The following is a 64,546-nucleotide window of genomic DNA, read 5'->3' as shown; positions in this document are numbered from 1 at the left end:
TAACTAAAATTATTTAGTTTTTGAACTTGTTAATTTTAAAGTAAAACTTGCTATAATTGTAAATAAATTAAACTGTTCGTGAACTATTCGAGATTATTAGCTTGTTTGCTAACCGAATCAAATTTGAGTTCAAAATGAGTAAAACTCGAGACCAATTTGAACTCAAAAAAATTTTGACAAATCAAACTTGAACTCTTCAAAACTCGACTCGGTTCGTTACTCAACTGGTTTTGGTTTCATTTTATTCATTTTCTCCCTTAATTCCCTGTGCCCTCACTTGGCAATCCGTGTGTATAGCTTTCTCAAAGATCAAGCTGTATTCTTAAACTATGCATATAGAGTGGTAATGTTATTAGCACACAAGAGTCTTAGTGTCAGCCATTTTAGCTCCATCTTGTGAGATCACATGATATAGGAGAATGTAGTTTTTTAATTAAATTTATTTGGAAGCTGCTAAAATCATTATGTTCTCTTGATTAATTGGGTTGCTCTGCAGATCTACAAAGCTCAAAGGAACGTGATTTTATGTGCTTCAGCTTGCTTGCTCTACTGGTATGTGGCCATCAGATTTACATATTAACTTGCTTTAAGGGTCTTTTTGACGTTGTTATTTAAGCTGCTCTTGAGAAAAACACTTTCTCAAACATATCAGTTAAAAAAATATTTAAAAATTAATTTAAAATTATATTTAATATATTTAATCACAAGAGCACTAAAATAAGAAAACAATTTTCTTAGCATTTGTTTTTTCAACAGTATCTAAAATGATACCTTTTTTCTAAATAGCATTTTTTAGGCTTGCAACCACAATGGCAAAAGGGCTCTAAATTTTTAATTGCATGTATAATGTACGATTGTACATGGGTGCAGGTGTATCTATCGCATATGCAAATATTATAAGGAGATCCAAAATTTGGAGGAGGTGGAGAAGAGGTACAAGAAAGAGTAGTTGACAGGACCCTTCAAGTGGGACAAAAATTCACTGAACTTCAAATAGATTTCATACCTGGCTTGAGGCACATTTATTGTGCATGAATCATGGGCAGATAAGTGATGTAATCACAATAAGATAATAGTATGTGTGAAAATGATTACATTGAATTAGGGGAATCCATATCTTGTTTCTAGCAGAATTTGTTGTATGTGAACACCTAGAGTTGCCTAAAAGCATCCTCGTGTTGATAGGCGTTGGAGATAAACTAGTCGTTGTTGTGGTTCCTTTGAAATTATAGAAACATGTGTATCCAAACCAGAATCGATGGGCGTAGAATTTTGAGTCTTTTGAAAAAATGTGGAATTTGCATATGCCATCAACCCCAATATGCATTTGTTTTATTTTATGGATCTTCCAAAGGATATGATGCAACTAAGAGAGGCAGTGTGGCAAGGATGGTCGCTTTCTTAAAATTTTAATTTTTAAATATTATGCTATATTAGCACTTTTATTTTTTAGAAAGAAAGGTTAGAAAGTTGATTTTTTTTATTAATTTTATTAAATAAAAATTTAATGTTTCCAAATTTAATAATTTGTAATGCTTTTTACTATATCTATTTTTGTTTATATTGAGTTTAAACTTATTAAAGGTATATTTTAATATTGTATTAATAAATATTTTGATCTAAATATACAAATTGTGTAGATTTTTTTTTTTTAAATATTTTTTTTTTTAAAATAGAGATTGAGAATTGAGGGAGTAAAATTTGAAATTTTTCAGATATGATCAAAAGCACTTACTATTTGAGTGCAAATATTGCATCGATTGTAAGGTACAAAATGTAAGAGCCATTAGACTAAGCCTGTATATGTAAATGTTGCATCGATTGTAGGGTACAAAATGTAGGAGAAGGGCATGGTGCACTATCTATAAACTCATGAAACTGTTATGAGTTTATATTTTAACAATATTTAAATTATATAATTAATTTGTATTATTTGTCTTGGTTAAATAAGAACAGCTTTTGGAAACCTTGCTTAATTTGCAGCATATGGATCAATTTATCAATAAATATTAGTGCACATTAATCACTTAATCAATAAATATTAGAATTTTTGTACACTGTATAAATAAATTAAATTATTCGTAAATTATTTAAGATTTGACTCGCTCAAATTCGACTCGATTTTTAAACGAGTCAAATTTGAATTTAATTTTTAAACTAGCAAATGAGTTAAATTTAAATTTTATAATATTCAGCTCATTAAAACTTGTGTACTTGACTCGCGAATAAATTCGTGAACATTTTCGTTAAGCAAGCGAAATTTAATATCATAAGAAACAATACATATACTTTTATGAGCTAATTATAAATTTTTTAAAATTTAATTTTATATAATTTAATTACATTTTTAAAATTTGTATATATTTAAATTTTTAAAATTTAAGAGTTTATCTTTATAAGTTTAAAAAATAATTTTATATATACATATTTAGTTAAAATTTCTAAAATTTATTATATACAAAAATAAATTAAATTATTTGAAATTAATTTCGATAAAAACTCAATTTGTTTGAATTCCTCCTTTTGCTAAAGAATTAAATTTAAATGAATAAAATTTAAGTTTGAATTGATTAAAAAAATTTTAATAAATTAAAATATTTAAGTTTTTCAAAATTCAGATTGATTGGATTTGTTGCTGAATTTGTGTATGTGAAACAAGTGTTAATGTGAATGAAGAATTCACACAGAAAGAAAGAAGAAGAAAAAAAGTCATTGAATATGATAATGGGAAAGAGAAAAATTTTAACAGCATTGACCTCTAATTTCTCCTGCCCAAATCATCTCTTGTGGAACCCATAAATACTAGAGAACATGGGTCAATTTGTCTCCAGATTTATAGCATGATTTCACGATACACAACAATTTTTTCTTATTCAATATATTCAAAGTTAATTTTGAAAAGGTTTCATCAACAATTCTGATAATAATATTAAATACATCTTTATCCTTAAATCCAGTTGTTATATTGTCTGTTTAAACTGGGAAAAAAAAATTCAAAACAAAGAATTCAATTTTGACCCTTTTGAACTGATCAAAACCAAGCACTCTTTGAATCAACAACTTTGAATTTACCTTACAGCTTGCATCCCATCCGAGACTCAGACCAGTTCTTCATTTAGAACAGCCGGGATTGGACTTAGTAAAACTAAGTTTAAACCATTTAAATTTATTTATATTATTTTATATTACATAATGTGGCTTTTAAACATAATTTAGATTTTTATTTATAATTATTGAATTTATTATTTATGATATTTATAATTTTATAATATTTATAATTTTCCGAACGTATATGCGAACAGATTATAAAATGACTGGGTCAATTTTTCTCCTTCACGTCACATTATCGGGTTGAACTGCCTCCTCCTATTGGACCCGGATTTACAATAAGTCCGATCTGTCTCATTCGTCCGAATCAGGTTTAAGATGCTGGGTTGGCCTATTTAAGGATGACTCCATAGGTTTTGCACTACTATTATTCTCTTGGGCCTAATTTCGTTCTAAACAAGAAAGTCCAGCGGTCTTTTTTAAATTTACTTAATTGCTCTTTTACGACGGAATTTAAATTTATAATTTATAACTAGCTTATGCACAATTAAATGAAAGCTTACTGTTTCATCTTTTATATTATATATTCTTTAATTTTATAAAATGCAATACATAAGAATTGTATGAATAAAAAATTTATAAATTTAAAAAGATTTTTCTAAGTTGACGTTGAAATGTGTATCAATGCTAAGATTTATAAAGAAACGGTGAGAAAAACTATTAACGTAGCGGCTGGTAATGACACAAGATGTGAACCATGAAATTCTTTTGTCTTCCTAACTGACCTCTAAATATAGAAGAAGAAGAAAAATAATAATTAAATACGCATAAGAAATAAGAATTACAAAAGCTTGGAAGCTCTTCAAAATGATCGTTTTAGGTTCTTGAAATCAACAGACTCAATGCATTCGAAGCCATTATTCCTATAAGGATTCATTTGTTTCAAAAGCTCTGTTGCTTTCTCCTTCGTCTCATCACTACAGCCAAGCTGCAACACTAACACTAGCTTTTGAAAGGCACCCACTTGAAGAACATCAACCATAACTCTCTCTTTTCTTCCATATTTGTTAAGCTTCCAAATGGCTGAAACCGAGTAATCTGTTGCTGCTGCTGATACCCTTAAGATTTTCTTCACTAAAACTGGCCATGTTAGGGCATTAATGTATGCTTCTTCTCTCCCTTCTTCACAATCACAAAGCTTATCAAAAACAACTAAAGCTTTCTCACATGTGCTCTTCTCTGCGTCTATAATGATTTCTATCAGTGAAGAAATCAAACCCATCTTCACTAATGATGATCTGATGTTCTCACTGGAAGAAGGATGTGAAACTAGATGGAATATAACCATTAGAGAATCTTTTGAGATTTTAGGGCAAATTGGGTCTTTAATGAAGCTGTATAAAATTTCGTTAACTCCTTCAATGCTTGCTAGTGTTTCTGCATGCTGTTGATCTGAAGAAAGAAGCTCTTTCAACACAGAAATGGAGTTCTGCTTGGATGAAAGATCTCTGCATCTCAAGAACCATAACATGCAACGTAGAGAATTGTTTGAGCTTAAATATATTTGAGATTCAACGTCGAGTGGAAACATCCAATTCAGAATAGATAATATTTCCTCCAAAACCTTAGCGTTTCTTTGGAAAGAATCCGTAGCAAATGCATCAAATGTTGAAGCTAACACTGAGCTTGCTCCATTAACCACCATGCAAGATCTATTACGTTCACTTTCATTGCCCCATTTCTTGATTTTCTGCAACAAATCCCAGCATTCATATTGATCCAAACTCCTTGTTGAATCAGCAAGACATGAAAGAAGTTGAGACACCTCAGTAGGAGAAACAGGAACTTTAGGTGTCGGGATACGTTGGATACCAAAGTTACGATTCTCGACACACCAATCTTGAATCATTTTCCTGAGATTATGATTAGGGATGAGATCAAAACTGTTGAGTAACTGATTTGTAACAGGACAAGTGAAATTCCCAGCTTGAAGCCAAGCCTCAATGTTTGATCGATCATAAGTGAAACCAGTAGACAAAGTGACAGGATCTTTCATAAGATCAAGAGAAATAGGGCAAAGAAAATTGTTGGGAATGAGGAGTTCCACATTAGAAGAGAGTAGCTGCTGCTGCTTCTTCTTCTTGTGGGTATCCTTTAAAGAGTTTGGTTTTCTTCTCCAATAACCAAAAACCATCATGAACAAAGGAAGACACTCAGCGATTTGATTTCAGAAAAAAATAATAATAATAAAGAGAAGAGAAGGGTAGATTGGTAGAGATTGGAGAGTGAATGATGTGTTTATATATTTTAGATTTGAGGGGTTTCTCACAGGAGACGCGGTGTTCAAAGGTATAACGAGAAACATAGCAGAAAAGAAAATTGAAAAAGTAAAGTTGAAAAAGAATATTGAAAGTTTGAAAGATAAAAGCAGCGTCAAATAAGTGTTTAAGAAGCGTTCACATTGAATATTATTTTCATTTGCTGTATATAAATATTTATTTTATATTAATACTGGATAATTACATCTGAATAAATTTAAAACATCTGAATAAATTTAAAACATCTCAAATTCAACTTTTTTTAATCTCCGATTTTTATTTTTAAAAATAATAATAATAATATTAAAAAATTAAATAATAAATTTCTCTAAAATAAACATAATTATTTCCATATCACTAATACTAAATAAGTAGAGGTTTTTATTAGTGTGAAATTCATTTTTTTAGTATTATTATTATTACATTTGAAACTCATTTTTAATAATATTATTATTATATATAATAAAAAATTTTGATGAAGTATTTTATAGAAATAAAATATTCAAAGTTATAATATAAAATAGAAGTTGAGAAAGGCATATCTCACCACACATATTGACAAAATTAGAATATGGTTATTGTTTAATTAGCATCATACAACTTTGGAACATATGAATTTAAATATTAAATGTCAAACTAAAGCCTATGGAATAATTAACTTCAACCACAACGTTTTTTAAAATAAATAATTATTAATATTTTTTCTATTTAAAATTTAAAATTTTATAAGAATTTTATTTAAATGATTTTTTCTAATAATTTTTTTATTTAAAATAAAAAAATTCATTTTATTTTAACTTAAAAAAGAATTCATTTCAAAAGAAAATTGAAATTATATATAATTTTCTAAGAATTTATTAAAAAAAATTTTAATTATAAAAGAATTCATTTAGAAAAATCAAGTTATGTATAACTTATTTTTTTTAATTATAAAGTTTAATAAACATTTTAATTAATTTTCTTATTTAAAATGACAAAATTTGATTATTTTAACTTTAAAAAAATATTTTAAAAGAAATTAAATTTAAAAATAATTTTATAAATTTTTTTAAAATTTTCTTATAAAATATATAATTAAAAATAAAATTTTTTATTTTTACTATAAATATGGTTGCGAATTCTTTTAAAAGTTGGCTAAAACTATTATGGTTTTGACTTAGCTGCCCTTAGCCAAAACTAATATAAATTCAAATCAAAATAAAAGTCTTTCAAACTATTCTAATAAAAAAATATTTTTAAACATTCTAAATAAAAAATAATATAAATTAACTTAATGCAAACCCTTTCAATAGCATAAATAATGTTTTTATGTTTTTGAAAATATAGTTTTTTTTTTCTATTAAGATCCCAAAAGGCAAAAGTTGCTAATATTCTATTAAGATCCCAAAAAGCAACAGTTGCTAATATTAATGGTTTCTTTTTCTATTTTTGACTAATTTCTAAGATCAGGACCAGTTGATTATTATTATTATACGAATTTAAATTATTAATATTTTATAATATGAAAAAAATAATAATTATCATAAAAATATAACAATAAAATAGAATTCATTATTATCATATAATAATGATTTAGTGAACTATATACAGTTAGTCATGAGCTTAGTATAAGAACACTTGGGCCCAGGTTCGAGCCCTCACATTGTTACTTGTATTCTGGTTTATATTTATGAAATTAATCTGAAATCGAACCTAATTGATCAGACTGACCAGTTTGAGGGATCTATCTTGATTTTCCTATTTCAAGACTTTTTAACATAAATCAAACTCACTCTTAATCCGATTACTGATTAAACTGATTCAACCAGCTGGTCTGATTCTAACAACTATGGTCCAGCGCACTAAACTCGTCGCATTAAAGACCTGGTTAGAACCACCATCCCATGCAAAACTGTCAAGGAGCATATACACCGGAGAAACATAGAACTGTACAATCTTAAAATTCCCAGAGATTGATTTCTGCAATTCATCTCACCCAACACAATAAAAAGGATGAAACAAATTATTTTAGCACAACATTGTACAACTGTTTACATTAAAAGGAAAATTTTTTTTTTTGAAAAAAACTAATGTACAAGGTGACATGTTAATCATATGCAGTGCAGGTCTATCTTCAATAAAATGAGATGCTATACAAAAGCTTCCGCCTATGCTTTGTCTCAAATGCAGCTATTATGCCGTCAACAGAATCCTCCCATGAGTCGGCTGCTTCGATCTGTAAATACAAATTACAAATCTAAATCCATGAACTAATAAAAATTTGTGCTAAAAAAATTACCAGTATGAAATAAGTAACCTCACCATTTGGCACAGATCTAAAGCGAGTTGAGCACCGATGGCTGCCTCCTCATGGTTATCTTTTACTTCCAAGTTGATCACCAGCACGCTCTTCATAAGAACTTGATCCCGATTATGGAGATCTGCAGCCAAATTTACAGTAAAATGATCACGTGAACTGTTAACAGGGTCCAAAAGCTTTCTAGAATGTCACAAAACTCCCCTTTAGGATTTCTTTTAAAAATACTTTTTATATGCAAATGACACAAGATCCAGGTCCACTTGGTTTGATTTATTTCGGTTATTAATTTGGTTAATCCAGTCATGATAATTTGGTTAATATGTCCGAAAATTCTAAAGCCAAAATGACTTTATAACTAAACTGAACCAATTTATCCAAATTCCGAAAGAGAATACTGTTAGCTTTAGCTAGAGAAGGAATGGAGATGAGAAACCATTCTGAAAGAAAGAGATGAGAAACAGAATGAGAGGGAGAGGAGAGAGATTCTTTATTGAATAATCCTTATGATGCCTTACAAGTGTCTTCTCTCACTTTTATACTGAATATCTTGGCTAACAGCCTCCTAACCACTTTATCCTTCAATTTACATTCAGATACAATCTAGAAGAATATCTATTATTCTTCTACAATCTAATTCTTCTAGAACAATATGTTATTTCCTCTAGTTACGTGACTTATTATTTCTTCTGCGACTTATTTCCTCTCTTCCTATAATATGTAAGAATACCCTCCAAGAGAGTCTTCTTGTCCTCAAGAAGATTGAAATTCTGGAGACTGTTGCAGAATGAATGCTTGATCCTCCCATGTGGCCTCTTCCGTGGTCATGTTAAACCATTTGATGAGTTCTTGCATCACTCTTTGGCTGTCTCTTAAAATAACTCTGGTCTTGAGCAATTTCTCAGGGCCAATGACAACTTCATCTTGAACGAAGGCAGGCAACTGCTGGCTCACCACCTTTTCTTCTCCTATCCTTTTCTTAAGGATACACGAAACACTGGGTGGACTACTGCATCAGGAGGCAACAATAACTTGTATGCTACCTGACCTATTTTTTCAATAACCTTGTATGGTCCATGATATCTAGCAAATAGCTTCAGTTGTTTTCTAACTACTAAGGATGTCTGTTTATAGGGTTGAAGTTTCAAGTACACCCAATCGCCCACTTCCAAGACTTCGCCAGATCTCTTTTCATCAACTATTTGCTTCATTCTGTCCCATGCACTTTGCAGATTCTCTCTTATTAATTGAGAATTGAGCTGCCTACTCTGTAGAAACTGACTTACTGTCTCCATAGAGCATTCCTCAGAGTGATCGAATGTGAGTGGGGGTGGGGGGTAGCCATATAGTGCTTGAAATGGTGCAATTTAAATTGCACTGTGGTGGCTAGTATTGTACCATCATTCTGCCAGAGATAGCCATTTACTCCAAAAGTGTGGTTGCTGGAAATAGAAGCATCTCAGATAACCTTCTAAGCTTTGATTCAGTCTTTGTGTCTGTCCATCTGATTGGGGGTGGTATGCAGTGCTAAAAGCCAGCTTAGTTCCCAACATCTTGAAAAGATTTTTCCAAAAGAGACTTGTGAAGATCTTGTCCTTATCTGATACAATGGACTGTGGCACTCCATGAAGTTTAGTTATTGACTCCAAGAACAACTTTGCAACAGTTTTGGCTGAAAATAGATGCTGCAGGGATAGGAAGTATGCATACTTAGTGAATCTGCAAATCACCACTAGAATAGCATCTTCACCATTTGACTTAGGCAGCTGTTCAACAAAGTCCATTGTAATGGGTTGTCATGCCTTAGTAGGGATGGATAGAGGTTGAAGGGGTAGGATGTGTGCATACTAAATCTACAAATCACCACCAGAATAGCATCTTCACCTTTTGACTTAGGCAGCTGTTCAACAAAGTCCATTGTGATGTGTTGCCATGCTTGAGTAGGGATGGGTAGAGGTTGAAGGGGTAGGAAGTGTGCATACTTAGTGAATCTGCAAATCGCCACTAGAATAGCATCTTCACCCTTTAACTTAGGCAGCTGATGCCCTGAGATTCAATAGAAAGTAGGATCAGAGTATATGTGTGTGAACTTAGCCAAATGGCTCATGTTCTCCTTCCTTTATTCTTTTTTCTCTTTTGTCCTCTAGTCACGTATAACCGCCACCCTGCTACAATACAACATGTCGTTGTCACGCAGGGCCGTATGTATGGACGTACTGCACCTTTTCCCCATCGTCAGACGGCCATTTAATTCCCTCCAGTGCCTGTATTGACATGATCCCGGATGTTTAGGGTCTCTTGCCCTACTGACCCATCAAGTCAGTTGAGCAGGATCCCTCTCAGTTGGACCCAGTCCCTGCTCTGTCCGTCCTGCTGGCGTAGGGATTGGACTGCTCTTACATGGGTGGACCAGCGGGTTGGGCTTTCACAGGGCTTTAGCCTGGTCTTCCCTCATGGGCTCAACTGTGGCCTGAGAATCCGAGACCCAATAGTTATCAAGTGTCCCTTTACCTGCTCATTAATTATTCCATGATTATTGAAAGGGTAAATCCCGAAACTCCAATTATTACTGCGTGACTCTAAGAGTGCTTTTGTCAAAACGTCTTCTCTCCGCCTTTACCCATTTCAAATTCATACTTTTAATTTTGCTCTCAATTCTTCTTCTTGCACTGCTTCTGCTAACTTGCACTGCTTCTCCTCTGTAATCTCTGCTTTCTCGCTTCAAGGTATGTCTCACTCTTCTCATTGCTTCCATTAAGATCCCTAATATCATGGGTTTGGTATTCTCTGTTACTCCTTCTTCTCTCTTTAATTTCTTCTCCAGCGAGTACGTTGACACCACTATCTATAGGATTAGGCTCTCCTTCCTAACGAGAGGATTATTCTTCCCAATCCATCTCCGATGAGCTTAATAGACACCCAACAAGGACATAGTTTAGTTTTCTTTGTTAAGCAGCGTGATTTCAAGTTGACATTCCCTTTCACCCCTTTCTTCATTGAGGTCTTCTGTCACTTCGGAGTGACCCCCCGTATGTTATCCCCCAACTCCATCCTCTTCGTGTGCTATTTCGAGTCTATCTGTTTTTGTTGGTGTTTTGCCCTCTCTGTCGCATTGTTTTCCACCTTCTTTCGTCTCGTAGATCCAACCATGGGTTTTATTATTTTGGTCCCCCGGGAGGGTTGTCTATTTTCGCCGAGTACAGAGACTCAATAAAGGGCTGGTCTGAGGCCTTTGTGGTAGTCGAGCTGAAAGAGAACTCAAGAATCAACTAGGATGTTGATCTCTCTTGGAGGAAGTCCCTCAAGGCTGCACTGACTTATGTTGAACCAAGTCTGCCTTCTTCGACTGACCTCTGTATGGAAGATGTATGACATCGAGAAGTGCATGTTCATGTCCAACCTCCGGGACTGCCGGGAAGCTGGTACTGCTAACTATTATTTTTCTGCTTTTCTTCCTTGTGCTTTCTTTTGAGTTCTAATTCGAATTGACATCTCTTTTTCAGCTTCTGTCGTTCCCATGGACAACATTAAGCTCCTGAAAAACTTCTCCCTGTCCTGGGAGAGCATGAAGGCCACGTTCAACACCTTTAAGGCTGGCAAAACGGTGGCGGACATAACCCGAGAAATCTTTCAGGCCATGGCCCCTGCTGCAGCAAACCGGACTATTGCCCCTGCCCCAACTTCGGCGTTGGAACCTACCGCAAGGGGTTCTCGATCTGCAGCTTCGAAGGCCTCCATCCCTGCTAAGGCGCCGGCTTCAGCCAGATATCCGGCAGCTCCTAAATCGGCCTCCAAGGAGCCTATTGCCATCAGCGAGTTTGCCGAGAGCGGTTCGAAAGAGGTACTGGGATTGCCCTTTTGGATGTCACACCTCTCCAAGCCATGAGGGCCATTGTGATTGGAGGGGCACTAATAAGCGAGCCCGGACCTTAGAGCCTGCTATTGAAGGTAAGGCTATCAAGCGAGCTCGTGCTATGGAGCCTATGAAGGCAGTGGAGCAGTTGTCCTCAGCTCCTGACAATGAGCTCTTGAACGCTGCCGAAGTGACTCCTAAATCTACACCGGTCTCAGCAACCAAGATGCTCTGTAATAAAATGTTTAGGGGGACTCCGGATGCTTTGGATCTCCATTTCCTGGCTCTCATCAACCACTTTGCCTGCTCCACCAAGCAACAGACGACGTTCAACAATCGTTCTTTGGATGACCTCGGGGACAGCTTGAGGGAGATGTTCCTCATGGTAACCCGTCTGTTTTTCTCAAGGGTATTTCTAGCTTTTTTGGTTTCTTTAACTTTGTTTTTCTTTTTTTCGTGGCAAACCTTCGGGGTATTTCTTGAGATTGATACCTGGAACCGGTCTTTTCAGGGCTCAATGGAGCAGCGCATCGCTGAGGAGCTCCAAGATGAAAACATTGTTGCCACTGGTGAGGCCCGCGGACAAATCATTGAGTTCAAAGGGATTATTGAAGACCTCACCAAGCAACTGGGGCAGATGAGGGAGGAGGTTGCCCAGTCCTCCCAACGAGTTTCTGCAGTTGAGTCTCAGGGAGACAAGACCTTAGCACAGCTGTCCTCTTTAGAGTCTTGCTGTCAACGTGATGAGACCAGGGCCCAGCAGAATGAGGCCTTAGCTTGCACTGTTGTCCTCTAATAGGAGCTCAGCAAGCACATCGAAAATCTGAAAGGTATGGCCTCGACAATAGAGGAGTCTCATCTCCAGCAACAACAACTCTGTCAAGAGGTCACTGCTCTGGAGGAGAGGTGTTCTGCGTTATTAAGGAATGCCCGGGCTACAGAGTTGAAAAGCAAGTTCTAGCAGACTTGTGAAGCGCGACTGGAAGAGTATAAGACCTCTACGAAGATGAAAGAGACAATGTACAAAGAGGCCTTCCACATGTTTGCTTCAGGCTATAATCAGGGCCTTAAGTCGGCTAGGAATGCCCCTCCACTCTGTTGGCAGACCTACGAACCCTTGAAGTGGACTCTGACGACGAGGAGAAAACGCTCCTCGCTTGCCTTCTGGACCTCAGGGGAAGATGTTGTAAACAAGCCTTTGAATGATTTAGTTAGCTCTGGTCCCCCCTCCCCTGCTGCCTCTATAACTTACTCGAATAATCAATAAAGATTTATCTTTTATTATTTTCCCTCTTTCTATTTTTGTTTTTTATATTTATTCAATTTATTTATATGTTTGTACTTGAACTGTTAACTTGTGAATGTTACCGAGCTTACAGCTCGTTAATTTTGATTTGTTTGTGTTTGTATACTTAGACAGTTTTTGTATATACAGCCTGTGGACTAATTTTCCAGAGCTGTCAGCTCACAACTCACAAGAAGCTCCTTGAGACTCCGTCAATTCCCCTATGGCTTACTATGACAAGCTTGCAAATCAATCCCATCTTCGTCTTTTTTTATAATTATTAATATCATGATTCTCTTCTCTTTTTCCATATAGGCTCCATCTCCAAGTGAAGACCATTGAAAACCATTACAATGCTGTACTTAATTATGCAAAGGACTTCAATGACTCGTCCAACAGCATTTGCATACAAAGCTAAAATAAGTCATTCTTATATATGCACGGACTACTAGAAACAAAAATAGAATAAAGATGACACAAGTGATGAAATGGAAAAGGATTGATGTCATTCCCTACCCTCAACAACCATATCAAAAACCTTTTCTTCAAAAGTGAACACCACATCAAATGAACCATCAGCAGCATTTTCTTGCCAACGTTGAGGCGCCAATTTTACAGATGAGTTTCTTTTCAGCATCGGCAATATGCCATTACGCTTGTAACTGCATATTTTGTAATAATAAAGAATGATTAACATCATACATGAGTTCTTCAATTTTGGTAACTGCAGAGTTTGGCTAATTTCACTAAACTTCTTCAGCTTTAAGAAATCAAAGCAGCAATAAAACTGAGAATTTCAACTCTAGTTTCATCTTCTTTTTTCTTTTTTTTTCCATTGTCCCAACTAAACAGAAAATAAAAATTCAAACGACTAAGGTTTTTATCACAAACTTATTTTAAGCATTACGTTTTTATTTCAAATGCTATGGAGGGTAGAACTGTTTATTTGAAAGCTTCTATCAATCAAATTTCCTAAGGATCCTAGTAACTTATTTATGAAAAATAACTTACAAACAAATTCTAGCTTGGGTTACCAACAAAGTATAGTCAAGTAAAAAAAAAAAAAGAAAACGTATTTTTCATATACTTTTTCTTTCTCACGTTATCAGGAAAAAAAAAAAAAAGCAAATAAGAAGAGAAAATACAGGTCAGGGTCCTTCCGTCTGAGATCATCGAACATTTGCCTGTAAGGGGTTCCAAAATCATAAACGTTTGGCTCTCTGAGGGATGGTCCCGGTAGCTTCACATGAGCTCCAGTTCCATATGAAGATACATCAAAGCCTTGCCTCTTGAGCAGTGAGTGAGCCTCCATGCTTCGATTCTGATTTGATGAACACACCATAGCATAACGGAATTTCATGCTTCACCACAAATTAGAAATTTAGAAGGAATGTGTGAAAGCTCAAATATGTTAATGAACATTGCAATTCAGAATAAATTGAGAATTTACACTTCAAGCACTACACAGTCCAAAAAAATTCATAAAACCAAATAAAAGAAAATCAATAGATAACTACTTACACAACACAAGGTCTCAGTAATTGCTTCAAAGTCCAGAAATCTAATGAAGAAATCTTTTGGGAGACTAAAAGCAGTAAACCTAACAGGATAAAAGAAAGCCAGACCCAGAGTTTACCTGGCTGAAGAGAAAGTTGTCACTTTCTTGGGAAAAAGGAACGAGAAATTCAGCAGAAAGAGTGAACATCGTAAATGATAATGAATTGCAATTCTCCAGAAGTAGATGTTTCTGGTAATCGGGTAGGGCGGGCCACGAAACCGGGTGCTAGGTTCCAAGCATAGTGAAATCGGATTCGATTTTAAGGCTCTGTTTCACACAAAATATTTAATAAAAAAATATTTTTTATAATTTTTCAATTGATTAAAAAAATAAACTATTTTAACAAAAATAAGTTTTTTTAAAAAAGAAAGTATGATATTTTTATTAAAATTTTTATATATAAATTTTTCAATATTTTTATTTTTTCAAATTAAAATTAAATAATAAAAATAAATTACCTTATTAAAAAAATTTATAAAAAATATTTTTTAAATATAAATTATTTTTATGAAATAAATAAAGTTTAAAATTTAATAAAATTACAAATTAACCTCTACTTTTTAATAAAAAATAATTTAATTCTGAATGTTTCATTTTGATAACAAATGGATTATTGAAAAAAAAATCAAAACAATTGCACTAATTTACATTTATGTCATATTCATTTCTTAAATAATAAAGTGATATATTTAAAATTTGTCGCCGTTTTAATTAATGAATAATGACAAATTTTAATAAAAATCAATAAAAGAAAATGATATTCAGTAGTTTATGTAGCCAATAATTTTCTCTGACGGCGTTAGAATTTGATTACTATTATTTGTTCCTTTCGAGCTATAACATTCAACAAAGCTATGTCAAAAAATTGATTGGAAAATGTTTTCAGGATTTTTTATGAAAATAATTTATTTTTTTAATGTTTTAATTATAATTTAAAAATAAATAATATTAATAGTAATATTAATAAATTTTTTAAAATTTAGAAAATGTCAAAAACTTAATTTTTTATTCAGAAAAATATTTTTTATTAAAAGTAACCCATAACTTTTTTATTTTGTTGGGAATTCTAGATTCATGGTCTTCTTTCTTGATATTTGATTGGGATTTTCTTCTCATTTGAATTATGAATTTTTCAAAATTCAAATATAAATCTCCAGAAAGTCAATTACTTTTATTATTGAACCAAATATTAATTAATATAAATAAAATTAATTTCTAACACGTCCTATAATACTATTCTCTTTTATTATTTTATTATTTTATATATATTAAAAAAGATATATTTTTTTAATTTTTTAATTATTTAAATTTTTTATTAAATATTAAAAAATATTTTTAAAAAAATTTAAAAATAAAATAAAATTAAATAAGACTATAACATAAAAAAAGCGATAATAAAAATAGAAGCGTAGACAAAAATATCCAAACAAAGGAGTATTAATTTAAAAAAGGAAGAGTTACAATTTAATTTTTAGATATTGTCATTATTAATAAGTTAATTTTTGTATTTTTAAAAATTTATTAAAGCGTTCTTATCTTTCTTTTCATCAACAAAATAGTCTTTCGTTTATTTATACCATTAAAAATATAGCAAAAGATCAAATTATCTCATTTTTTTCTACATCATTCTCTTTCTTCTTCTTCGTTGATTTTTCCTCCTCTTCTTCTTTGATTCTTCTTTTTCTTATTTAATTCTTCTTTAATTTTCTTTTTATTCTTCTTTTTTTATGAGGAGGAGATGATTTTTTTTTTCTTCATCATCGTCATCTTCTTTTTTTGTTTTGTTTAAGAGGAGGATGAGAGATTATTTCGTTGACGTAAATAAACAATAAGGATATTTTAATAGATATGAAAAAAGATAAGAACGTTTTAATAGATTTTTAAAAATATAGGGACTGACTTATTAATAATAACAATATTTAAGGACTAAATAACGGATTTTATTTAAAGGCAAAATTAAAATTTAAAATTTTTTTCTTATCATTTATTTATTTTTAACGGAAAAGAGAAGAGAAATATTATTTTATTGATGGAAAAAAAATATATAGAGACGTTTTAATAAGTTTTAAAAAATATATAGACTGACTTATAAATAATAACAATTTTCAAAGACTAAATAGTAAATTTTTTTTTAAAAAAATATTCATATCGGATGATGTGATTGAACAATTTATGGGAAAAAAAAAACATATTAAATTAGTCTCATCCTCTGTTTTTTTTTTTTTGAAGTCATCTCATCCTCTGTTTTTATTAATGTATTTATCTATAAATATATATTGGATCATAAAAACCTACTGGTGTTGAACTCTCCATTTCATTTTCGTCATCATCAAGGACAATATAATCAATATCAAACCACACACACACAGAGAGAGAGAGAGAGAGTTGACTTGAGGAGAAGTTTGATTATATAAAGAGAAGGGTCTTGGAGAAACAAAGAAGAAGATGAATTCATTAGGAGGAGGAGACATGAAGAGCTTGAACGTCGTCGTTTGCTCTGGTGAGGATGATAATAAGCAGCCAATTCCTTCTTCTTCTTCATCATCAGCATCAAGTGTAGAGAAACGTCTGATTGGAAGAATCGTAGCTGTGTTCTTAGTTGGAGTAACAGTTTCATGCTTGGTTTTGTACAAGCAATCTTTTATCTTTCGTGTTCCATTAATCCAGGTCAGTGATCACTTCTTTCAATACTTCTCCATCGGAAAATTCTTATTTAAATTCGTCCTTCTCTTTTATTAAATTTTGATTTGACAAAAATTTCCTTCAATTTTCATATAAAAGACATGATATTTATAAGTGTATATATCTATTTATCCTCAATTTTTAAAAAAATAGTAATTTTTTCTAAATTATTTTATACTTTAATTTAATTAAAATTTAGTTCTAGATTATTAATTAAAGTAAAATCTTTTGTCAAAAGATAACAACTACAATTAATTTATTTTAGAAATAAATAATTATATATTGAATTGCCAAATTTTTAAAAATAAATTTAATTTAATAACACTCTAATTTGATTTAGTAATATTCAATTCAAATCGAAAAAATCGATCGAATCGAATTAATTCAAAAATTCACTTTGATTTTTTATTTATTTTGATTCGATTCGATTTTTAATTTTAAATATTTCAGTTATTTCGATTCGATTTTAATAAAAAAATTAAAAAAATCAAACCGAACCGATTAGTGATAATAATATATTATTTTTAATAATATAGAAAAATTAAATTATATTAAAATTAAAAGTATTCTAATTAAATTTTAAAATATTAAAAATAAAGTGTAAAAAATAAAAAAATTATTAAAAATTCAAATCGATTAAACCGAACTGAATTGAACCGAATCAGATCAATTTAATTCAATTTGATTTTTGATCAAAATCGATTCGATTTAATTTTTATAAATACTAAAATTTCAATTTTTAATTTATTCGATTCAATTTAAAACTGAACCGATTGAATGTTCACATCTACTACTGAAATCAGAATTATACAATATTAAATTCTAAATAGGATTAATTATTAAAAAAAAAAATTACCTTAAAATTCTGTAGGCCGGCAGCCATGGCGTTTACCATGTCATTAGTTATTTAACTTATATATAATAAACCAACTAGAGAACTCTTATTATTTAATTTTTTTTAGTGTAATTTTGTCTAAAATATTATAAAATTATTTTCATATAGATTAGTAAATTTTACTTTTCGTATCTATCTCGAAAGAAATTAATGGGTGAAGTCCATAGCTTTGGCCGGCCAAAGAGGAAATTATTGAAATCTAAATTTCTACTGCATTTTATATTTATAAAAATACTCGATCCATTGTAATTCCAAAATTGAAAATTTTACGAATGTTAAATTGAAAATTTTACGAATGTTAAATTGAAAATGATTTTGCAGGGAAATTATGGTTATGATTATGACAGTGATTTGGAAAGAGTATTAAAGGCAGCATCAATGGGGAATAAAACAGTTATAATAACAACTCTAAATGAAGCATGGGCAGAGGAAGGATCCATAATTGATTTGTTCTTGGAGAGTTTCAAGATTGGAAACAACACACAGAAGCTTGTGAAAAATTTGGTGATAATATCATTAGATCAAAAAGCATACACTCGTTGCTTAGCAATTCATCCACACTGTTTTGCTCTTAAAACCAAAGGCCTTAATTTTTCAAGCGAGGCTTATTTCATGACGCCCAATTACTTGGAGATGATGTGGAGAAGAATTAGGGTTTTACTTACTGTTCTCCAGATGGGTTACAGCTTCGTTTTCACGGTAAACTCCTATGCCGATTCAATTTAATTAATGAAATTTGGCTTTGAACAAGTGTATTTGGTTTACTAGGATGCAGATATAATGTGGCTACGAGATCCATTTCCACACTTCTATGAAGAAGCAGATTTCCAGATAGCTTGTGACAATTATTATGGGAATCCATCTGATAGAAACAACAGACCAAATGGAGGATTCAACTATGTTAAATCTAATGAAAGAACCATCAAATTCTACAAGTTTTGGTATTCCTCAAGAGAAAAATTTCCAGGACTTCATGATCAAGATGTTCTAAATAAGATCAAATTTGATCCATTGATTGACAGAATTGGAATGCAAATGAGGTTTCTTGATACAGCTTATTTTGGTGGGTTTTGTGAACCAAGCAAAGATTTCAACTTGGTTTGTACAATGCATGCAAATTGTTGCTTTGGTTTGGAGAATAAAGTTCATGATCTTAAGTTGGTGCTTCAAGATTGGAGAAGCTTTATGTTGAAACCTAATTTGTCTTCATTCTCTTGGAGAGCTCCACAAAAATGCAGGTACGAGTTATTCTGTCCTGCCACTCATATAAATAATGTGATTTTTAATAGTTTATTTTCAACATGATTTATTTTATAAAAAAAATCTAAATAAATTTTTATAAGATAATGTAAGATTTAAATGTTTTTAAATATTTTTTTTAAATTTAAAAAATTAAATTATTTGATTTCAAATAAGAAAATTATCAACAGAAAGTCAATTAAATTAAATTTTTACAAAATTATTAATTTCAAATGGAGAATTATTGATGTTATTAAGACTATATTGATGACGTGATCGGAATGGAGATGCCCTGCAATTGATTAGAACCTGCAAGGAAGAAAGTGTGAGGTGGTGGTGGTTGCTCACAGCAGCCAATGCTCAAATCAGCATCTCACAAGTAAAAATATGTAATGGATTGCTTAAAGCTTTAGTATTAGGGAATAACGTACATTTGTCTCTGTGATTCTTCTCCTTTTATACTATAAGAGGTAGAGATGAATATTATATTTTTCTGATAACTCAACAATAATGTGGTCGTCTGCTCAATATAAAACATTATCGGCTAATAGGTGAGAATCCTATGATCACGGGCGTAATGTGCTTGATAACGATAACTTCAAGCCGAGACTCGCCTAGTTGAGGGAAGGACGAGTCTTCTGATGATGACCCGAATTTATGAGGTGTCCAGACCTTCCTTCCTTGGGATAAACCACGTTTCTCATTTGCAAGATACTTGCCACGTGACTCTGTTCTATGGTGACAACTCATAGCTTATTTTGGGTGATTGTTATGTAACATCTGAGGTCCTCCGCTGGTCTTTGATTCTTCAGATTCGAAGGAGACGCTTTGTCTTCTTGATCACATAGCACGATTTGACTGTTTGCACTCTTTTTCATTCCCTTGGTCATAATGGCATTATTACTTTTTAGTCCATATTAAAGGTTTTACCGGCTATACCACTGTATAAGAACCCTTCTTTTTTTTTTTTTGTGACTACCATCTTTGAGAGACAGGAAATGGAGCACTTTCTTTCTTCTTTTTAAGGATAATCAGATCTATGTGCAGGATATCGTCATAGTCTTCGAAGCTCAGCTAAAGGTGAGTTTTTGCGAAGGCGCGGGCATACTGTTGAAGGTTGCATCTGGCCCAACTATAATAGCTCTTCAGGGTCGTGATACTTAGATCATCATGAAGGTGCAATCATACTACTTGGCACTGTGGGCTGTGACCTGTCCGACCATAATGCCTCTTCAGTATTATGGTCCTAAAGTGAGGGGTTGGATTATGCAAGACTGATTTCGAGGATAAGGCTAGAAAGGTAGTTAAAGAGTCTATTTTTCGCATGGCTTTCCAACTGGTGTCTTTCTATAGGATGAGATAGAGTTTCTGTTAATAGATTTTTTTTAGGGTTCTGATGTAATAGAGACTTTGCTTGAGTTTCTTTGTAATCTTTTGTAATGAAAATATTTATTTTGTCTCTCATCCGGTAGTAAAGACATATCCATTTGTGGATTTTGACTCTCGATCTCTTTATAAAATTTTAGTAGAGTAGAATGGATACTCGGACATGTGGGCAGGCGGGTACACGCCTCTTCCCCGTATGGCACCATGTGTGTTTTCGTTATAAGTATCCTTTAGTTCTTGGCTCATCCGTCAAATTATCCTCGATTGGCTTCCCCCTTGTCCCTTGGGGATTAATATACACTCTTCTGAGTTCTCTTTTAGTGGGGGACCTGTTTAATAGTGTTCAAATGGTCTGGAAGGGACCATCTCGTGACCTAGCCTGGTGAAAATTGTCTTGTGGCCTGACCGGATAAAATCTGCCTTATGGCCTTGTTTAGTAGGATCAATGCCAAAGTGGTCTGGCAAAAGCCGGCCGGTGACCTAGCCTAGTAAAAACTACCTTGTGACCTTGTTTAGTGGGACCAATGCCCGAATGGTCTGGCAGGAATCGTCTTGTGACCTGACTAGGCAAAAACTGCCTTGTGGCCTTATTTAGTGGGACCAATGCCCAAATGGTCTAGCGGGAAGCACCTTGTGACCTGGCCTTGCCTCTTTATTCTTTCTTTTGGGGAAGACAATCCATCATTCCTTATCACTGGAGTATACAATATATGAAAATAACTTCATTAACTCATTGTTGATAAAATTTTCTCAAATTACAAATATTCCATGCATGGGGAACAACTTGACCATTTAGTTTAGCCAACTTATAGGACCCTGAGCAAATAACCTTTGAGACCTTAAGCAGTCCTTTCGAGTTCTTGCCTAGCTTACCGAGTCCGACGTTGCCACTTGTTATGTCTGTTCTTTTGAGGACTAAATCTCCCACATTGAAGGCTCGCGGCTTGATCTTGTTGTAGAATATTCTAGACATTTTGTTCCTATAAACCGCCATTCTGATTGCAACTTTTTTCCGTAATAATTCAGATTGGTCCAAATTGAATTGTATCTCTTCAGGACGTCCTGAAATTTTAGGGTATTATGTCCTGAAGCTGCTCACTTGTATTTCCACGGGGATGACTACTTCGGCCCATATACAAGGGAAAATGGTGTTTCTCCAATAGTTGTTCTGGAAGTAGTCCTGTATACCCATAGCATATGAGGTAACTCCTCGGGCCAATTGCCTTTAGCTTGGTTGAGTCTTTTTGTAACAGCCCGGACGTGAACCCCGGCACTGTTACCGTTCACGGCCCAGGCTGTTACACTGGAGCCCTCATCAAATGCTCCAGTTGGGTCATCATAATATACATCAAGCTTGGTTTAACATAACTCATCATTAAAACATTACATATATATCATGTACAAAAAGGGATTTACCATAAACATTAGGGTCAAGCACAATACTAATCCTCATTACATTACGTTACATAACATCATTTTACATTTCATTACATTACATTACATGTCCACTAAAACTCTATTACATGACATAACCGTGACTGTTACCCTTGCTGACCTCCTGAGCTATCTCTGGTCCTGTAAATCTGGGGATTAGGGGAAAGGGGTGAGCTACTAGAGCCCAGTGAGCAGAACAATAAAAACAGTTTAAATAATCATATGCTTTCATGAAATGCATCACAACACAAACAATACACATCAAGGATGGACTTGTCACCAATAACCCTCTACATATCCAATAGATGCCCGGCCCTCAACGGGGATCCTCAAAACTTCCTCTTAAGCATATCATAATATAACATGTCCAACTATGCCAGGAGCAATACAACCACACCTAGTCTTCTCTTACAGTCCAACTGTGCTAGGGGCGATACGGTCACACCTGGTCTTCTCTTACACATATAACATATTGCCAGGGGCGATACGACCACACCTGGTCTTCTCTCACATATAACATATTGCCAGGGGCGATACAGCCATACCTGGTCTTTCCATCTCATATCATATCATATCATATTGAGGGCTAGAGGATCATCCAATATCCATCCACATTATCATCATATTATGCAATGCATCATATTCGTGAATTCTAATGCAAACAACCTAATACATATCATGGCATTCGTGATGCATGAACATGCTCAAAAGTTTATTTGCTTTAAAATAAAAGAGTTGTGTTCTACTCACCTTTGGCTGACGCTTTACTGACTCTGTAGCAGCTAGCTCACTGCTGATCACCCTGGTTCCTCAAGTCCGATCCTACACAGGTGGACTCAAATGAGGGACCAAACATACTCTAACATGACTCTAAACATCTCCCAAAAAACTCCTTTAAACATCATTAAAACATGCATACAAAACACCCATGAAAGGGCTGGACAGGGGACTTTCGGCGGCACCTTCGGCGGCCGAACCCCTCTCCAGATCCGAAAGCCATGCACCTTCGGCGGCACCTTCGGCGGCCGAAAGTCCCTTCCAGATCTGAAACTCATGCACTTTCGGCGGCATGTTCGGTGGCCGAAATTCCCCTCCAGAGCCGAAAGTCCAAACTTTCGGGGGCGAGTTTAGGCGGCCAAAACAGCCTCCACAAGAGGTTCGGCGACCAAACCTTGCTTCGGTAGCCGAACCTGAGTTCTCCAAGAAGGTAGAACTCGGTTCCACCTCAAACGTTCAGCCTCCAAAACCTCTCCAAACACCCACAACATGCATCCAACGTCCCTAAAACATGCATATACCCTTATCCATACATATAGGGGCTTTAAACTAGCTTAAACCCCCACCAACAACACATAGCAACACATTTAACATACATTTACCATAAATGATACTTAAACCCTAACATCTTAGATCTACTCTAATCATGCATAAAACTCCCTTAAAACCCTCAAAACATACTTAAAACATAAGGGGAGGTGAGGATCCATGCTTACCTCTTGAAGATCGAGAGGATTGATGGCCCAAACTCGGAGATGTGGAGAAAGATAGCTCCGGAGTCTCCAAACCTCAAAACTTTGCTTCTTAGCTTAAAATCTTCAAAACCAAATTAAAAACTTATTAAAACTTGTAAGTGAAGAAAAACATGAAATCAACTAGAGGAGGGTATAAACTCACCTATGCCCGAAAAGAGGGAGAAAACTCGCCCCTTTTCCGGACAAGGAACCTTTTATAGGTGGCCGGCCAAACCATCTTCGGCGGCCAAAGGTGTTTCCACAGCTCCACCACTTTCGGCAGCCGAACTTGGGGTTCGGCGGCAGCAAAAGGAAGTCACCTTCGGCGGCCGAACATGAGGTTCGACGGCCGAACCTGGCAATTCCCTCGGTCTTTTCTTTTCAAAACTCAAATTTTCTTGATCAAAACCATAAAAACATGTAAAAACATTTTAGAAAACCTTTACTTTACCCTTCTAGAATGCTCCAACGTCTGAGAAATTCCGGATTCCAACGGAGATCCCGCCGGAAAGTAGGAATTCCGATGCCGGGGTCTAGCTGGGTATTACACCTTTGCCTTTTAAGGCTTTGAAGAACGGGATACATCTTCTAGCTGAGCATGATATGAATCAGCCCAAGGCAGTGACTCGTCCATTTAGCCTCTATATTTCGTTGATGGTTTTGGGTGCTTTCATATTTTGGATAGTGCTGGTATTCTCAGGATTCGCCTCTATGCCCCTTTCTGAGATAATATATCCTAGAAACTTTTCAATCTTTATCCCGAAGGTACACTTTTCTGGGTTTAACTTTATGCCCGCCTTGTCCAGGACATCAAAGAATCTCTGAATATCCTTCGGGTGTTCTTTCAATGATTGGCTTTTTACCACCATATCATTGATGTATACTTCGATTGTTGACCCCTATCATATCTTTAAAGATTCCTGACAGCAGCCTTTGACGTATGGCTCATGCATTTTTTAAATCAAAAGGCATTGCCTTGTAGCAGAAAAGTCCTTTGTCTTTTATAAATGCAGTCTTTTCTGCGTCCTCGGTATCCATCATGATTTGGTGATATCCTGAGATGGCATCAAGAAAAGAGACTACCGCATGGCCTGAGGTTGAATCCACCAATCCGTCGATGGACGGCAATGGATAATAATCTTTCGAATATGTTTTATTCAGGTCAGTGAAGTCCACACACATTCTCCATTTTCTGTTAGCTTTCTTCATCAGGACTGTTAGGAAATTCAGAGATTATTGTAACCCAAACACACAGCGGAAAAATTAAAAATCTCTAGTTTCCTTCCTGGGATCCGTGTGCTTCGTTTAATTCAAAAGAAATGATAAACTACTAATCTGTTAGACTTGACAAGAAGATACAATCCCGGACTCAAGGTGCTGCTTTTTTAACGAACACCCGCTATGGTATCCACACGAACGTCTCTTATCCTTCTGGAGTGCTAGCTCTCTCTGATGGATATGTTACGTGTTTCCGATCTGCAACTCTAAACGAATTCTCAAAAATGTTATTTCCACTTCGCAGAAGCAGTTTTTATTTGTTTTTAGTCTTTTGTTTTCCCACAACTGTTTTCGTGAAAGAGTTGTGTTCATAACCCACTATCACGATCTCCCAAATACTTAAATATCTTATGTGATAGAGTTGTGTTCATAACCAACTATCACAATCTCGCAGATACTCAAATATCTTATGTGATAGAGTCCTTTATTTATAACAGTTACAGATAGACTGCAGATCCTTTTTAAATATTATTCTCTCATAATAATAATTAATATTAATAATAATAACATCTTTATTATTATTAATTATACTAATGGGCTTTTAGCTCATTAATATAACACATCAACAACGTTCTTTTGTGTGTGACCCAATAGGCTCATATTAATTGACAATAGCCCAGTCTCACAAGTCTCATAAATCATAAGCGGCCTCTAGCAAGACATTATGACTACCCAATTAATATGAGGATTGATAGTCCGATAAAGCCTAATAAATAAAACATGTATTAATTCTTTTGTCACACGATATCTAGTTTGAACATAAGTCATGGTCAATGTCAAACTTATGATGTTCAAACTTATGATTTCTCGATCTCTAATTAGACTGATAAATTCAAATGATATTGATCACACTATCAATTCATTTGAGCACGGCCATGTATTTCTCAGTCTCACTTATCGATGGCCCCATAAGATATCTCTCTCAAAGAGAGGGACAAATTCTATCTTGATTGTTCAATATTCTCTACATAATTTCTATTATGCTCAATCATAACCTTTATGATTGTCCGATTAAAGACAATGTTTGGTTATGTCAAAACATAACAGTCTTTATGTTGGAAACTATGACAATCTCAAGTCAAAGGATTAAGACATAACTATTTTGAAATTTACTTATGACAATAATTCATGTAGTGATCTCAGTGCGGGTTCATCCAATACTTTATTCTCTAACAAGTATCTATGATTATTGAATTATATCAGCATGTACATAATCATCTCATGATTATCAATCAATAATCATACCAGTTATATTTTATTATTATCAACGTAATAATAAGTAATCAGGGATGTTAATCATTATTATGTAACATGTAAACAAATAATAATAATAGTAAAAACCTCTTTTATTAATAACCAAAACGACATATAAAAAGGTCCAAGATAATGGCCTAGGGCAAATACACTAACAAGGACCGCATTGGCAAGCCACGTGGGATATTGCACTTCCTTTACTAATCCTGCGCTCAGAATTTTATCAACCTCCTCTTTGATCACATGCTGCCTCTCTAGTGCAAACTTTCTTTTTTTTTTGTTTGACTGGTTTGATGTTCTTATCAATAGATAGCTTGTGAATGATAAGAATCGGGTCTACACCCGTTACATCATTTAGGGATCAAGCGAAAGTTGACACTCGTCTCTTTAGCAACTCCACCAGATGAGTCCTTGTTTCGCATTATCGAATTGTACCTTCTGCTCCTTTCCTATATGGACCTCCTCAACCGGATCTGCTGGCTTCTTCAGCCAGTCAATGGACATGGTTGCTTTCTCGAGACTTTTTGCTGGATGTCCGTAACCTTCTTTGGCTAATATCAAATTGCCTCAGACTACTGCTATGCCTCTTAGAGCTGGAAGCTTAAGACACATAGCACCATGTTAATAATGATATCATGGCAGTTTAGGACTGGTCGACCGAGTATCATATTGTACTCAAATATCTACTATCGCAAATTTTGCATACAACTCTCGCTTATATCTCTCATCCCCCAACACCAAGGGAAGGTTGATTGTACCCAATACTGCCATGATCTTATCTCCTAATTCTACTAAAGGATAGAAAACTCTAGCGATGTTATTGTTATCTAAGCCTAACCTGTTAAAAACATTTAAAATGAGAAGATTAATAGAGCTACCTGTATCTATAAGTACCTGCATTACGTCGTACCGGTTCAAAAGGATCTTAACGACCAAGGATCATTTTGAAAGAACCGACCGCTTTATCAGCGGGACCGAACCTTATTTCTTCCTTGGTCCATGGTCCTTGATGGACAGACATGATATCCTCTGCCACGCGTTTATTTTTCCCTTTGCCCTTATTAGCTCTCCCATAATATCATGTATGATTTCGACCATTTTGAGGGATCAGAGAAGAGAGATCCCGTTTTTCAAAAGAAAAATAAACAAGAGACCGGTTTTAATTCCAATGAACAGATAGAGTTCAATGGTATCCCGGCAATGGAATCAAATAATATTGCCAAGACTGCATTGATGACGTGGCCGAAATAGAGCTGCATTGCGATTGGTTAGAACCTGCAAGGGAGAAAGTGTGAAGTGGTGGTGGGTGCCCATGACAACCATTCTAATGCTCAAGTCAATATCTTGACAAGTAGAGAAATGCAATAAATTGTTTAGAGTTTTAATATTAGAGAATAATGTACCTTTGTTTCTGCGGTTCATTTCCTTTTATGCTACAAAAAGTAGAGATGAATATGGTATTTTTCTGATAATCCAATGACAATGTGGTTGTCTGCTCGATATAGGACATCACCGGCTAATGGGTGTGAATCCTGCAATCATAGACATAATATACTTGATAACGGTGACTTCATATGGAGACTCACCTTCTGAAGAGAAGGGTGAGTCTTCTAGTGATGACCTGAATATTTGAGGTGTCCGGGTCTTTCTTTCTTAGAATAGACTACGTTTCTCATTTGCAAAATACTTGTCACGTGACTCTATTTTACGATGACAATTCATGACTTATTTCGAACGATTGTTATTTAATATCAATTATAAAATTATAAATTTAATTTAATTTATTTTTTTAATTTTTTATTTATAATGTAAAAGTTTATTTTTTAAAAAAAATAAATTTATGAATGATTTTATAAAAATTTATTAAGATTGTTTTCTTATAAAATAAATAATGCTAAATTTTTTTTTATATTTTTTATGTTGAGAAAGTAAATTGAAAGAGAAGTTTATTTTTTTATTGTTATATGTTGAAAGACAATTTTATTTTTTTTAATTGTTATATGACTAAAATACATTAAATTTACCTTAATATTAATTCTTAGTACCATCTGACAAGTATATTAATATTTTCCTTAGAAACAAAGCAAATAATTTTTTTTTTCCTCATATGCCTCTTTGAATTTTGAATAAAGTTGAGATTAAAATTGCAGAATTTATTCTATCTAACCCATTTTTAATAAAATAGGGAGCTTCTTCATCTTCTTTTTTTTCCTTTTAGAATCTATAGGCATTATTATTGTTTTTTGATAAAGAGATTTAGGAATGAAATTTTTTAGCCTTATTTTCTGAAGAAATTTATTTACTTTTTTTTCTTATTTTTCATTTGATTGTTGCTAACATTTTTTCTTTTTCGGTTGCAAACAGAATGTAACGAAGGAAGGCAATAAGAATTTTCAATTTCTTTCTATGCACATCTTCAAGACAATTACATAATTCAATGATGGTAAGAAATTTGTGTTTCTCTGATTTTTATCAATCCCTAAACAATAATAGAAGCCCTTGACATTTTTGTATTAATTATTTTATTTTTATTTTCTTTTTTTTTCCTTATAATTTTTAAATTGTTTATAGATAATTTAAATATATAAACTCCATAAAAACTACATAAGTAGTTATTAGATTATTTATAACATGTAAATTTCATCTATAGGTATTATCAATTCGCTATTTCTTAAAAAATTCAGTAATTGCAAGACAGTTGCGATGGAGAGTAGTTCTCAATTCATTAAAAAAAAAAAAAACAGTTCAATCTAAATTAATTAAATAATTTTTAAATTAGTTTTTCACATAATTTAAAATAATTTATTTAATTTATTTAATAATTTTTTATCCGTTATTAGTCCAACACACCATCATTCCACTGAAAGGAATCTTCTTTAATAAACTTGTCAATGGCACTGCAATTTCGTCATAATTCTCTATAAACTTTTGTTGAAGTGGGTGCTGGCCATTCAGTTACTTCCGATCTCAAATCCAATTTGATGAAGTAATGTAAGTAATCCAACAAATTATCCGTAAATTTTTTTCTTTCTTTTTGAAATGAGAACGGAGAAGAACGGAGAATTGAGAGACTAGAATATAATATCTCTTAAATTTATTTAAATACACTTACCACCAAACTAAGTTTGTGAGTACAAAGTATCAATAAAATTTATTTTTAACTATGCATGCATTAAATTCCCATTAAACCATCCAGAGCCTCCATACTTCTAGATTGAATGTATTTGGTGATTTATTAGTTGTTTTAGTTGAAATTGAGCATTTTAAATTTTTTTCTGAACTCATTATGAAACAATTCAGTCTGGTCCAAATAATTTTTAAACTCACTTTTCACTTGATCTAAAATAATTAATCCAAATTATTTAATAGTTTTGTACTAGTTATTATATACGATTCTGATTTGTCGTAATCCATCGACGTGACTGAATCGAATACAATCGCTAATTAGAATGTTTTCGTCGTAACTGAATCGAATACAATTGTTAACCAAGATCGGATTCTGGATATTGTAGTTCGCTAGTACCTCGGACGGCTCTACCTCGTCTCACACGGATAGCGCTTTCCTCACAGACCCATTAGTTCCGCACTACCTCGTCTCACACGGATAGCGCTTTCCTCGCAGACCATTAGTTCCGCACAATTTGTCTGACTCAGAGTGGTTCTAACAACAATTGAATCAGTCCGGTCCGAACTGGTTCAAATAACTTTTAGATATACTTTATACTTGATTCAAAATGATTAATTTAAGTTATTTAATAATTTCATACTAACTATTATATACAATTCTGATTTATCGTAATCTATCGATGTAGACGGAAACTCACACCTTAACTATACACCTAAATCTTATACATTATTAATAAAATTATCATTTATTAAAAAAAAAAAAAAGAACCACTTGGCCGGATGATACCTTGTCGCTTCACCAATGACATTGTGAGCGACAACCACTGAGTTGTTATTAGTAAATTCAATTGAAATTAGTTTTTAAATATCCTTTCTTTTATATATTTAAAATATTTTTTTTCTGGAAAAGTAGTTGGTTAAGTTCGTTATCTTTTTTGTCATTGCATTAATGATTTTAATGAAGTATTGTAATTATATTTGTTTAAAAGTAGTGAAAGTAGCTTGGACGGCTTATTATTAATTTTTTATTTTCATCTCCACGTCAAGTGGACTTAAAAGCTGAAAAAGAAAGAAAAATAAAATAAAAGGATAGGAAAAAAAAAGGGTGGCCATGCCAAAAGTAATAAAAAGCACTGAAAAACAGATGATGAACTCAGAACTACTCTCCTTGTTCTCTCTGCGCAAGACTAAACAAAGATATTCTTTCCTTGAGGTACTTCCAGGTTCTTTTCTTCATTAGTTGCCCAGTGAATAGCTCATATCAATTACTGTTTCATATAATTTTGCTGAACCTTGTTTTGTTCTTGTTATGATTATACAGTCAAATCTTTCTTCTTCTCTGATTTTTTTTGTTCATCTAATTTGACTTCTAGATACCCTTTTGATAATACTTTAATGGGTTTCTGACCTTTTCTTTCATCCCTTTTACTAAATCAGCTCTTGATTTTATGTTTTATGGCCTTTTTTTTTTTTTTTTTCTTTCTTTCTTTTGGCTAAAAGTTTTCATATTTTCATATGCCATTGTAGTTTCCATGTTTTCTTTCCCTAATTGAAATTATCAATCTAATCCCTCAAGATTACTTGCAGATTCAGGACCAAGAAAAGCAAAAACCTTTATTGGATTGCTAAGATAGGTAATTAATTAGTCATCCAAACTTCCAAGAAGCTATGTCATCTTTTCCTTCTAATCCTTCGAACCCGAGATCCATCTTAGTGGGAATGACTTCTCGTTTAGAGGAGTTGAGCTCATATATGGATACAAGATCGCAGGATGTTCTTATGATAGGAATTTGTGGAATGGGAGGTATAGGAAAGACAACCATTGCAAGAGCTTATTACAATTCCGTATCTTATCATCAGTTTGAGGGTAAGGCCTTCCTTTCCAGTGTTAGAGAAGTTTCATCTAAAGGTGGCCTAGTCTCTTTACAAGAACAACTTCTTTCAGAAATTCTTACGGAGAAAAGGGTTAAAATATGGAATATATATAATGGAATGGACATGATAAAAAGGAAGCTTCGCTTCAAAAGGGTCTTGATTGTTATGGATGATGTGAATGAACTAAATCAGTTGCAAAAACTAGCCGGAAAAAATGATTGGTTTGGCCCAGGGAGTAGAATTCTTATCACTACTAGAGATGAGCATTTGCTTAATGGTCATGGAGTGGATCAAATATACAAGGCTAAAGGACTAGATGATATTGAAGGCCTTCAACTTTTAAGTCTAAGGGCCTTCCAAAATCACCATCCTTCAAAAGAATATATGGGGTTGTCATGTAAGGTGGTAGATTACGCCAATGGCCTTCCATTAGCCCTTGAAGTTTTGGGTTCCTTCTTGTTTGGTAAGACTTTGGATGAATGGAGAACTGCATTAGATAGGATGAAAGAAAATCCTGAGAAACGAATTTTGGATACACTTCAAATAAGTTTTGATGGGTTAGAAGATACGGAAAAACAAATATTCCTAGATATAGCATGTTTCTTCAAAAAAAAGGAAAAAGATCTTATAATAAAGATAATGGATAGCTGTCATTTCTATCCTGATATTGGAATAAGAGTTCTAATTGATAGATCTCTCATAACCAGTGTTGGTCAAAGATTGTCGATGCATGATTTGCTACAAGAAATGGGTTGGAAAATTGTTCGCCAAGAGTCTCCAAAAGAACCAGGAAGACGCAGTAGGCTGTGGCTTTATGAGGACATCTTTCATGTCTACACCGGAAATACGGTATATTCCACCTCCTCTTTTTCTTTTATATTTGAAAAGCAAAAAGAACCCAACTAGATTGTAAGGGTGTGCATGGTTTTTCATAATCCTCTCGGAATCAAAATGAAACCAAGATTGAACTGAATCGAAATGACTTCAAGTTGAATTGAGTCAAATCAAGACTTTGATTTTATCATTTATTTTTGGAAGGAAAAATAAAAGAGAGATAGAGATTTGATTCTGTTCCAATTTTCTTACAGAACTGAACCAAACCATACAAACCCCCACTAAATTGTATCATTTTAACATTGTTTGCCTATTTGTTTAGGGAACAGAAGATGTTGAAGGCATTGTGCTAGACTTGCAAAGACCAAAAGTAGCATCATTAAATTCTAAAGCTTTCTTGAAGTTAAACAAACTCAGATTGCTGATATTTCGTAATGTGAACTTCTCTGCATATCTTGAATATCTTTCTAATGACTTGCGATTTCTCGAATGGCATGGGTATCCTTTCAAAGAATTTCCAGAAACCTTCCAGTCTAAGGAGCTAGTTGAAATTAACATACGCTATAGCAAGGCTAAACAACTTTGGAAGGGTGTAAAGGTATAAAATTTACTTATAGTATATTCTTTTTAATTTTGAAAAATAACTTAAGCTTATTGCTGCTAAGCCTTTAGTGTTTGTAATCATTGTAAACCTGCAGCAATTTCCTAAGTTAAAAATCTTGGAAGTCAGTCACTCCCAAAATCTTATCAAGACACCAGATTTTAGAGGGACTCCGAATCTTGAAAAGCTTATTCTTGAAGGTTGCATAGAGCTTCATGAGATTGACCAATCTATAGGGATTCTTGATGGACTAGTGTTATTGAACTTCAAAGACTGTAAAAAGCTTAAAAGTGTCCCAAGCAGTCTATATGACTTACGAGCCCTTAAAATTTTAAATCTATCTGGTTGTTCGAGACTTGATTATAAGCTGGAGGAATTGGAATGCATGGAAAGTTTAGAGGAGCTTGACTTAAGTCGAACAACAATAAAGCAACCATCTGTTTCTCTCTCACTCTTCAAGAATCTTAAGATGTTGTCACTCAGTGGGTGTCAAAATCAATTGCCTGAAACTGGGAGATCCCTCTTATCATTTTTGCCAGTAAAGGGCTCAAGTATGATGAGTTTTTGCTCTCTAATATGGTTGGATCTAAGTTATTGTGGTCTGCAGGAAGACATAGTCCCTAGCTACCTACCCTCTTTAGCTGCATTAGATCTGAGTGGAAATAATTTCCACAGCCTACCTGCAAGTATCAATGCATTTCCTAAGCTTGAAGACCTCTCCTTGAACGATTGCAAGATGCTTCAAACATTGCAAAAACTTCCATCAAACTTGAATTATGTAACAGCACAAGCATGCACTTCATTGGAAACGTTAGACCTATGCAGTTTGCAAACTTCTCGATTAAATCTTTCTAATTGCTTCAAGCTGGGTGGGAATCAAGGTCACAACAGCTTTGTGTTTACAATGCTTAGAAAATACCTCCAGGGCTATCTCTCTTTCACCCATAAAGAATATCAAAGTTCTCCTATGGTACCCAGGAAATATGATTCAAGACCTAAATTCGACGTTGTTGTTCCTGGAAATGAAATTCCAGAGTGGTTCAGCCATCAAAGCTTGTGGCTTTCTAAGAATTACTACTCTTCAGAAACTATACAACTGCCACCAGGGTTTATTGATAGCAAGTGGATTGGCTTTGTTGTTTTTGCAATTTTTGCAATCAAAGATCGAGATACCTCTAGCTTCTATGATTTAGATCTTGCTTGTTCTATTAAAATCATGAACCACAAGTGGGAGCATGAACTTGACAGTCGTTGTTTATCAATGGTGCACCATCTTGAATCAGATCACACTTGGCTTTTCTATTTGTCTGGCAATGAGTTACTAGATATTACAGTTTCACAGGATACGATCAAGACAGCTAGTCACATTGAGGTTATGTTCAGTGCACATGGTACAGGGTTGCATGTGAAGAAATTTGGAGTGCATGTAGTATACGAGGAAGATGTGTTAGAGTCCAGACAAATAGTTGATTGTCCTGAAGATGAGAACACAGAACTTGGTGGTGGTGCCTTCACTAAGCGAATCCATGAAAATAGAAGAGGCTGCTTCGACGATGAACCACAAGCTAAGAGATCAAAATTGCCCCAGTAAAGGTATAGATATATTTTGCTCCCAAATAATAATATGTATATACTTTCTTTTATTAATTTGGTTCATTAAAATTTTTTTTTTCAATTGATAAAAATAAAGAAAAGTTTTTTTTTTTTTTAAACTCTATTAATAATGAATGGTGTGTGCGCAATGATTAAGATGGCTCTTTTTAATTATCATGAAAAATATTTTATATCTCAATTTTTATTTGATCGACTGCATTGCTATAATAACATTATTTTACGTATTTGAACTTCCTTTATCTATGCCCTTTTGGTAATACTTCCCAGATATTGGAATAAGAGTTCTGATAGATAAGTCTTTCATAACCATTGTTGGTAAAAAATTATGGATGCATGATTTGCTACAAGAACTGCGTTGGAAAATAGTTCGACAGGAATCTCCAAAAGAACCAAGAAAACGTAGTAGGTTGTGGCTTTATGAGGACATCTTTCATGTCTGCCTAAAAAATGCAGTAATTTTTTTTCTTCTTTTTAATTTCTAATTAAAAAAAAAATAATAAAAAGAAACATATTGGGTCGTATTGTATCACTTTAAACTTGTTTGTCTAATCGTTTAGGGAACAGAAGATGTTGAAGGCATTGTCCTAGACTTGAAATAACCGAAAGAGACAGCACCGAGTGCCATAGCTTTCTTGATGCTGAACAAACTCAGATTGCTGATATTTCGTAACATGAACTTCTCTGCGGGTCTTGAATATCTTTCTAATGACTTTCAATTTCTCAAATGGCATTGGTATCCTTTCAAAGAATTTCTAGAAACCTTCCAATCCAAGGAGCTTATTGAAATTAATATATGCTACAGCAAGCTAAACAACCTTGGAAGGGTGTAAAGGTATAAAAGCAGTTCATTGTTTTTCTTTTTGATAAAAAGAAAAAAAAAAAATTCTATTTTACCATTCTAAACATGTAGTTTCTGTTGTTGTCATCGTTAACGTGCAGAAATTCAACAAGTTGAAAATCCTGAAACTCAGTCACTACCAAAATCTTGTCAAGTTGATTCTTGAAGGTTGTGTAGAACTTTAGGAGATTGACCAATCTATTGGAATTCTTGATGGGCTAGTTTTATTGCATTTGAAAGATTGCAAAAAATTTGAAAGTATTTTCCATGTTGAAATTTCTGACAGGTTCAGTTCGATCCAAGTCTACATGTGGTGAGAGTGCTGAATTTTAAAATAATTAAACTTGTTGTGGTGATCTTTTCCAAAATGCTCTTTGCCCTCCACTTAACTTATAAATCCTCCTTCTCCTCTTTCCCATTTACAATGTGGGATTTGCTCCCACTTTCTTTCTTTTTCTTTTTTCAACACTCACCTCAAGTTACAATTGGCTGACTTGCCTTAAATCTCAAAGGTTTCATGTCTCTCTTATTATAATTGCCTAAATTTATAGGCCTCTTGAATCTCAGAAGCCATAGAACTTTCAATATTTTGAACTAGATCTTTCTCATTGAGCCTCTATTTTTGGGCCTCTATTCTTGAGTTTCAGGTCTTGAGCCTTAGATGTTTGGATTTTTCTCATTGAGTCTTCATCTTTGGACTTCAAATATTGGATCGCAAATCTAGAATATTTTTATGGGTCTGACCTGTAATTATCAACCCAACTTGCCAGGAATGTTTCTTGGCCTTGGATCTTCATGAGCCATGAGGTCATTGGCTCTGATAGCAATTGTTGTTCAGTAAAAAAAAAAAATTACTAACAATGAAGAATAAGAACTCTGATACAGCAGTGGAAGTACTTGGTAAACTGAAAAAAGAAAGATTCTAGCACATAAAATCCTTGATTCAGTAGAATCAGTTCCTAGCAAACTAATTCTTAAAGGACAACAACAAACTCGATTGACTGAGAATTATTCAAAAGAAAATCTGAAATAAAAAAATTTGCAATAGCCCAAAAGCAATAATCCTTATTGTTCAAAGCCATATAAATTTATGCTCTCCATAGTTTTATCCAAATGGTTGTCTTTAGTGGCTCAGCCAGGTAAGTTTGGCCATAGGTAATTTAAAATCACTAAATTTTTCCTCTTTCAACACTAAATTTCTGAAACTCCATTTATATATTTCATCCCTATATATTTGGGGTAAGAAACCAAAACTATATCTACTTTCAAATGTTCGTATTTATGTTTAAGTGCTAATTTATATTATTAGAAATGATTTTTTATAATAAATATAGTTAAATCGCATCTGATAAATTATTTAGAAAGTAAAAAGTCACCACATATAATAATTATTACAATTTTTGCTGGAAACTAATAGTAAATAGGAAGAAACTTAAGTGGTGATATTTTGCATTAAATCAAGTGAGGATGAATAAAATAAATAAATTTTGAGATATTTAAGTTGAATTGCACTAATTTTAAGGTTTGGATTAAATTATAAAATAATAAAAATTTTAAATTTTTTTGCTAAAAGTCTTTTGTATACGTGTCATGTAAATATAATAAATAATTCATGTGATATTATTATGTCAATAAAATAAATTTTTTTAATTTGAATTTTAAAATTAAATATAATTATAATAAAATATATAATTTTAGATAATTTTATCTACTTTTAAATATTTAAATTAAATTATAAAATAGTAAAAAATTTTAAATTTTGTGTATCGATAATTGTTATTATTAATAAAATAGATATTAAAACATTGATAATTTACCGGAGGACATTAACACTTCACTGTAACATTGAAGATATATTTGGTATGGTGATAGTAAAATAAGGTTGATTATTAATGGTGTATTTTTATGGAGTAATAATTAACATTTAAAAAAAATTCATAATATTTGGTTGGATATTGAAATTAGAGTTAACCATTAATGTAATACCCGGCTAGACTCTGGTATCGGAATTCCTACCGTTCGGTGGAATCTCGGATGTCGGAAGCCTCTAGTAGGGTAGAAATATGTTTTCACAAAATGTTTTAAAGCATTTCATGGTTTTAAGTATGAAAATGAAATGAGTTTTTGCATAAAAAGTCTTTGGAGGAAAACCCAGGTTCGGCCGCCGAAAGTCAAGTTCGGCCGCCGAACATGCATGCGTTTTGGAGGCACGTTAGGCCCCCGAAAGCATGAGTGAAGGAAGTCCAGGTTCGGCCGCCGAAAGTCAAGTTCGGCCGCCGAACATGACATGCGTGCGGAGGCAAGTTCGGCCCCCGAACGTGGTCTGGCCAGCCACTATAAAAGGGTCACTTAGCCGAAATGGGCGAGCTTTCTCCCATTTTCGGCCACAGCTAGCTTCCGACCTCCCTCTTCCCAATCTAGTGTTCTTCCTTCAAATCCCCACCATTTTTCTTGAGTTTTAAGCTTGCATTGAAGGTTTTGAACTTTTGAAACAAGTTTTGGAGCTTTGGGAACTCAGGAGCTCATTTTCGTGGATCTCCAAGTTTAGGTCGTCTCCCTCTCGATCTTCAAGAGGTAAGAGCCGATCTTAAGCTCCTTATGTGTTTTAAGTAAGTTTTAAGTTGTTTTATGGGGTAGAATGGCATGTATAGGGTTGTATGAGTTTTTAAGCAAATGTTAGGTTTTATGTGATTTGTGAACAATGTGGTTTGCTTGTGTGTTGTAGTTGGGGTTTAAGTTAGTTTGAGGCCCCTAGGAGCTTGTATGCTTGTGTATGAGTGTTGTAGAAGAGTTTTATGCATGATTAGGAAGTTTGGGAAACTTGGAGGCAAGAGGAGCCAAGTTTCTGCCCTTGGCAGAAACCAGGTTCGGCAGCCGAAGGGAGTTTCGGCCGCCGAACATGGCTTGTGAGGCAGCTTTAGGCTGCCGAAGCTTGCCCCCGAAAGTTGGAGTTTCGGCTCTGTCCGAGACTTTCGGCCGCCGAAGGTGCCGCCGAACATGCATGAGTTTCGCCTCTGTCTGGGAGTTTCGGCCGCCGAAGGTGCCGCCGAACCTGCCTGACTTTCGGCTCTGGAGGGACTTCCGGCCGCCGAAGGTGCCGCCGAAAGTGCCCTTCCCAGCCTTTTCTTGCATGTTTTCTAGGGATGTTTTGAGGTGTTTTTAGGAGGTTTTTGGGGGTATGTTTAGAGTTATGTTCTTGTTGTTGGTGCCTCATTTGAGTCCACCTGTGTAGGTTCGGACCCGAGGAACCGAGACCCCCGGTTGTGAGATAGTCGTTCAGAGTCCGTTGATAAAGCTTCAGTCACCAGGTGAGTGGAACAACTCCTTAAGTTTTAAAGTAAAGTAAATGAATAAATGAATGAATCATAAAGCATTGCCCATGCATCATTATGCCATGCAATATTTCAGGATGTTTGCATTAGAATTCACGAATATGCTGCATTGCATAAATTGATGTTGATGTGGATGGTTGTTGGGTGATCCATAGTCCTCTGATGTTACGTTATGATGAGATGTTATGGAAGACCAGCGAGGCCCATTCTACGCCCCTGGCACTATGTAAGAGAAAGACCAGCGAGGCCCATTCTACGCCCCTGGCACTTTGGAATGCTATGTTATGTTATGTAAGAGAAAGACCAGTGAGGCCCATTCTACGCCCCTGGCATTTGGAGATGTTGAGGACTAATGGTGACAATACCATCCTTTATGTGATTAGCTGTGATGTGATGCATTTCATGAAAGCATGAATAAGAAAAAGAAAGAAAAAAAGTATAATAATAAAATGAATAATAATATACCTAAAAATGGAGGAACTAAAACAAATGTTCTTAATAATAAAATGAATAATAATAAACATAAAAAGGGTGAAACTAAATCACATGTTTTTTATCGTTCTGCTCGCTGGGCTTTTTAGCTCACCCCTCTCCCCTAACCCCAGTCTTGCAGGTGCAGAGTAGATAGTGAAGTCAAGAAGAGTAAGAGAAGTTTATATAGTAGCCTAGTGGTGGACATGGTTTATTTGTAATGTAAAAGTATGTTATGTAATGTAATGAAAGTTTAGAATGTGCTTGACTGGAGTTTGTTTTAATCCCTTGTGTATATGATCAAAAAAATGTTTTTATGATGTTTATGTTATCTAAGCCTAACATGTTATGTTACCCATTGGGGTATTTGATGAGGACTCCAATGAGGGGTTTATGATGTTATGTATGCACAGGTTAGGCTTGGAAAGAAAAGTTTTAATTTTTATGTTATGTTGTTGATCATGTATGGGATTAAACAGGTTCACAGGATGTATGTTTGGCTTGCTACGGGTTCTGGCGGCCTTAAGCCGACCTGAATCCTAGCGCCGGTAGCGGTCCGGTTTCCGGGGCGTTACAGAGTGGTATCAGAGCCCTAGGTTCATATGGTCGGACCTAGAGTGTCGGGCTCATAGATGTGATAGAAAAGTCAAGCACAATAGGAAATCATGTCCACTAGGATAGGATGTAGAGTCCTGTCTAGAATGAAAGTATGATATGCCATGAGATATGCTATGAATATGATGTGTATATGATGTGGGTTCATGTGTTTCCACATGAACCATTTGATGCTAATGTTTTGTTATCTGTGCTGTTTTCCAGTAAACAGAATGCGAGGAACTCGTCGATCAGCTAGATTGACTAGAGTACCACCGGAGGATGAGGGCACGAGCGCCCGTCCTCCAGCATTGCCAAGGGCAATGTCAAGCAGGTCCAACAGGGACAGAGCAGTGAGGGACCCTAGAAGGTCCTTGGATCTGGGTAGAAGCAGATCAGTAAGGGGTACAGTTCAGGAAAGAAGGTCAGTGGATGTGGGAGAAGAGATGGATGTGGACCAGAGGAGGGATGGTAGTCTTGGTGTGAGCATGCCAGAAGAGGGCATGGGTGAGTCTCAGGGAGGCACGCAGGCCTCGGGGTTTGTTCCACCACCCCAGTACCCACCTTTTTCACCATACCCCGGGTATTCGATGGGAAGTACATCGGATTTCCCCAGTTTTAATCATTACCCTTCTCACATGCCATACCCACCTTTCTACCCACAGTATCCACAGTACCCTATGTACCCACCTCCATCCTTCCATCCAGGCACGACAAACCCTATCCCAGGGGATGCCGCACCTCCACCACCAGCAGAAGCCGCAGTTACAGAAACCCAAAGACCTCAACCTACCTCATCTGGAGGGAGCAAGGCCAAGATGACCGACTATATGAAGTTGGGTGCTCCCCAGTTTGATACCGGTGATGATCCGTTTGTGTACCTGGAGAAGGTCAAAACAATTACAGATGAGATAGGGGCTGATGACAGCAGAGCCATTCAGATGGCTGGTTTCACCCTGAAATGCAAAAAGGCCCGTGAGTGGTTCAAGGGCTATGTGAAACCGAGGGTGGACAGTCTTTCATGGGAGGAGTTTGCGAATGAGTTCGCAGGATGGGCTTTCCCTGACAGTTCCAGGGAACTGAAGGTGATTGAGTTTGAACAGCTGAAGCAGACAGATGAGATGGGTGTCGATGAGTACACCGATAGATTCTTAGAGTTGTTGCCGTTTGCTGGGCAACATCTGGACACAGACCCGAAGAAGTCTAGGAGGTATATCATGAGGCTTAATTCCAGGTATTCCTCTTTGATTCAGTCAGCTGATAGAGAAAGTTTCCATGCCATTATAGACATGGCCAGGAGAATGGAGGCTAGTGCCGTAATAGAGGGAAAAGTCAAGCAGTCAGTGGCACAACCTTCTGGTTCTAAGACCCCAGGTGGGGGAAGGATAGACCCTTCATCCTTGAGTTCAGCTAGTAAGAAGTGGAGCAGTACCACTAAGAAACCAAAGAAGAATAAGTTCTGGAGCAAGATCAAATCGGGTCTGGGATTAGGAAGTGGCTCAAGCTCTGGTGCTGATAATGCAGTGTGTGCAAGGTGTGGTAAGCTACACAGAGGGGTATGCCGGTTTGGGACGATAGCCTGCTACAGGTGTGGGCAAGAGGGACACATGTCTTGGGAGTGTCCGAGAGCAGTTCCTACGGCACAGCCCCAGCAGACAGCTTCAGTTAGTGTGGCACAACCAGCAGCTTCAGCCGCAACACAGGCTAGTGGCAGAGGCCGAGGGAGAGGGTCAGCCTCTTCTTCATCAGGTTACAGAGGGGAAGGTCCGTCAGCTCCAGCACGGATCTTCACAATGACACAGCAGGAGGCAAACGCATCCAACACCGTGGTGTCAGGTAATATCATCATTGGTTGTTCAGATGCTTATGCCTTAATGGACCCGGGTGCATCCCATTCTTTTGTTTCTCCGAGAGCGGTCGAGAGGTTGGGTTTGATGGTCTCTGGGTTAGAGTGTCCCCTATGGGTCAGTGGACCCAAGTGTGACCCGTCAGTGGCAGAGTCAGTCTGCCAGTTCAGTCCAGTTTTCATAGAGGGAAGATGCCTATCCGCCGACCTTGTGGTTCTAGATTTGACAGATTTTGACGTCATTCTAGGGATGGACTGGTTATCTACCCATGGTGCTACCTTGGATTGCAGAGACAAGGTAGTTAAGTTCAGATGTCAGGATGGGTCAGAGGTTGTCTTTAGAGGAGACAGGGGGAGTACACCTAGAGGTTTGATATCAGCCCTACAGGCTCGTAGGCTGCTCAGGAGGGGTTGTCAGGGTTATCTAGCTCATGTGAGAGAGCTAGACAGAGATGTCAGAGAGCCCGCCTCGGTGCCTGTGGTTGGAGAGTTCTTAGATGTTTTCCCAGACGAACTGCCAGGTTTACCGCCTCCGAGGGAGATAGAGTTCGAGATAGAATTGATGCCAGGAACCAGACCGATCTCTATCCCTCCCTACAGGATGGCGCCAGCAGAGCTGAAGGAGCTTAAGGAACAGTTGCAAGAGCTGGTAGACAAGGGTTTCATCCGACCGAGCACCTCACCTTGGGGTGCACCAGTCTTGTTTGTCAGAAAGAAGGATGGATCCCTCAGACTTTGTATCGACTATAGACAGTTGAACAAGGTTACTACCAAGAACAAGTACCCGTTGCCTAGGATCGATGATCTATTCGACCAGCTAGCAGGAGCAGGTTGTTTCTCCAAAATAGATCTGAGATCTGGGTATCATCAGCTGAGGATCAGAGATGAAGACGTGCCGAAGACAGCTTTCAGGACCAGATATGGGCACTATGAGTTCCTAGTGATGCCGTTCGGGTTAACAAACGCCCCTGCAGCATTCATGGATCTCATGAACAGAGTATTTAGCCAATACCTGGATCACTTCGTTATTGTCTTCATAGATGATATCTTAGTGTATTCCAGGAATGCAGAAGAGCATGCCCATCATCTGCGGTTAGTCTTGCAGACTTTGAGGGAACATGGCTTGTATGCCAAGTTCTCTAAATGTGAGTTCTGGCTGAGGAGCATTTCGTTCTTGGGGCATGTAGTGTCAGAGAATGGTATTGAGGTGGACCCCAAGAAGACAGAAACTGTGGCTAACTGGCCTAGACCCACTTCAGCGACAGAGATTAGAAGTTTCTTGGGTTTGGCTGGTTACTACAGGAGGTTCGTTCAGGACTTCTCAAAGATAGCAGCTCCTCTGACCAAGTTAACCAGGAAGAATCAGAAGTTTCTGTGGACCGACCAGTGCGAAGAGAGTTTTGAAGAGCTTAAGAAGAGGTTGACTTCAGCACCAGTTTTAGCTCTGCCATCTAGTGATGAGGACTTTACAGTCTTTTGTGATGCGTCCCGTGTGGGACTGGGTTGTGTACTGATGCAGAATGAGAGGGTGATTGCTTATGCTTCTAGGCAGCTGAAGAAGCATGAGTTGAATTACCCCACACACGACCTGGAGATGGCAGCAGTAATCTTTGCACTCAAGATGTGGAGGCACTACCTCTATGGGGTAAAATGTGAGATCTTCACAGATCAGAAGAGCCTGCAGCACATCCTGAGTCAAAGAGATTTGAATTTGAGACAGAGAAGATGGGTAGAACTGCTCAGTGACTACGATTGCAAAATCCAGTATCATCCGGGTAAGGCTAATGTTGTAGCTGATGCCTTAAGCCGGAAATCACTCGGCAGTCTATCCCACATCACAGCAGAACGAAGACCAGTAGTAAAGGAGTTCTACAAGCTCATCGAAGAAGGGCTACAGTTAGAGTTGTCAGGTACAGGTGCCTTGTTGGCTCAGATGAAAGTGACACCCGTGTTCCTTGAGCAAGTTGCTCAGAAACAGCATGAGGACCCCGAGTTAGTGAAGATTGCCAGGACGGTTCAGTCAGGCAGTGGTAGTGAGTTCAGATTCGATAGTAAGGGGATCCTCCGCTATGGGAGTCGATTATGTGTACCAGATGACATAGGGCTAAAAGGAGACATTATGAGAGAGGCTCATAATGCAAGATACAGCATTCACCCCGGAGCCACCAAGATGTATCAAGATTTGAAGAAAGTTTATTGGTGGCCAGCAATGAAGAAAGAAGTGGCACAGTTCGTGTCAGCCTGCGAAGTGTGTCAGAGGGTGAAGCTGGAACATCAGAAGCCAGCTGGAATGCTTAACCCGCTACCGATTCCAGAATGGAAATGGGAAAATATAGCTATGGACTTCGTAGTAGGGTTACCGGCGACGTCCAACAGATTAGACTCCATATGGGTGATTGTGGACAGACTCACCAAATCTGCTCACTTCATCCCTGTCAGGAGTGGCTACTCTGTGGACAAGTTGGCGCAGGTGTATGTGGATGAGATTGTCAGGCTGCATGGGGTTCCTGTTTCGATAGTGTCAGATAGAGGGCCCCAGTTCACCTCCAGGTTTTGGCGGAGTCTGCAGAATGCCATGGGTACTAGGTTGGATTTCAGCACTGCCTTCCACCCCCAGACTGATGGACAGTCGGAAAGGACCATCCAGACTATCGAGGATATGCTCAGAATGTGTGTGCTGGACTTTGGCGGTTCTTGGAGGCAGCATCTACCTTTGGTGGAGTTTGCCTACAACAACAGCCATCATGCTAGCATCGGGATGGCTCCATATGAAGCTTTGTACGGAAGGAAGTGCAGATCACCTGTTTGCTGGGAGGAAGTTGGAGAGAAGGCCTTGGCAGGGCCCGAGCTAGTAGAGATTACCAGCAGGGTGGTACCCATAATCAGAGAGAGAATCAAGACTGCTGCAAGCAGACAGAAGAGTTATGCGGACGTCCGCAGGAGACAGTTAGAGTTTCAGGAGGGGGATCTGGTATTGCTCAAGGTGTCTCCAATGAAGGGAGTGGTTCGCTTCGGGAAGAAAGGTAAACTAGCCCCACGATACATCGGACCCTTTGAAATCTTGCAAAAGATTGGGAATGTGTCGTACAAGCTGGATTTACCTGCTTCTATGGCAAGAATCCATCCGGTTTTCCATGTTTCGATGTTGAGAAAGTTTGTGTCAGATCCGAGCAAGGTTCTTAGTGAGCCTGATGTGGAGGTCCAAGAGGATCTCACCTATGTTGAACTGCCAATACGGATCATAGACACCCAGATCAGAAAGTTAAGAAACAAGGAAATCCCGATGGTGAAAGTCCTGTGGAACCACCACAACTTGGAAGAGTGCACTTGGGAGACACGGGAGTCCATGCTCCAGCAATATCCTCATCTCTTTTAAGGTAAGTGTGAAGTGTTTTATGTGCTTAGTATGTATGTTATGTGTTGTTTGGTGAACATTCGGGGACGAATGTTCTTAAGGGGGGAAGAATGTAATACCCGGCTAGACTCTGGTATCGGAATTCCTACCGTTCGGTGGAATCTCAGATGTCGGAAGCCTCTAGTAGGGTAGAAATATGTTTTCACAAAATGTTTTAAAGCATTTCATGGTTTTAAGTATGAAAATGAAATGAGTTTTTGCATAAAAAGTCTTTGGAGGAAAACCCAGGTTCGGCCGCCGAAAGTCAAGTTCGGCCGCCGAACATGCATGCGTTTTGGAGGCACGTTAGGCCCCCGAAAGCATGAGTGAGGGAAGTCCAGGTTCGGCTGCCGAAAGTCAAGTTCGGCCGCCGAACATGACATGCGTGCGGAGGCAAGTTCGGCCCCCGAACGTGGTCTGGCCAGCCACTATAAAAGGGTCACTTAGCCGAAATGGGCGAGCTTTCTCCCATTTTCGGCCACAGCTAGCTTCCGACCTCCCTCTTCCCAATCTAGTGTTCTTCCTTCAAATCCCCACCATTTTTCTTGAGTTTTAAGCTTGCATTGAAGGTTTTGAACTTTTGAAACAAGTTTTGGAGCTTTGGGAACTCAGGAGCTCATTTTCGTGGATCTCCAAGTTTAGGTCGTCTCTCTCTCGATCTTCAAGAGGTAAGAGCCGATCTTAAGCTCCTTATGTGTTTTAAGTAAGTTTTAAGTTGTTTTATGGGGTAGAATGGCATGTATAGGGTTGTATGAGTTTTTAAGCAAATGTTAGGTTTTATGTGATTTGTGAACAATGTGGTTTGCTTGTGTGTTGTAGTTGGGGTTTAAGTTAGTTTGAGGCCCCTAGGAGCTTGTATGCTTGTGTATGAGTGTTGTAGAAGAGTTTTATGCATGATTAGGAAGTTTGGGAAACTTGGAGGCAAGAGGAGCCAAGTTTCTGCCCTTGGCAGAAACCAGGTTCGGCAGCCGAAGGGAGTTTCGGCCGCCGAACATGGCTTGTGAGGCAGCTTTAGGCTGCCGAAGCTTGCCCCCGAAAGTTGGAGTTTCGGCTCTGTCCGAGACTTTCGGCCGCCGAAGGTGCCGCCGAACATGCATGAGTTTCGCCTCTGTCTGGGAGTTTCGGCCGCCGAAGGTGCCGCCGAACCTGCCTGACTTTCGGCTCTGGAGGGACTTCCGGCCGCCGAAGGTGCCGCCGAAAGTGCCCTTCCCAGCCTTTTCTTGCATGTTTTCTAGGGATGTTTTGAGGTGTTTTTAGGAGGTTTTTGGGGGTATGTTTAGAGTTATGTTCTTGTTGTTGGTGCCTCATTTGAGTCCACCTGTGTAGGTTCGGACCCGAGGAACCGAGACCCCCGGTTGTGAGATAGTCGTTCAGAGTCCGTTGATAAAGCTTCAGTCACCAGGTGAGTGGAATAACTCCTTAAGTTTTAAAGTAAAGTAAATGAATAAATGAATGAATCATAAAGCATTGCCCATGCATCATTATGCCATGCAATATTTCAGGATGTTTGCATTAGAATTCACGAATATGCTGCATTGCATAAATTGATGTTGATGTGGATGGTTGTTGGGTGATCCATAGTCCTCTGATGTTACGTTATGATGAGATGTTATGGAAGACCAGCGAGGCCCATTCTACGCCCCTGGCACTATGTAAGAGAAAGACCAGCGAGGCCCATTCTACGCCCCTGGCACTTTGGAATGCTATGTTATGTTATGTAAGAGAAAGACCAGTGAGGCCCATTCTACGCCCCTGACATTTGGAGATGTTGAGGACTAATGGTGACAATACCATCCTTTATGTGATTAGCTGTGATGTGATGCATTTTATGAAAGCATGAATAAGAAAAAGAAAGAAAAAAAGTATAATAATAAAATGAATAATAATATACCTAAAAATGGAGGAACTAAAACAAATGTTCTTAATAATAAAATGAATAATAATAAACACAAAAAGGGTGAAACTAAATCACATGTTTTTTATCGTTCTGCTCGCTGGGCTTTTTAGCTCACCCCTCTCCCCTAACCCCAGTCTTGCAGGTGCAGAGTAGATAGTGAAGTCAAGAAGAGTAAGAGAAGTTTATATAGTAGCCTAGTGGTGGACATGGTTTATTTGTAATGTAAGAGTATGTTATGTAATGTAATGAAAGTTTAGAATGTGCTTGACTGGAGTTTGTTTTAATCCCTTGTGTATATGATCAAAAAAATGTTTTTATGATGTTTATGTTATCTAAGCCTAACATGTTATGTTACCCATTGGGGTATTTGATGAGGACTCCAATGAGGGGTTTATGATGTTATGTATGCACAGGTTAGGCTTGGAAAGAAAAGTTTTAATTTTTATGTTATGTTGTTGATCATGTATGGGATTAAACAGGTTCACAGGATGTATGTTTGGTTTGCTACGGGTTCTGGCGGCCTTAAGCCGACCTGAATCCTAGCGCCGGTAGCGGTCCGGTTTCCGGGGCGTTACAATTAACCCATTAATCTTTCTCATATTTAGTATAACAAAATAAGAATTAAGAAACGTTGAAAGATTAAAGTTTAATCCATTTTTAACCATTTCAAATCTTGCCAAATCAGAAAAGTTAAAGTTTAGTCTATTTAACCATTTCAAATCTTGCCAAGAAACGTTTGAAAGACTAAAAGTTTAATCCATTTAACCTATGTTGAAACAGTTCGCAACTGACCAAATAATTTTTAAGCTTATTTTTCAGTTAATTTAAAATTGTTAACTCAAATTATTTATTTTCAATTAATTTAAAATAGTTACCTCAAATTATTTATTTTCAGTTAATTTAAAATGATTAACTCAAATTATTTAATAATTTGATGTTAATTATTATATACAATTTGGAATTGCCGTAATTTCTCGATGTGGTACTCGGTACAAGCAGAGAGGTTATTCTTACAATCTTCTATTAAATTTGTAACGTTTTCGTCGCAACTGAATCAAATACAATTGCTAATCAGAACCGAACTCTTGGGTATTGTGGTTCGTTAGTATTTCGGGCGGCTTTATCTCGTCTCTCACGGATAGCCCTTTCCTCACAGATTCACTAGTTCTACACAATTTTTCTAATTCAGGATGCCTTTAATACTAATTGAAACAGTTCGGTCCAAACAGGTCTAAATAACTTTTGGACCCATTTTTCACTTGATCCAAAATAATTAATCCAAATTATTTAGTAGTTTTGTTAGCTATATAATTTGAGATTACCGTAATTTATCCATGCGAGATAAGGTACAAACTGACAGTTCGAAATTGTCGAATTACTCGATGTGAGATGAGGTACAAACTGACGATTCAAGCAGATAATTGATTCTTACATTGCACTATGAGCAACTATGAATAGGTAGTGTAATGAATATAGACTTATGGACAATAATATATTAACTTAGTCTAGATTTTAATTTAAAACTAATTATAACTAAATGAGGTTAATTATTTCTCCCGTAATATAACCCCTTTAAATATCTCTTTAAATCCCATAACAAATGTAGCTTGAGAGAAAAGTTTCTTTTCTAAAACCTAATATATATATATATATATATATATATATATATATATTGCAATACCCGTCTAGAGTCCGGCATCGGAATTCTACTTTCCGGTGGAGTCCGGGATGTCGGAAGTCTCTAGAAGGGTTCGATTTATGTTTTTCTATAATGTTTTGCTATGTTTATCAAGTTTTATGCATAAGGAAATGAATTTTTTTGAGTGAAATGAACCAAGGCAGAAAAGTCAGGTTCGGCCGCCGAAGTTGAGGTTCGGCCGCCGAACATGCATGACTTTCGGTTTCACGTGTGGCCGCCGAAGGTGGTCTGGCCAGCCACCTATAAATGGCCCTCAGTCGGTTGAAGCGGTAAGAGCACCGTTTCTTTTGTCTTCTGAGGTGAGACCCTGCCCTTTGTGAGTCTATCTTCATGTTTTCATTAAATCATGCAAAGATTTGATTAGTTTTCATGATTATTTGAAGGTTTTAAGCTAAACACTCAAAGGTTTGAAGTTTGGAGAGTTGGAAGGCAAGTTGCTCCAAAACTCCACGTTAGGATTGTTCATCTTCTTGGTTTCAAGAGGTAAGTGAAGATCCTGAGCTTGTTTTTATGTTTTTTGAAGGTTTTATGGGGTTTATGGAGAGAGTTGCATGAATAGGGTTATTTGTGAGGTTTTGATGATTTTGTGCATAGAGCTTGTTTCTGTGTTGTTTGTGTTGTGTGTTTGGGGTTTTTAGGTAGTTGTTGACCCCTTTTAGCATATACATGAGTGTATGCAAGTGAAGGAAGCGAGGTGTTTGAGTTAGAGAGCGTTTTGTGCATTTGGCGAGAGGCAGGGCAAGTTTCTGCCCTGCTGATGAACTCGGGTTCGGCTGCCGAAGGTACATTCGGCCGCCGAACCCCTGAAGAGGTGTGAGGTGGTGGCTTCGGCTGCCCAAGCTTGCCCCCGAGCTTTTGGACTTTCGGCTCTGGAGGGGAGTTCGGCCGCCGAAGGTGCCGCCGAAGGTTAGAAACTTTCGTCTCTGGAGTGCCTTTTGGCCTCCGAAACTTGCCCCCGAAAGGGTTCGGCAGCCGAAAGTGGAAGTTCGGCCGCCGAAGGTGCTTGAGTTTCGTCTCTGGAGAGGACTTTCGGCCGCCGAACCTGCCGCCGAAAGTGTCCTGTCATGCTTTCCTTTGCATGCTTTGCATGAGTTTTAGAGTGAGTTTAAGGGGATTCTTGGGAAGGTTAATAGAGTTATTCATGAGCTAGTTTGGTCCCTCATTTGAGTCCATCTGTATAGGTACAGACCAGAGGAACCAGAGAGAGCAGCAGTGAGTACTGCTCCAGAGTTTACAGAGCCTGCAGAGTCAGTCCAGTTAGCCAGAGGTGAGTGGAACTAAACTTAACTCGTTTAAATTGCACAATGGAATGTTTTAGCATAACTCATGCATCATAAGTATATCATAGGTTGATTGCATTACTATCCACGAATTTGTTGCATTGCATAGTTATTGTTGATGTGGGTGAATGCTGAATGATCCAATAGTCTCAGACAGGAAGTCCAGGAGCCTTTGACTACGCCCTGGCAGGTATAGTAAAGACCAGGAGCCTTTGACTACGCCCTGGCAGGTATAGCAAAGACCAGGAGCCTTTGACTACGCCCTGGCAATGGTAAGTACAGAGGTGTTATATACACATATACATATATGACAGGAAGACCAGGTGCTCGATTCTACGCCCTGGCACAGAGTTACTGGGACTATGTGGTGACAGGTTTACTCTTGATGTAGTTTGTCTGTGGTATGACGCATTCCATGAGATCATATTTGAATGAATTGTTTTACTGTTCTACTCACTGGGCTATAGAGCTCATCCCACTCCCTTAACCCCAGTCTTGCAGGTTCAATGTCCAGAGCACAGGGAAGGTTCAGCAAAGTACAGAAAGAGAAAAGAGAATTGTAATAGTGTAAAGTTGACATGTAATATAAAGAGCTGTACTAGTTGTGTTTTCAGTTACAGATGTGCTTGCCTTAGTAGTTTATGTTGTAAATCTGTTGTTATGTACATGATCTGTATATGTATATATGTTTTACAGAGTATGTGAAAAACCAGGCTTAACAGGTATGAGTTAACCCATCTAGAGCAAGCTCTAGTCAGGGGTACAGAGTACAGAGTATAGAGTACAGAGATAGTGCATGCACAGGTTAAGTCTTGGTTTAGAAAAGAGTTTTTATTTTCACAGAAAATGTATGATCATGTATGAGATTTACAGGGACACAGAGAGTATAGCAGGCTTGCTACGGGTTCTGGCGGCCTTAAGCCGACCTGAATCCTAGCGCCGGTGACGGTCCATTTTGGGGTCGTTACAGATTGGTATCAGAGCCCTAGGTTCACATGATCGGACCTATAGAGACAGTGTCGGGCTCATAGAGGTTAGAAGTAGTCAAGCACAATAGGAAATCATGTCCACTAGGATAGGGTATTGAGTCCTATCTGTGTAATGCTATGAGTTATGCATGTGCCTTATTGATATGTGCTGTTTATGGGCTAAAGTGCTATCTTCTGTTGTTTTCCAGAGAGTAAAGATGAGAGGAACTCGTCGATCAGCTCGATTGACTGGAGTCCCACCAGAGAGTGAGAGACCAGCTGCTCGTCCTCCTGCATTGCCAAGGGCAAGGTCTCAGAGATCTAGCAGGGAAGGTACGTCAATAGACCCTAGAAGGTCTGTAGACGAGAGCAGAAGAGGTACAGCTAGGGGAGAAAGATCAGAGGAAAGAAGGGAAGCTATGGAGATTGATCAGTCTAGAGGTGACAGCATGGGTATAGGCAGATTTGAGGAAGGTATGGGAGAGTCGCAGGGAGGCGCTCAGACCTCAGGTTTTGGCTATCCAGAGTATCCGATGGGAGGTATGTCGGAGTACTCTAGTTTTGTCTCATATCCTCCGTACATGCCATATATGCCTTATCCTCTGTACTATCCACCATATCCTATGTATCCACCCTCCCCTACCCATCCAAGTGTAGCACACCCAGAGCCAAATGAACCAGTACCACCACCAGAACCAGTAGCCCCTGTTGTTGACAGACATCAACCTAGCTCATCTGGAGGTAAAGTACAAATGACGGAGTACTTGAAATTGGATGCTCCTAAATACAACACGAGAGATGATCCATTTGAATACCTCAGATCAGTTAGGATGATAACCAGTGAGTTGGGAGCTGATGATAGTCGGGCCATTGAGATGGCAGGTTTCACATTAAATTAAGAATTATGTGGAACCCAGGATGGACAGCATGTCATGGGGAGAGTTCGCCAATAAGTTTTCAGGGTGGGCTTTTCCTGACAGTTCCAGGGAGATGAAAGTAATAGAGTTCGAACAGTTGAGACAGACAGATGAAATGAGTGTTGATGAATTCACAGATAAGTTCCTGGATTTGTTTCAGTACGTGGGTCAAGCCTATGATACTGATCAGAAGAAGGCAAGGAGATATACTATGAGACTGCATCCCAGGTATTCTTCCTTGATTCTTCCAGCAGAAAAGGAGAGTTTCCACACTATCGTAGACGCAGCCAGGAAAATGGAAGCTAGTGCCAATATTCAGAAAAATTCAAAGGCACAGGCTTCGGGTTCTAAGGCCCCCAGTTCAGGCACTTCAGGCAGCAAGAGATGGGATAGAGCAAAAGGAGCAAAGAGTAAGTTCTGGAATAAAGTCAAGTTAGGTCTGGGAATAGGTAGTGGCTCAAGCTCTGGCACAGCTCCAGTATGCAGAAGATGCGGAAAACCACATGGAGGAGTTTGTCGGTTGGGATCTACAGCTTGTTTTAGATGTGGACAGGAAGGGCATATTGCTCGGGATTTTCCTCAGGTGACTTTTGCACCATCCCAGCAGATGAGTTCAGGCAGTGTGGTACAGCCAGCAGCTCCAGTCATGCCTCAGAGTAGTGGCAGAGGTAGAGGGAGAGGGGCAGCCTCTACTTCAGCAGCGGGTTCCCGAGGTGGAAATCCGGTAGCCCCAGCACGGATTTTCACTGTGACATAAGAGGAGGCTAACACGTCGAACACAGTGGTGTCAGGTAATCTCATCATTGGGTGTTCAGATGTGTATGCTTTGATGGACCCCGGTGCTTCTCATTCCTTTATTGCTTCGAGAACCATAGAGAGATTGGGTTTGATCAGTTCTGAGTTAAAGTATCCTCTCTGGGTCAGTGGACCTAAATGTGACCCATCAGTGGAAGTGTCAGTTTGTCGTTTCAGTCCAGTGTTTATAGAGGGTAGATACCTTCCAACTGACCTTGTGGTTCTAGATTTGACGGATTTTGATGTCATTCTAGGGATGGATTGGTTATCTACATATAGTGCTACTTTGGACTGTAGAGAGAAGATAGTGAGTCTCAGAGACCAGGATGGGTCAGAGTGTGTCTTCAGAGGAGACAGGAGAGGTACACCCAGAGGTATGATTTCAGCCCTTCAGGCTCGTCGTTTGCTTAGGAGGGGTTGTCAGGGGTTTCTAGCTCATGTGAGAGAGCTAGACAGTCAGGTGAGGGAACCAGCCGCAGTACCAGTAGTCCGAGAGTTTCTCGATGTGTTCCCAGACGATTTGCCAGGACTACCACCTGATAGGGAGATAGGGTTTGAAATTGAATTGCTGCCTGGTACCAGACTATCTCTATTCCTCCCTACAGGATGGCGCCAGCAGAGTTAAAAGAATTAAAAGAACAGTTGCAGGACTTGGTAGATAAGGGTTTCATCCGCCCTAGTACCTCACCTTGGGGTGCTCCAGTGCTTTTTGTTAGAAAGAAGGATGGATCCCTCAGACTTTGTATTGACTATAGACAGTTGAACAAGGTCACTACCAAGAATAGGTATCCTTTACCTAGGATTGATGATCTATTTGACCAACTAGCTGAAGCAGGTTGTTTCTCAAAAATAAATCTGAGATCTGGGTATCATCAGTTGAGAGTCAGAGAAGCAGATGTGCCTAAGACAGCCTTCAGGACCAGATATGGGCATTATGAGTTCTTAGTGATGCCGTTCGGGTTGACTAACGCCCCTGCAGCATTCATGGATCTCATGAATAGAGTTTTTAGTGAGTTTCTGGATCACTTTGTCATTGTTTTTATCGATGATATTTTAGTGTATTTCAGAGATGCAGAGGAGCATGCCCAGCATCTGAGGATAGTTCTGCAGACACTGAGAGAGCATGGTTTGTATGCCAAGTTCTCGAAGTGTGAGTTTTGGTTGAGGAGCATTTCCTTCTTGGGACATGTGGTATCAGCAGAGGGTATTGAGGTAGACCCCAAGAAGATAGAGGCTGTAGCTAAGTGGCCCAGACCCACTACAGTGACTGAGATTAAAAGCTTTCTGGGACTGGCAGGTTACTACAGGAGGTTCGTTCAAAACTTCTCCAAGATAGCAGCTCCTATGACCAAACTGACTCAGAAGAACCAGAAGTTTATCTGGTCAGACCAGTGTGAAGAGAGCTTTACGGAGCTCAAGAGGAGATTGACCACAGCACCAGTGCTAGCTCTGCCTGTGAGTAATGAGGATTTCACAGTGTTCTGTGATGCATCTCGAGTGGGATTGGGCTGTGTTTTGATGCAGAGTGATAGGGTGATAGCTTATGCTTCTAGACAGTTGAAGAAGCACGAGTTGAATTACCCCACCCATGACCTAGAGATGGCAGCAGTTATTTTTGCACTCAAGATGTGGCGACATTACCTCTACGGGGTTAAATGCGAGATCTTCACTGATCACAAGAGTTTACAGTACATCTTGAGTCAGAGAGAGCTGAACTTGCGGCAGAGAAGATGGGTAGAATTGCTCAGTGATTATGATTGTAAGATCCAGTACCATCCGGGTAAGGCGAATGTTGTGGCAGACGCCCTAAGCCGGAAGTCACTAGGCAGTTTATCCCATATAGCAGCCGAGCGGAGACCAGTTGTGATGGAGCTTTACAAGCTCTTAGAAGAGGGATTACAGCTAGAGTTGTCTGGTACAGGTGCATTGATCGTACAGATAAGAGTGACACCTGTGTTTCTGGAGCAGATAGCTCAGAGACAACATGAGGACCCTGAGTTGATGAAAATTGCCAGGACTGTTCAGTCAGGCAACAGTGCAGAGTTCAGATTTGATAGCAAAGGGATCCTTCGTTATGGGAGTCGACTTTGTGTACCAGATAAGAGCAGTGTGAAGGAAGACATTATGAGGGAAGCTCATAATGCAAGGTATAGTGGTCACCCAGGAGCCACCAAGATGTACCAGGATCTGAAAAGGGTCTATTGGTGGCCAGCCATGAAGAAAGAAGTGGCGCAGTTTGTGACAGCCTGTGAGGTTTGCCAAAGGGTGAAACTAGAGCATCAGAAACCAGCCGGAATGCTTAACCCATTACCGATTCCAGAATGGAAATGGGAGAACATAGCTATGGATTTTGTAGTGGGTTTACCAGCTACGTCCAACAGGATAGACTCTATTTGGGTGATTGTGGACAGACTCACAAAATCTGCTCATTTTATTCCAGTTCGGAGTAACTATTCTATGGATAAGTTGGCACAGGTATATCTGGATGAGATAGTGAGATTACATGGAGTTCCAGTGTCTATAGTTTCAGATAGAGGACCTCAGTTTACCTCCAGATTTTGGCGAAGTCTGCAGAGTGCGATGGGCACAAGGTTAGATTTTAGCACTGCTTTCCACCCACAGACTGATGGACAATCAGAGAGGACCATCCAGACCATAGAGGATATGCTTCGACTGTGTGTGTTAGACTTTGGCGGTTCTTGGAGGCAACATCTACCTTTGGTGGAGTTTGCCTACAATAACAGCCATCATGCGAGCATAGGGATGGCTCCTTATGAAGCTTTGTATGGGAGGAAGTGCAGATCCCCTGTTTGCTGGGAAGAGATAGGAGAGAAGGCTCTTGCAGGGCCAGAGTTAGTAGAGATTACCAGTAGAGTGGTGCCTATGATTAGAGAGAGAATCAGAACAGCTCAGAGTAGACAGAAAAGTTATGCAGACGTGCGCAGAAAACAGTTAGAGTTCCAGGAGGGTAATTGGGTATTGCTTAAAGTGTCTCCAATGAAAGGAGTGGTTCGTTTTGGAAAGAAGGGTAAGTTAGCCCCACGATACATTGGACCCTTTGAGATTTTGCAGAGGATCGGAAATGTGTCGTATAAGCTGGATTTACCTACTTCTATGGAGAGAATTCACCCGGTATTTCATGTTTCTATGCTACGGCAGTTTGTGTCAGATCCGAATCAGGTTCTGAGTGAGCCTGAGGTGGAGATTCATACAGATCTCACCTATATAGAGCAGCCAGTGCGGATTCTGGACACGCAGATCAGACAGCTAAGGAACAAGGAAATTCCAATGGTGAAAGTTCTGTGGAACCACCATAATCTGGAAGAATGTACCTGGGAGACGCGGGAGTCTATGCTCCAGCAGTATCCATATTGCTTTTAAGGTTAGTTTCCTCCTTTTTATGTATTACTTGTTTGTTTTAGAAACATTCGGGGACGAATGTTCTTAAGGGGGGGAGAATGTAATACCCGTCTAGAGTCCGGCATCGGAATTCTACTTTCCGGTGGAGTCCGGGATGTCGGAAGTCTCTAGAAGGGTTCGATTTATGTTTTCTATAATGTTTTGCTATGTTTATCAAGTTTTATGCATAAGGAAATGAGTTTTTTTGAGTGAAATGAACCAAGGCAGAAAAGCCAGGTTCGGCCGCCGAAGTTGAGGTTCGGCCGCCGAACATGCATGGCTTTCGGTTTCACGTGTGGCCGCCGAAGGTGGTCTGGCCAGCCACCTATAAATGGCCCTCAGTCGGTTGAAGCGGTAAGAGCACCGTTTCTTTTGTCTTCTGAGGTGAGACCCTGCCCTTTGTGAGTCTATCTTCATGTTTTCATTAAATCATGCAAAGATTTGATTAGTTTTCATGATTATTTGAAGGTTTTAAGCTAAACACTCAAAGGTTTGAAGTTTGGAGAGTTGGAAGGCAAGTTGCTCCAAAACTCCACGTTAGGATTGTTCATCTTCTTGGTTTCAAGAGGTAAGTGAAGATCCTGAGCTTGTTTTTATGTTTTCTGAAGGTTTTATGGGGTTTATGGAGAGAGTTGCATGAATAGGGTTATTTGTGAGGTTTTGATGATTTTGTGCATAGAGCTTGTTTCTGTGTTGTTTGTGTTGTGTGTTTGGGGTTTTTAGGTAGTTGTTGACCCCTTTTAGCATATACATGAGTGTATGCAAGTGAAGGAAGCGAGGTGTTTGAGTTAGAGAGCGTTTTGTGCATTTGGCGAGAGGCAGGGCAAGTTTCTGCCCTGCTGATGAACTCAGGTTCGGCTGCCGAAGGTACATTCGGCCGCCGAACCCCTGAAGAGGTGTGAGGTGGTGGCTTCGGCTGCCCAAGCTTGCCCCCGAGCTTTTGGACTTTCGGCTCTGGAGGGGAGTTCGGCCGCCAAAGGTGCCGCCGAAGGTTAGAGACTTTCGTCTCTGGAGTGCCTTTTGGCCTCCGAAACTTGCCCCCGAAAGGGTTCGGCAGCCGAAAGTGGAAGTTCGGCCGCCGAAGGTGCTTGAGTTTCGTCTCTGGAGAGGACTTTCGGCCGCCGAACCTGCCGCCGAAAGTGTCCTGTCATGCTTTCCTTTGCATGCTTTGCATGAGTTTTAGAGTGAGTTTAAGGGGATTCTTGGGAAGGTTAATAGAGTTATTCATGAGCTAGTTTGGTCCCTCATTTGAGTCCATCTGTATAGGTACAGACCAGAGGAACCAGAGAGAGCAGCAGTGAGTACTGCTCCAGAGTTTACAGAGCCTGCAGAGTCAGTCCAGTTAGCCAGAGGTGAGTGGAACTAAACTTAACTCGTTTAAATTGCACAATGGAATGTTTTAGCATAACTCATGCATCATAAGTATATCATAGGTTGATTGCATTACTATCCACGAATATGTTGCATTGCATAGTTATTGTTGATGTGGGTGAATGTTGAATGATCCAATAGTCTCAGACAGGAAGTCCAGGAGCATTTGACTACGCCCTAGCAGGTATAGTAAAGACCAGGAGCCTTTGACTACGCCCTGGCAGGTATAGCAAAGACCAGGAGCATTTGACTACGCCCTGGCAATGGTAAGTACAGAGGTGTTATATACACATATACATATATGACAGGAAGACCAGGTGCTCGATTCTACGCCCTGGCACAGAGTTACTGGGACTATGTGGTGACAGGTTTACTCTTGATGTGGTTTGTCTGTGGTATGACGCATTCCATGAGATCATATTTGAATGAATTGTTTTACTGTTCTACTCACTGGGCTATAGAGCTCATCCCACTCCCTTAACCCCAGTCTTGCAGGTTCAATGTCCAGAGTACAGGGAAGGTTCAGCAAAGTACAGAAAGAGAAAAGAGAATTGTAATAGTGTAGAGTGGACATGTAATATAAAGAGCTGTACTAGTTGTGTTTTCAGTTACAGATGTGCTTGCCTTAGTAGTTTATGTTGTAAATCTGTTGTTATGTACATGATCTGTATATGTATATATGTTTTACAGAGTATGTGAAAAACCAAGCTTAACAGGTATGAGTTAACCCATCTAGAGCAAGCTCTAGTCAGGGGTACAGAGTACAGAGTACAGAGTACAGAGATAGTGCATGCACAGGTTAAGCCTTGGTTCAGAAAAAAGTTTTTATTTTCACAGAAAATGTATGATCATGTATGAGATTTACAGGGACACAGAGAGTATAGCAGGCTTGCTACGGGTTCTGGCGGCCTTAAGCCGACCTGAATCCTAGCGCCGGTGACGGTCCATTTTGGGGTCGTTACATATATATATATATATATATAAAGAAAAACATTTTCCAGTAATATATATTAAATATAATATGTAATACTTATTGAAATTCATATAAAAACTCCCATATGTGCATATCAATGAAGAAAAGCAAGTTGCAAAGCACACAAAATTAGCTAGTTGAGTCTCATATTTAAGCTTCTTGCTTCTTAGTTAACTACAACCAGATAAAGAGCAAAAGCAAAAGGCAGTTTACATAACATTCACAAGAATGCTTGGTATTCAAATAGCATTACAATCAATCACAAAGCAACAGAGGTTCAGGTTTCAACAATCATTAAAATCTTATTCTGCAGCACAACTTCTTCTGGTCTACTTAATTCATTGGAAAGCTTCATTCAAGCAGCAATTCTCTTTTACTTCTTGGCTAAACTATCCAATATTTTTTTCTTTTGTTGCACTATCAAAACTTATAGCCTACAACCCAACCACTCAATTATGTCATTCACAATCTCTTGTCCTTCTGGTTCAAATATGAGATCATGTAATAATCCTTCACATAATTTTATGGTTTTGTCCGTTGAGGATGCTTCATCGTAAAGTTTTTTTGAAGCTTCTGGGTCAGTTACGGTGTCAGCTGTACCATGCAGAACTAGAAATGGTACTCTCATTTTGGTTAGATTTTGCTGCAGGTAGGTTGTAATCCGGAGAATTTCGTATCCAGTTCTTACCCTAATGGATCCAGTGTACACTAGTGGGTCTGAATACTTGGCTATCAGTGCCTCCGGATCGCGAGACACTACCGTACCCTTCTTGTTCGCAGCACTAAGTTGCAACCTTGGCAACAAAACTGAGAAAATTGGAGCTAGTACCTGCGGAGAACAAAACAAGGAAATGATAAATTCCCAGAAGATACTGCACACCAATTGCATCTTGGTCGGCATACATGTTTTGGCCTTTCAAACAAGAAAGAAAAGAAAAAACCCATCTCATTCCTCTATAATCTTATGGATTTGAAGGCAAGACATGAAGTGATTTACAGAGGATGAGGATTCTCACCACAAAAATAGGATGGGATGGTTGAACTCCTACTGCAGGGGAAGTCAGTACTACACCAGCTACACGGGCTTCCACTTTTGGATCTAGCACCGCCTGCAATCACTTATAGAATATCAGTGAAAAGATAACTAATTTGATTCTATATAACACAATGACAATAGAAAGTCGGATTGTTGCAAAGAAATGCTTCCAGCCTTACCTTCAGGACAATGGCTGCTCCTGTTGAGTGTCCAAAGCAAAAACATGGAAGGCCGGGATTTTCTCCTAAAACTTTATCAAGAAAATTTTTCTACCCAAAGTTGAAAGAAAAGTTTAATACACTTAGACTCCTCAAACAAAAAAAAAAAATTCTCATCTTTATTTTATAAGTGAAAACAAACATACCAAATCGCTAACAGCATAATCAAGAGCAGGAACATATGCATGTAGGCCATCACTCCCACCATGTCCTATTATAAAAGAAGAATTAAGAAAATAAAATGCGTCTATAAGATAACCATAAAATGGAACTGCATTACCAGAAGATACCAAATATGTAGCTCAAGCAAATAACATACAGAAAGAGGCAAAAAGCATAAAAATGACAAAGGATTCTCATTTCATTGGAAGAAGGAAAATAGAACAATCAACAAAAAGAAAACGAAAGCATACAACTTAGCCTATAAAAATGGTAATGGAGAAATGTAACATTCCAAAAGTTATTTTCTGGATCCAAACTTAGTCAGTTGTAAAGACATAGGGTCTATTTGGTTTAATTGTTAGATGCAGCTAAAACTACTGAAAGCTAAATTTAAGTGGTCTCCAAACTGAAAGGTACGTTGGGATGCACCTAGAGAAGGTTCAATTTCAGGCCTATTCTTAAGATTTGACTATAGAGAGAGGGAGAGGAGGCAAGTGAAACTAAAACTACTAAATAGAATATCCGCCAAAAACATATACAGTATATCACACTTCAAATTGTCTTTATAGTTCATAAAATAGGAAAAGTTTTTATGGCCTTCTCTTATTTCCAGATCATGCATCCTCCCTTTGCAATTTTAGATGAGGAAGGACAGACACAATACATGCAAATAATGCTTACTTATTAAGAGAAGCTTCACATGTTACTTTTTCGCACCAATGGACATCTCAACCCCTGCAACATCCAAATATAGATGCATCGTTGAAGAATAGTGATCTCTAGATCACAAAACACTTAAAAGGAAAAAAAAAAAGAAACACAAAGCATGGAATGCAGGGATTATATAACTTCTACAGCAACATTTTTTCTAATTACTATTTTCATCATCATCAGCTTATTCTTAGAGCTTAGATTTCTATTCTAACCTATGAATATGGTCTAGATGAAATATTTTAAAATGAAAAAAAATATCAAATGGATCCAGCCCTTTGCTCTATGTTAACATTGTTTCTCACACGAAAATTCAGAAATACTAGCCTTGAAAAACTGTGATGACAAACACAAAGCAGGTTATAATGCTCATGTTAGCATATAAGTGCTGGCCGCTGAGAAAGCACTGAAATCTGGAATTGTTCCTGACTGAGAAACTTGTTCTTACTGTTTTACCACATAACGAGTTGTGAAATCAAATTAAAATTCATGAAACAAAATTCAACCTTAAAATTTGAATATGATGCACTTTGCAATTCAGGAACATACACCCCCTCATTGCAATGATGTTACTATCAACAACTTCAGAGCTACATTTCTTGCAATTCACCACGTTGAAAAAAGAATTTTTTTTCTTTTTCGAATTGTGTCCGTACATGTGTGTCTTTGCCCGGATGTGTCAGAATATTAGGATTAAATAACTCAATTTTTCTCTTCCCTCACCTCCTCCCCCTTTTCCAACTTTTTGTTTTTGTTTTTCCTCTTTACAACAAATAACTATGACTACTTTGAAAGAAGCAGAATCACCATTCCCTGCCATCCATGGAATTTATCTTATGTTGATTGTATGGTAGTTGCACGAGGACAAACGCAAGGGAAATATAAGGCCATTGTTTTCCTACGTATAAGAATGGCACCGTTTCTTTTGACTTGAAGAATGCCTATCAATTAACAGGTCTACGTTAGTTTTCCCGCTAACAATATCACTGTAGCATATGTTTCTAGGCATCAGGTAGTAACTGCAGGCCTGCAGCCCACTTCCATCTGGTTAATTGTCAATCAAACAGATATGGATGCCCATAGAATATTGAGAAAAATATGAATGCAGAACCATCTATATTTCACTTCTAATCCTTGTTATGGAACTAGTAACTGTGACCAAATAGACCAAGTTATGGAAAACTGAAACACCATAATGACTGGAAAAATGATTGTCAAAGTTCAAAGCAACATTTTCAATTAAGTGCTCAGAGATTAATTTGGCCTGATAATAATTTGAAGTAGTGTTAACCTTACCAATCCAATCCATTCCATAAACCTTAAACCCATGAGCATTCAGCTGCTTTGCAAAATCATTGTATCTGCCACTGTTGTAAATTATAGAACTGTGAGCAATATCATCAAACTACAGACTATTTGAACATAACTACAAACCACAATTAGATGCAAAATCACGAACCTATGTTCATTTAGGCCATGCATAAGAACAACCAGTCCCCTGCAAAGATGCATAATAATGTTAGTATAACAACATGTCAACAAAACCTCCTAAAGTCAAAACACAAAGGGAGGGAGAAAGATGGCTATCTATCAATAAAAGGACTAAAATTTGAAGGATACTTTAAAGAAACTAGAAGTATATTAATTTGAAAATAATTAGATAGCAGGTAGCAGACCTAGTAATTGATAATCACCGTGAAATTAAAAGGAGAATATTTATGATGACGTGTTTTCATAAGATAAAAAGTAATCTCCTTTCACCTTCTATGTTCATATTCCTCTTTAAAGGTGCATGATTAAATTATTGATCAAAACCTTTCAGGAGAATTCCAAATAAATTTTAACCTTTCAAAAATTAGTTATGCTAACACATTTCTTTATAAAATATTTTTATAATTAAAAGGGATAAGATGATTGTACATTTTAAACTAAATTCAAGAAATCTGGTCACCAACCCTTATACATTTTACACCAGATAAGTACAAATGTAGACTTTTTGTTTTAATAAAATATTACCATTTTCCATGAACATTTAAAAATACATGGATTGGAGATATAAGATGAAACCCAAGAATTAAGCAGGATTATTCAGTTATACTGTAAGATGATTACGTCTTATCTTTTGCTTTTTCTTTCCCCATGTTTTATCGAAACAAAATGTCCAATACCATAACACACCACACCAGGTCCAGCATGATGAGTCACTGCAATCTAAAATTTCAGCAAGTCCTCAGTTCTTTTCCAACAAACTCCTAAGTTCAATTCATCATGATCTCAAAATCAGCTTAATTGCAGCAGCAGCAACGACGGATATCTGACACTCTGCCCATGACAAACTTGTCTCCCCTCCTTATTGAACAAGACTGACATGAGCAGATCTATTTATCATCTTTATTTATCAGATTTATCTTTAAAATTTTTATCCATGTCGATAGAATGTTATTTGAAGTATCTTCTGGTCACATTCTAGAATTGTGTGCCAACTGATTAGTATGTCAGAAATAATACAAGAAAGTCTTGGACAAATACATACAATAGCAGAGTATGGGAAAACAGTCTGTCTGAGTAATTCCTAGACCATTGCAATATTACGTCCCCATCTACACATGAGATAAGGGAGGGGACCAGGTGATAGAGATATTGAAAACAGCCATGAAAAAGATAGTAAAAGTTTTATTTTGGTGTCACAATCCTTCGGATATGATCCAAGGCATGGGGAATATTAGACCAACTAGAACAGAGGATATTATTCATTGGGGGATATGACAGTACAAAGTTTCAAACATCAGGCCATAGTAAATGATGCTGGATGTGCAAGAATATGCCTTCTAAGCAATTAAGGCCATATGAAAGGCATCTGTTAGTGAAATTGCATCAACAATCAAAGTTTAAGTTATTAAATTTGGGCCATAGGAAAGGCATCTATAAGGATAGACAAACCAATAAAGTTTATAAAAATGAACCACTTAGAATTTTTAATATTCTCTATAAAAAAAATAATATTCAAATTTAACAAGCAATATGAACCACAAAAATGAGGAGATAAAACTGCCTGCATATTCCTTTTACCAAAGTGAAAGAAAATGCCAAAGTCCAAAAGATGCCATGCGTAGCCTAACCACTTCAAGCAAACAAGAAAATGGTAAATGGTGTTGCCTTTCAATATGAGAAAAGCCACAGACTTTATTCATATAATAGAAGTGACAAGTAAAAAGCAAGACTACTGCAGGATTCAAGAACCCTGATTCCTGTTTCTGAAAACTTAACTAACAAACAAAGAATTAATTACATAAAAATTTAAAAGAAACAGAAAATATGTTTCTGGCAAGCATTCAAGTGTAGAGCTATCATTAATATCAGCCTTTTTTTTATTTTGAAAATTTTCATTCTCCTATATTAAAAATTTCATTTAACCCATTTTCCCTATGAAACATGTCATTTTCCTAGAATTGGGAGATAATCAAACACCAAAAAGTATGTCATTAAATATTAAATGTTGATTAGTGGTCGTAATTAGACATAGAACAAAGAAAGTTTATAAGAAGAGTGAACATATATTATATCAAAAAATAATAAAAAAATAAAATAAAAATTAAAATAGTATGCAAAAATTACCTGATTCTGACAGAAACAGGGGTCCACAACTGGGTAAACAGGGTGTCTCCTCTGGCAGTAACAAACAGCGAAGACTCCCTCAATGAATTGGGGTCATCGTCCTGTAACACCCGGCGGATTGCAAGGGCCCTCCTGGTCGCCACCTCCTGATCCACCACCACTCCACCACTACCAGATGATGAGCTACTTTTCCACGGCACGATTGTCGCTGGGACCCGCACCATCTTCCGCTGGGACCCACAATCCTGAAGCTTCTCAAAATCTTTAGGCTTCTCTGTCGATGAACTAATTGGCACCGTCCGTCTCCGGCCGCGAAAGGGAAGAAGCAGAAATAAAACGACAGCGTTTATCAGTATTAAAAAACTCTTCAACGCTTGTACAGAAAATAACGCATTAATCCTTCCGCTGGCACCAGACGTTAGCATCAAGGACGAGGAAGCTGCAGAGCGGTCCATTGCCATTAATGAAGATAGTGGTGGTGGTTTTCTAGTAAGAATCAATTGAGTTTTGAGGTGTAAGAGTGAAATTCTTGTGAAAATAAGAAGAGGGTATGATTTTGGGGCGAGAATTGAAGTAAAATGAGAGAAATGAGATGGGTTTTTTATGGGTGGAGAGATTGGAGTGATAGTTCCTCCTGGTGTTACAATCGTTCTTCCTGTAGAACAAATCATAAACAGAGAAACTGAAAATGATACAACCCACAACCCAGAAAAGAAAAAAAGAAAAAGGAAAAAATGAATTTGTTATCGTTTTGATTTTGTGAGTTTCTCCCCCAATTGGAATACGGCTTGCGAAGCAGAAGATATGGTTATGGAGTTTGTGCTATTTTTAGTTGGACTCTGCCTTTATAGCTCAACTTGGAAGAAGAAGAAGAGAGACGCTCTGCTAATATTAGGCCAACTCTATATCTGGATTTTCTTTATTTTTTCTTTTCCTTTACATA

The 64,546-nt window shown here is 37.4% G+C and overlaps 6 protein-coding genes across 7 annotated transcripts in view; 3 read left to right on the top strand and 3 right to left on the bottom strand.

Annotated features, from left to right (window-relative positions):
- Positions 1-1,305, top strand: part of LOC110618201 — a 4,293-nt gene extending 2,988 nt beyond the window's left edge. The window contains exons 3-4 of the mRNA XM_021761303.2: positions 497-552; positions 871-1,305. Of these exons, the coding sequence (XP_021616995.1) occupies positions 497-552; positions 871-949 (135 nt within the window). The 3' untranslated portion in view covers positions 950-1,305. The remainder of the gene's footprint in view (positions 1-496; positions 553-870) is intronic.
- A 2,537-nt stretch (positions 1,306-3,842) lies between these two features.
- Positions 3,843-5,331, bottom strand: LOC110617203 (U-box domain-containing protein 21). Its single transcript, XM_021759845.2, has one exon. It carries the CDS (start codon positions 5,243-5,245, stop codon positions 3,911-3,913), a length of 1,335 nt encoding a protein of 444 aa, XP_021615537.1. The 5' UTR covers positions 5,246-5,331; the 3' UTR covers positions 3,843-3,910.
- Positions 5,332-7,293: 1,962 nt separating this feature from the next.
- Positions 7,294-14,597, bottom strand: LOC110617650 (RNA polymerase II subunit A C-terminal domain phosphatase SSU72). Its single transcript, XM_021760586.2, has 5 exons — positions 14,437-14,597; positions 13,946-14,161; positions 13,317-13,462; positions 7,668-7,786; positions 7,294-7,581 (listed from the first exon to the last, which is right to left on the bottom strand). The coding sequence occupies exons 2-5, from the start codon at positions 14,158-14,160 to the stop codon at positions 7,480-7,482; spliced, it is 582 nt and encodes a 193-aa protein (XP_021616278.1). The 5' UTR covers position 14,161; positions 14,437-14,597; the 3' UTR covers positions 7,294-7,479.
- A 2,067-nt stretch (positions 14,598-16,664) lies between these two features.
- Positions 16,665-28,640, top strand: LOC110617649 (uncharacterized protein At4g15970). Of its 2 annotated transcripts, none has more exons than XM_021760584.2 (4): positions 16,665-17,025; positions 18,257-18,634; positions 18,704-19,173; positions 20,222-20,637. In XM_021760584.2, exons 1-4 carry the CDS (start codon positions 16,804-16,806, stop codon positions 20,232-20,234), a joined length of 1,083 nt encoding a protein of 360 aa, XP_021616276.1. In that variant the 5' UTR covers positions 16,665-16,803; the 3' UTR covers positions 20,235-20,637. The 2 variants fall into 2 exon arrangements, with proteins under 2 accessions (XP_021616276.1, XP_021616277.1); XM_021760585.2 differs by lacking the exon at positions 20,222-20,637 and adding an exon at positions 28,402-28,640 and having other exon boundaries at positions 16,666-17,025.
- Positions 28,641-30,276: 1,636 nt separating this feature from the next.
- Positions 30,277-35,602, top strand: LOC110617105 (TMV resistance protein N). Its single transcript, XM_021759712.2, has 5 exons — positions 30,277-30,376; positions 30,751-31,887; positions 32,195-32,470; positions 32,571-34,066; positions 34,645-35,602. The coding sequence occupies exons 2-4, from the start codon at positions 30,832-30,834 to the stop codon at positions 34,062-34,064; spliced, it is 2,826 nt and encodes a 941-aa protein (XP_021615404.1). The 5' UTR covers positions 30,277-30,376; positions 30,751-30,831; the 3' UTR covers positions 34,065-34,066; positions 34,645-35,602.
- Positions 35,603-57,990: 22,388 nt separating this feature from the next.
- LOC110617755 (monoacylglycerol lipase) lies at positions 57,991-64,521 on the bottom strand. The gene is made up of 7 exons (XM_021760739.2): positions 63,604-64,521; positions 61,448-61,486; positions 61,285-61,355; positions 59,262-59,326; positions 59,077-59,166; positions 58,878-58,970; positions 57,991-58,690 (listed from the first exon to the last, which is right to left on the bottom strand). The coding sequence occupies exons 1-7, from the start codon at positions 64,272-64,274 to the stop codon at positions 58,289-58,291; spliced, it is 1,431 nt and encodes a 476-aa protein (XP_021616431.1). The 5' UTR covers positions 64,275-64,521; the 3' UTR covers positions 57,991-58,288.
- Between the last annotated feature and the right edge of the window lie 25 nt (positions 64,522-64,546).

This window comes from Manihot esculenta, chromosome 6 (assembly GCF_001659605.2).
Source record: "Manihot esculenta cultivar AM560-2 chromosome 6, M.esculenta_v8, whole genome shotgun sequence".
Classification (NCBI taxonomy): domain Eukaryota; kingdom Viridiplantae; phylum Streptophyta; class Magnoliopsida; order Malpighiales; family Euphorbiaceae; genus Manihot; species Manihot esculenta.
Note: the sequence above shows the minus strand (reverse complement) of the source record. Positions and strands in the feature narration are given on the sequence as shown.

Bases quoted from the DNA above. Each gene is read 5' to 3' on its own strand.
- LOC110617649 (XM_021760584.2), top strand. From the start codon at position 16,804: ATGAATTCATTAGGAGGAGGAGACATGAAGAGCTTGAACGTCGTCGTT. The intron at 17,026-18,256 runs GTCAGTGATCAC...ATGATTTTGCAG, and splicing joins TTCGTGTTCCATTAATCCAG to GGAAATTATGGTTATGATTA. The intron at 18,635-18,703 runs GTAAACTCCTAT...TTGGTTTACTAG, and splicing joins GTTACAGCTTCGTTTTCACG to GATGCAGATATAATGTGGCT.
- LOC110617203 (XM_021759845.2), bottom strand. From the start codon at position 5,245: ATGATGGTTTTTGGTTATTGGAGAAGAAAACCAAACTCTTTAAAGGAT.
- LOC110617105 (XM_021759712.2), top strand. From the start codon at position 30,832: ATGTCATCTTTTCCTTCTAATCCTTCGAACCCGAGATCCATCTTAGTG. The intron at 31,888-32,194 runs GTATATTCCACC...CTATTTGTTTAG, and splicing joins ATGTCTACACCGGAAATACG to GGAACAGAAGATGTTGAAGG. The intron at 32,471-32,570 runs GTATAAAATTTA...GTAAACCTGCAG, and splicing joins AACTTTGGAAGGGTGTAAAG to CAATTTCCTAAGTTAAAAAT.
- LOC110617755 (XM_021760739.2), bottom strand. From the start codon at position 64,274: ATGATTTGTTCTACAGGAAGAACGATTGTAACACCAGGAGGAACTATC. The intron at 61,356-61,447 runs GTTCGTGATTTT...AATTTACAACAG, and splicing joins CATGGCCTAAATGAACATAG to TGGCAGATACAATGATTTTG. The intron at 59,167-59,261 runs GTATGTTTGTTT...AACTTTGGGTAG, and splicing joins ATTATGCTGTTAGCGATTTG to AAAAATTTTCTTGATAAAGT.
- LOC110617650 (XM_021760586.2), bottom strand. From the start codon at position 14,160: ATGAAATTCCGTTATGCTATGGTGTGTTCATCAAATCAGAATCGAAGC. The intron at 13,463-13,945 runs GTATTTTCTCTT...CAAAATATGCAG, and splicing joins AGACGGAAGGACCCTGACCT to TTACAAGCGTAATGGCATAT. The intron at 7,582-7,667 runs GTGAGGTTACTT...TTGTATTTACAG, and splicing joins CTTTAGATCTGTGCCAAATG to ATCGAAGCAGCCGACTCATG.